Genomic DNA, 72,089 nt, shown 5'->3' on the forward strand with positions numbered 1-72,089 from the left:
CATACCGAAAGATCTTGTCTCTCGTGCAATATTTGCTTCACATTCGCGATCCCCAGCCTTCCTGGCTGTAATGAAACAAGTATCGAAAGATTTAATAACGTTATGGACAGTGCTTGCAGGAAAACCAAACTTTTTGCAACTTTTCTAGACAGATCCGGATTTTTATCGCGACCGCACACAATTCCTTCTCACACTTACTCTTCTTTGGACACCATCTTCGATCTAAAAGCTTGTAGTATCACTAAAATTAATTTTATACAATGAGTATATCTGTTCATCAATCTGTGAAATATTCCACGAGTTGAATAAGTATTTTCAGAGAAATGCGTATTTAGGGGTGTAAAGATTTTGGCGTGAATAGGGCTTAATTTTTTAACATTGTTATCACTCCTGACAAATCGGCATATTCGAAACTGGTTCACCGTAAGACCTTTCATTTGAATCGAAGTTTGAGAAAATCGGTTGAGCCATCTCTGAGTAAAATTAGTGCGTACGATTTTGGAAGTTTTGGTCACTAACTACAATACTTCCGGAGTCGGGTTGAGGGGACCGGAATAGTCGACGTCGGTGTGTATGGCCAGCAACTTACATGACCAATCCTTGGAATAGTTTTAAGAAAAAAATTTCCGTTTTATGCATCGTCGCTCTATACGACGGCTAGTAATTTCAAAAAGTTATCACACTGTTATTCTGGAACCGAAGTCAGATCCACACAAATTTCAGCAATTCCATGAAGGACCGTAGGACCATTAAGTAAAGTTTGAGTAAATCGGTTGAACCATCGCGGATAAAAGTAAGAGAGTTCCGTTTTGGAGGTTTTTAGACCACTATTTTCGGTACTTCCGGAACCAAACTCCGGAGACCGTCAAATCCTTTGTGAGTTTATATTAATTTACTATTTTTGAGAAATTAGCTCTTTTTCACACATTCTTCTAAGAAAACAAACTATTGAATTTGCAAAAAAAAATTTTTTTCACTCGCCATCCAGTTATCCCGGAACCGGAAGTCAGGTTTATATGAAATTCCAAAAATTTTCTATGGGTAAGAGTGGCTTTCATTTCAGCCTAAGTTTGTTAAAATCGGTTTAGCCATCTTGGAGAAAGGTTAGTGCATGTTTTTCGAACATTTTTTATTTTAATTGCTGAACCGGAAATCAGATCCATACGAAATTGGAAAATATTCTATGGGACCTATCATATGAGCCTAAGTTTGTGAACACCGGTTCAGCCATCTCGGAGAAAAGTGAGTGATCAATAAGGGAAATCGTTAATTCCTAAAAAAGTCTCCACCAGAGCCAAACCTCGATTTTGAAATTATACTCAAACTCGCGGAGCAGCTTTGTAAAAATATGTGCTGTGTGATCTGATCGGTAAACAAACAAAATAAACATTTTCCCTAAAGGGGTTTTGCTAAATGTTCAGAAAGGAAAATATCAAATCACGAAACAAGTCTCTATCAGAAGAAAGTGTAAGGGATTTTTACCTTTCAATATAGAAAGGCTATGCAATCCCTGTGAAACTCGACTTTTGAACCAAGGCCAGGAGCGTTGGCCTATGGATTCAATATGTCTAGATTGCAAAATATCAGTGTGTATGGATGTGTGTGAGTATGCGAGTGTGACTCTAAATTTCTTAGAGATGGCTCAGAGAATCAGAACTAATTGGCTCAAGTGGCACGTATTAAATTGAATTTTATTCCTTTCCGACTTCCGTTTCCAAGATCACAGAGGGTACGAAAATGAAAACAATGCCACTAAGATTTCTCGAGGATAACGAAATCGTTTTTCACAAATATATATTCGAAGATGCTGATCATTTCATTGAAAAGTTCTTGATTTAGCAAGCGATTTGCAGCCGCGAAAAAATCTCGTTTCGAGTGAATCTATTAAATCGACAAGGAAGAGTGTCATTCGTTGCTTTTATTTCCATCATATCGATTGTATATACGATCAAGCTATTATAATAAGTCATGCAAATTACAAAACGGTTTCAATAAAATTATTCGTCAATAACAAAATGAACTACATTTTGTTGTTAGTTAAACTTTAATAAGTAAAAACCCGAAAATTTTTGTCTAGTATTATAATATTTATTTCTCGTATTCTAATCGGTTCTGCAGTTCAAAATACTATATAGCACTACGTACTAAGAAAGTGGGAAAAATCCATCCATGAATAAACACCCTGTTGAAGCTATATAAGTCTTGGAAAATTCCCATGGCATGCTTTGATTATCTCATATCTTAAATGTTTATAAAGAAACCTCATTTATCTTATGTCGTTTTCGTTTTTAAATTGCACTACACCGGTGTGGCGAAAGCTGCACCTAAACCGTTCGTTTTTACCAATTGCACTACACCAGTGCTACACTTTTTCTGCACCGATACCACTGGTGTAGCACTCATCAAAAGTTTGGTGTAGCTCTGTGCAATGGAATCGTTAATTGTAGTCAATGGTTACCGTTTATGTTTTCGTCATTTTTGTTCGTTTATTCACTACCTGGGTGTAGCACTGCACCGGTGTAGTGCAAATTAAAAACGAAAACGCCATTAGTTTATCGTTTTTGCTGACATTTTTCGGTTGATTTTATTTATTTGAACGATGAATATTGTATCTTCTCTTTTCATCACTTATACACTCGAAACTTTCTGCGAGTTTATCGATGGTATTTATATCTGTATACATTTATTCCATACTTACACGTGAACTCATTGATAGCAGTATGCATCAAGAATAACTACCCTTTTAAAAACAAAAACCAAAACAAAAGTAGGTTCGTTTGTGTAACAAACCGTAACATACACAGACAAAAGGCAATAACAGTCAACAAATTCGCATAAGTAATGAACGCTGATTATTAAATACTCATTTGAATTGTTCCAAAATGATAATTACCTATGTTAGGTAAACAAATTTTCGCTTAAGATATTTATAAATATCTTTTGAAATCATTTTCTAACCATTTTCTTAAACTGAAATTATGCTATGACATGCACGTTTTCTACCACATGATATTAATTTCGCTATTATTATCGTCTAAGATTTAAATATACGATCTACTGAGGTAGGCTATTCTCGCTGAAACGAACGTAGTTAGCATTAAAAACCACAAATTTGAATCCCTTTCGAAAATATAGTTACATCCCACCAGTCGGGCCACCTACGCTACCTTCTAATATAGCGTTTGAAATAGCCGCCATCACTTCGGGCAAAACACATGTATAGAGAGTAAGAGTGGTCAATATAATTACACATCGACACTTCGGTTTGTTTGGTTGTTATTATCTTCATTTACCCCGTTGCTACACATGGCAAACAGTGTAGTGCTCTTGTTTACTAGCGTGGTATGTGGACTTCCATATATTGCTTCAATGCACTGGTGTGACCGAGCTTAAGTAGTTGAAACACGGATTGTGCCGCAACATTTCGCCCAAATCGTTCGAACCAATCGGTTCGGTAGCAGTCAGTGTTGTGCCTGAGAAGCCTTATTGTACGAGAGCGGTGTGCCTTGCCGTTCCTGCTGTTCGACGAGATAACGACCGCCAGCGACCGTCGATTCGAACTCGAGCCACACCATTTACCGCATCAGACCGTGGTGGGAGTGAGCATCAAGACCAGTTTTCCCGTCGCCGGAGTGTGAGAAAGTAAGAGAGAATGCTTAGTTCACTGTTGCCCATGTTCTAGTGTTTTGGTTGCGCCAAGTATTCATTTGTACTCTGCCCTTTAACTTCGTCGGACTTATTGTCGCTCTGCAACTAGAAGCCATATCAGTGTTATTTCAATCAGTCTCTGTTTAATGGCCAAGGAAGATATTTTCCTTTGAAACAGTTTTAACCTTTATTTTGCATTTGTTTTTTTTCTACTTCCCTATAACAATCGATCATCGGTGGGTTCACTAGTGTAGAAGAAGTTATTCTGTTTGACCCTCCCATCCAGCACGAGATAAAAACTTACCGTTTCTTCTTTGTTATCTCGTTTATTTTTAGGTAAATGCCAAGTTGTACGCCTGTGCCAATATACTCTGTGATATAATTTTAAAAAATTAACAAATCTACTTATCGTGAAGAAACTAAAGTTTTGTCGAGTTTGTGGTGATATTGAGTGAAACGAAACGTAACACAGAAAAAATGGCATTTAGAGTGGTCGGGTTATTGATTCGCCAGGAAGTTGCTGCACTTGGCGGCAAGACATCAACGCGCATGATCAGTAGCAGTACGGTTCGATCTGCACGAATTTTAAAAGACTCACCGAACGCATATCTCAACAAAAATCTTCTGGATCGTTATCAGAAACTGAAGTATGACCCCAAGTATGTTCAGGCCACCTACGTGTGGATTGATGGTACAGGCGAACACGTTCGCTTGAAGGACCGTGTGTTGGATTATGTCCCGAAGAAGCCAGAAGATGTCCCGAACTGGCAGTACGATGGCAGCTCAACATATCAGGCTTTGGGCAAAAATTCAGATATCAAACTTGTACCAAGAGCTCTGTACAAGGATCCTTTTAAGCCAGGCAACAACGATGTCATTGTTTTGTGTGACACATACGAGCCAGACGGCAAACCGACTGAATCAAACAAACGTGCTGCCATGCAGGATGCCTACAACAAAACTAAAACCCATGAACCGTGGTTTGGAATCGAACAGGAGTATACCTTTCTAGACATCGATGGTAGACCACTGGGATGGCCCTCGGGTGGATTCCCCGGACCACAGGGACCCTACTACTGTGCTGCTGGTGCTCAAAATGTTGTCGGTCGTGATATTGCCGAAGCTCATGCCCTCGCTTGTTTGTATGCTGGAATCGATTTTGCCGGAACAAACGCCGAAGTGATGCCTGCTCAGTGGGAATATCAAGTCGGACCGAATCTCGGTATGAAATGTGCCGATGATTTGTGGGTATCTCGATATATCCTGTGGAGAATCGCTGAAGATTACGGTGTCGTTGTAACATTCGATCCAAAACCGATGGAAGGTAACTGGAACGGTGCCGGTGGCCATTGCAACTTCTCCACAAAGGAAATGCGAGTAGACAACGGCATCGAAGCGATCAAGGCGGCCATCGAAAAGCTCTCCAAACAGCATGCCAAGCACATCAAGGCGTACGATCCTCGCGGAGGAAAGGACAACGAACGGCGTTTAGTTGGCCGACTGGAAACTTCCTCGATTGATAAATTTAGCTGGGGTGTTGCTGACCGCAGTACAAGTGTGCGTATACCACGCGGGGTTGCCGAAGCAAATAAAGGTTACCTGGAGGACCGTCGTCCTAGTTCCAATTGTGATCCCTATAGTGTTTGTCATGCTATTTTGACGACCTGTCTGGTTGACAATTGATTGTCCTAACCCGCAACAAATCTATCAATACTTACTGCAATTGTGTATTCTCGTTAAATAGTTGAACAATGTTTCTCTCAGGTGGATAGACTAGATGCGTGTAAAAGTGTTTTCACTGTGCAGAAAAATGATATCATTTTGAATCTTTGAACAATTATCACATTAATCGACGGAGATATTATACCATCAAGGAATGCAAAAGCGATTATCAGACATACAACACGCAGATGATTTCGAGCCACACGTTATTTACACACAAGCCACTTTTAATGATGCTAGCAAAGAAACGAAAATGTGTACCTTAAAGTAAAGTGCAGACAGACAAACTATAGCAAATTTAACTCATGTTGCAATTAGTGTATTTTAGATTATTTTTTGTAAATTTTTCCTAAGCATGTTACAGGAAACGGTCGAACGAGAAATACTGAACGCATGTACAAGAATTAAGGTATACTTAAAATCGCACCAACCAAGATACATACGGTTACGTTTAAGAAAAGATTTGTTTTTATTGTTTATAATGATAAAGATGAATGTACGTATTATTGACTGACAGTTTTCGTTGTCTTTTAGATAATTTTAGGAGATATTGAATGAGGAAAAGAAAAGTTCATAGCTCAACTGTATTTAGTTGAAGCACAACCTTGGGATGTCATAGAAAGTGTGTTTTTATTGTTAACTTAGCGTAGTTTCTAACCAACATTTGCGCAAATTGGAATTCAAACTGCTTCAAAGTAAAAATATCGCAAAAAGATGAATCGATATATGTTAGAGAACGGTAAATAAAGCATATTAATAAAGTGTTCAATTTAGCTATCAATTAATTTCAACTGGTGTTAACGTCTATCAAGAGAACGACAAAGAAAACGATTTCAGGCTGACGACGACTAAAAGAGTTTAAATCTCAACCTATTCTACAATCTCGTCTTCACCTATTTCGAGCAGATTTGATGATCGTCCATTTTCCACATATGATCAAACCCAATGCGTCACTTAAAAAAATAGGCCATAGCGAATGAGAAAAAAAAACATGAAAACCTAGCGCGTCTTCGTGTCACGCAACGATCATATGATGTCGGTGTTTGCTGTTTCCGTCGGTAATTTTCCTTCTTGTTTTTATTTAACCATCAACAACATCTGGTCGTGCCTAGCGCCGATTGTCGCGGTTCATTTATTAGAATTTCCGGTGTTTTCCAAAGATGCAAATTAATAGTACACGAAGGGAATGGACGAAGATCAATATTATGGTGATACCGGTACAGGACAACCGTAATGAAGATCAATTCATGTACACAAAACTGCACCGCCTCACCCATACTTCTGCGGGCCAGGAAAATGTGTCAGTGACGCTTTCCCGCTTCGCACCGACCGACTGACGCCCCCTTGCTGTTCTCTTTTTTTATACATACGCAAAAAATTGTGAACATTCAACAGCTGTGTGAATAAACCTCCTTGACTCCCACCACGTACCTACCATCAGTTCACGGTAGGTTCGTAAATAAATATCTACAACTCCAAGGTAAAGGTATGCCTTTCGGAATTTTGCATTTTTGTTGCTTCTTGTTTGGAGTGTTTATTGGCAGAACCTAGTGTTACTCACAATCCATCAACAAACGGTTAGTCCCTTGCGGTTCCTCAACAAGTCATCACAACTTTCAATCTTTAAATATAGAAATTATTTTCCTTGGTATTTTGACGAAAAATATTTTCATTCATTTCCTCCACATGAAATATACGTTTTGATGGAGTAATGACTCTTGTAGAAGCCGCCAAATGTTGGCAACTTTGTTAGGTCCAACGAGATGAAAAGGGGCATTGTCTTCCAATTCAACACTGGCACTACGGTATTAGGCACACAAACATTCACTTGGTAACAGCTTTATGTGCGAATTAGACACTTTTGCTTATCTGATACCTGAACCAGTTGTTCGCGTTTCGCTGTTCAATTCATTCAGCAGCAAAATATGCAAAGTTGACTTACCTGCAAGATACAAATTCCATCGTGCGCTATTCACAATCTCCATTTATTGTTATTTATATACACCTCACAGTCATACAGGCTGTGGCGGACAATGAATGGAAAATGGAACATTCGTTATCTGTTTTACTGTTGTGAAGTATTCCTTATATAGCAAAGTATTATTTCATTTTATGTTAGCCGATGCTTTCAGACGAATGAATTTGCATTTTTGTTCTGCTTCATGAGGTAAATCCTAAAGTAAACCGTACATTTTCTCATTAGAAAGCAACAACCTCTTAACTGAAAAGTTAGATGCAGAAATATTTAGACAATTCTTACTAGCATTCGAAAAAATCCATGTCGAATAAGTGAAAATAATCCGAGTATTCAAACCACCATAAATCAATGAACCCTTGAAGTTTCGAGGTATCATGTGATGATGTTGGTTTTCGTGTCACGTTTTATACAGTTGGTACAATGAAATACTAGTCTAAGTCTAATAGTCTAATAACATATAAAGAATAACAGGCACTGTTGCTTCGAGAAGAAAATGTACTTCAATGTAAAGAAAGTGCAAGAGAATCAGTTGAACAAATCTAACAGCGCCATAAATATGCAATATCTTGCCCTGTTCGAAGAAGAAGCAGCTAGAGCACGGTGTCATACATACTCTCGATCTATTCAAATATGACATTCGAAGAACTCAAGTTTTTTGTTGGAATTGTGTACAATTTAAATCCCTTAACCAATTACCGGTATTACTACACGGTGAAAAATCAAACGAACGTGTGCTATTTCTGAAGACGCCCAAGAGGAAAATGGATAAACTTGAGCATCACGATACCAACATTTTAATGGAGAAATAAATATTTTCAGTTCAGTGAGCACTTCACTGTAGGTGCTAAAGTGAAACTGTAAATGAAAACGGTAATAAGCGCCAGTATTTGATTTTCAATGATTCAAAGATACAGCATGCAAAATGTATCCATTTGAATATGTGATGCCTGATGACCTGCTACCAATTTTTAAAATTCTTCTTAACTAACAACTTCCACTTCCCCAAAAACAAGAAAGGCACAAAAGAAACAGAAGTAACACCGGTGAATCAATGGACGATGAGGCGATAAGTGAACTAGTTAATCCTCTACTTTCGCTGGATTGTAATGAGAGGTCAGGGTCATTTTGACGAGAGTCATTTTTAAATTAAAGATTCTGTTTAAAAATCGTACATCTGAAATATTATCTATTCCAAATAAGACTTGATTGGATTTTTCTGATCGATTCATTATCCTCAGAATGAAATTCCATGAGAAATAGTTTACTTTATTGGCTACTAAGCACGAAAACATTTGCTTTGGTGTATTTACCAGACAATTCTTTTTTGGTAAATTTCCGTTAACAAATCGAAAACGAAGACATATGGTGCCGCTCGTTTGGCGAGGCAAAGAAAACTTAGCTTTGAGTTGACCGGCAAACGAAGCAGTTACAACTTCATATTCGAGAGGCCACCGCTTTTAAAGTGTCGGACAGTCAAAACTGCCGTTCTTATTTATGAGACCGCAAGAAACGTATGCAATACTAAAGACTGTCCCAGAAAATATGGACGCAATCAAAAACCGCTGCCATTTCGCAATGGTTCAGAATCTGTCAATTTTTATGGCTGCGTCCTGTTGTTTACACTCTTCGATAACCACTTGTGCAGTTGTTCATTCGTTTTCATTAGTTTGTTTTGAAATGCGTGGACTTTCTGCAGAACAACGTCGAAATATTGTGTACAATTGGTGCACAGAACGCGGACTGTCACTGAGACAGATAGCAAATATTGAAGGAATAAATGAAAAAGCCGTGCAAAAGGCAATCAGGAAGTTCGGTGAGGATAACACCTTTGAGGATAAACCGAAAACGGGCCGAAAAACAGGTCCTGCTAACCCTCACTTGGAAAAACGTATACTGAAGGCGTTCGAGCAAAAGATGGAGGTTTCAGTTCGGGATGTGGCCAAAACAGTGGGCACTTCGAAGTCAAATGATCTTCGTGCTAAAGAACGTTTGAATCTTCGAACCTATAAGAAGCAGAAAAAACCAAAACGTAATCCGAAACAAGAAGCATCGATCAGGCCGAGAGTTCGAAAGCTGTACAATACGATTCTTGCTGGAAATTTGAACTGCATAATCATGGACGACGAAATCTACGTGAAACTCGATTACAAATCCTTGCCAGGACCACAATATTATACGGTGCGAGAATGGCAAGTGTTAAACCAGTCCGAGAAATCGATTGAAGTCGAAAAATTTGGTAAGAAAGCTATGGTCTGGCAAGCAATTTGTAACTGCGGTAAGATTTCGAAACCCTTCATCACCACTGATTCAATGAACAGCGAAATATACATCAAGGAATGATTACAAAAACGACTTCTACCCATGATTCGAAGCCACAAGGATCCTGTTGCCTTCTGGCCAGATCTTGCTTCTTGCCACTACTCGAAATCAACGGTAGAATGGTATACTAACAAAAATGTCACTTTCGTTCCAAAAGACATGAATCCACCAAATTGCCCACAACTTCGACCAATTGAGGAATTTTGGGCATTAACGAAGACACATCTTAGGAAACATGTCTCGGCAGCCGAAACCATTCAACAGCTCGAAAAAGATTGTAAAAAAGTGTCAAAACTTGTCGCCAAGAAGTCTGTACGGAATTTAACACATGGATCAATAAGTCCCGAGACTAACAATGGAAACAACATTTTTTTGCAAAATTTTTTTTATTCATCAACATAATCACCTTTTAGGGTGATACAATGGTTCCAACGTTTTTCCAATTTTTCAATACCATGTTTATAAAAAAATTTATCTTTCGCTTCAAAATAAGCTTTAGTTTCAGCGATGACCTCCTCATTTGAGCCAAATCTTTTTCCCTGGAGCATTTTTTTAAGATCAGCAAAGAGCCAGTAGTCACTGGGGGCTAAATCTGGCGAGTATGGGGGGTGGGGAAGCAGATCAAAGCCCAATTCGTTCAATTTCGCCATTGTTTTCATCGACTTGTGGCAGGGTGTTTTTGTTCCATCGAAAGCAATCGCGGCACCCACTTGGAAAAAACCTTTTTCATGCTCAATTTTTCATGAAGGATAGTAAATACACTTCCATATGATATCTGTGTCATCTCAGCAATCTCACGGAGCTTTACTTTACGATCTTTCATTATAATTTTTGTCACTTCACTCACATTTTCCGGTGTAACGGCTTCCACAGGTCTACCCGAGCGTTCCGCGTCATTTGTGTCGGTACGAACACGTTTAAACTCGGCGAACCACCGACAAATCGTTGCTTTTGATGGACAAGAGTCCGGATAACATTTTTCAATTCACTGTTTCGCTTGCACGGTGTTTTTACCCATTAAAAAACAATGCTTTATCTAAACACGAAACTTGTTTTTTTTCCATTTTTAAACAAACTACAAAACGACTTTACTCCAACCTCGATAACTCAGCTGTTTCTGGTCGGATCGACTTAAAATTTTGACTCGTTTCAAGCAAAGGTTAGTACTCTAGAAAGACGTGGTTACTGGTTCACTACGAGCGCCATCTCTGCTTTAGTCTCGGGACTTATTGATCTATGTGTTAATGAGGAACGCTCGCAAAAAGGTGCACCAGCTAGTCTACAATGGCTAAGTAGCAAATGTTGAGAATAATACTCTGTTGTTGTAGTCTAATATTATCAGTATATCAAACACTTGTGAATTATTTACAGCGAAATCAAAGTGCGTCCATACTTTCTGGGACAGTCTTTACCTTCCATTTACGGACGTTTTATCACATTCAAAAATTAACCGATATTACTGCTCCATACTTTACTCTTTCGGCAAAATCTCTTTCGGCAAAATAATCCTTTCGGCGATATGACCCATTGAGCGTAACGGCTTTGGACGAAATGCTCTTCGTCTAAACGGCTTTCGCTGTTAGTAGTTTCCACTTAACTTTCCAAACAGGTGGAAACTACTAACAGAAACTGCAGTTTCGAGCATAAAACCTTACATTAGGGACATCACATCAACCTTTCTCTTTTTACGCCAAACGATGGTGTAGATCAGGGGTTCTCAAACTATTTTGGGTCATGGACCACTTCACTGCAATTGACTTAGGCCTCAGACCCCCATCAACAAATTTCTTTGAAAATTCAATTTTTTGTTTTTTTAAAATTGATGTAAAATACTTACCAACTTCTGCGGATGGTCAAATAAACACAACTTTTTTAGCGTACATATTTCAAAAAACAACTTATTTCAAACAATAGGGGGTCGATTTCTAGATCTCATCGACCCCCACAGTCAGTTTACGTTTACGTCGACCCCCGCAAAAAAAATATCGACCCCAAGGGGTCCATATCGACCACTTTGGGAACCCCTGGTGTAGATGAAGGTAGCCAGTGTTGTTTAATTTGACAGAGATGACGTTCTTTTCCGATTTCAATTGTCAGTCACATTTTTTAAAACATGAGTGCCTTCAATCTACAAATAGCACCTTGCTTCGGAATGCCTTATCGCCGTTATGGCGTCATATGAAAGTAATTCAACCTATAATTCACTCAAAATAGGCAAATACACACCTATTTTCAGACTTGTTGCAAGTGGGTTCAAATAAATCTCATGTTGAATAGTAACAATAACATTCGTTGAAGCAAGTTTAAATGAAAAATCCGAGATCGGAACAAGTAAGCAAATATTTTTCTTTGCTAAAGTAATCCTACACAGCTTCGTGGTGACGCAGTTGTTGTATACAAACATGTCCATCACGGACCGAATCGGCTAGCGAAACTGATTGATAAGATTGATTATGTGTTGTTACGGTTGAACAGCAAAACAGTAAAAGTAATTTTGCAAGCTCTAGGAGATAATTTGCATTATTCTGCACGGTATCAGCCCAACCATAAATGGGAACCGATCAAAGCCACCAAATTGATTACATACTTCACCTGATCATGCTTACACAATTATGACGGTGTATGAAGGACACTGTGGTCAGTAATTTTTTTAGACCCGCTTATTTCAAAATCACATTAAAATGATAAAAAAAATAATAAGTGTTGTGTAATGAAAATAGTCACAGGCGATAAGACTCATTTTGTCGATACTATTCTTTACACTTTTCCTTAACTCGTGTTATAATTTAAATATTTTGTATTTGTTGTGATTCTGATGTTGATGTAATGAATGAAAACTTGTTTTAATATACCTAGTTATGTAGTAAAGCTATTACGTATACATTATAAGTCAATCATGTTTGGTCAATATTCATTGGGCTTCGGAAACCTTGAATTCGAATCATCCCTTACTGAACATATTGAAACTTATAACTCTCTCCGAAATTCAGATTTACATGAAAATGGAGCACTAATTGGAATTTCAGACTTTAACAAACCATAGTTTCAAAGAAAGTTGCAATTTAACAACCTGAGTGAATTCCTCTGTAGCATATACGTTCATGAGAACGGCATCATTAATCAACTGGACTGATGTGAATCTCAGAAGGAGGAAATCGGCTCAGGTATCTATGAGATAAACGAGTGACATTATTTTAATTTCTGTACACATGTCATTTTGTGGTTCCGGAACCATGATTCGCATCTGAAGAAAATTCAGGAACCTTGTATGGGAACATCAGACTTTTCATATGAATCTAAGTAAAATTGAGTGAAATTATTTGTCACACACACATTTGCTGATCTCGATAAACTAATTCGAATGGTATATGGGTGTAAGAGTCATGTTCTTCCAGCTTACACATTCTGCTTGCACAAATAGCACTTTAAATCAATATAAATAAGAAATTGTTTTGAAATACTGCTATTAGTCATATTGGAACGATTATGTTCCCAAAAACGAACCGTGCTTAAATTGAAACGAGGCAAAACGTCAAAAAAGCATGCAGTACACAGTCTATTTGATGCTTTGAAACAATTTCATACAATTGCCTACAAAAGCATAAAAATTCGTGTTTCACTTTGCTCACAAGCGTCGCTTTATCATGCAGCGCTTAAAACTCCTACTGCTGGAATAAGGGTCAAAGTTGTTTTCACAAAAATATCGATATCTCCGTTAGAAATGGACGAATTTTAACAATCTATGGCTTGTTGGATAACTATAACCGTGTGAAATAAAAATCTAAAAATATTAGGCAACTGTGACAGATTTTTTTTACATAAAATTTCGTATAATTCGAAAAGCAAACCATTCAATAGAACCATTTTCACTGGGTTGCCGTCCGGTATCCTGTTGACATGCCCAGCCCATCGGAGCCGTCCAATTTTAGCTGTCCATACGATAGGTTGTTCTCAAAGCAGCTGTTGCAGTTCGTGGTTCATACGCCGTCTACACGTTTCGTCTTCCATCTGCACTCCGCCATAGATGGTCCGCAACACCTTTCTTTCGAGAACACAGCCAACATAGTCCAGGTCTCGTGACCCTAGAGAACAACTGGTCTAATGGGCGTTTTGTAGATGGTTAATTTCGTACGATGGCGTACTTTACTCGATCGAAGGGTGTTTCTGAGTGCAAAGTACGCACGATTTCCAGCCAAAATACGCCTCTGAATTTCTCTGCTGGTATCATTATCGGCGGTCACCAGTAAGCCCAAATACACAAACTCATCAACAACCTCGACATCGTCACCATCTATCATTATTCGTGGTGAGAGGCGTTGTTTTTTTTCCAAGAGCTCATGTATTTTGTTCTCGACACATCTGTTCGTCCGATACGTCAAGTTTCAGCTTTAAGTACGATGTATGTTTCCATCATTTTCTCAAGGTTACGTGTCATAATATCAACGTCGTCAGCAAACCCAAAAAGCTATATGGACTTTCGGTAGATCGTACCATTCGTGTCGATCCTCGATCTTCGAGTCACACCTTCCAAAGCAAAATTGAACAAAAGATAAGAGAGTATATTACTTTGTTGTAGCCCTCTCCGAGATTCGAAGGGACTCGAGAGCGTCCCAGATACTTAGACGTAGAACATTACTCTATCCATCGTTGCTTTGACGTTAGTTTATCCGGAAAACCGTATTCGAGCATGATCTGCCATAGCTGTTCTCGATCGATTGTGTCGTATGTCGCTTTGAAGTCAATGAATAGATGCTGCGTGGGTACGTTGTATTCACGACACTTCTGGAGTACTTGTGTTATCACAAACATGTGATCCGCAGTGGTTATCGCGCCCTTACTCGCTCACACCGTCTCATTCTACTACTACCGCGGAAGGTATGGTATTTCATCCCTTCTGCGGAATTGGACCATTCTTTTCCAACAGACTTCGCCGCCGATTCTTAGCATATATAATTACTTCATTCCTGGTGCTATGATCATATTGACACTAGGAGTACTTCTAGTTCAAAACTTGAACATACGACAAGTGGCCTGTAAGATAAATAAATTGAACCGCAAACCACACTTATACCTTAAACGAATGATGGCAAATCATACATGCACAAAATTAATCTAGATACTAATTTATGGTATCATTTCTTTCCTGCTAGGTGTATTGCTACCACTGCTAACGTACTTGATAACGAGGTAAATATAAAAGCGATTTTGAACTGCCTTGTACTGGATGGATAGTACAGGACAATGTACACAAAAAAGCCAGAGTAAATAGTCGTCGAACACGAGTCAAACAGCTGATAGCAACGTTGCAAAATTTTACTTTCCGGTATTGACGTATTTTTTCTGATTAGTGGCACTTTTTGTTTATTGCTGTAGGTAGGTGAGTAATCTGTTGTTTTTGGATGCATTAAGGAACTGGCTTGTATCAAACGAACGACTGAATGTAAAAATCGGATAGACTCAACTTTGTTTTAAAAACCTGTTTAATTTTTCTACTTTGAAAAATTTGATAAAAAGATGGAGTTTGAAAACCGGACACGGACTTTGCAATGAATTGTTTATAATAATCTTTTTCGATAGAACCGGGCAGACAATCTTTAAATGCCAATATCAGATGAAAACTAAACTTTTTTATCAAGTTCTTGCGAAAACGATGTTTTTAAACGATTTTCTCGTTGCAAAATCCGTGTCCGATTTTTGCTCTCAATGTTTTACCCGATTTTTGCATTGAAAAATACTTCTCGTGTTTTCCCAACTAAGTTGCATTTCTTCGATTCAGTACATTTTTTATACGAACCGGTACTCACAATTTCCGAACGTGTCATTCGTATCCGATTTGAATAAAGGAAAAAAGATTTGTAATATCTTGTATGATAAACTGTTCAGCTTGTATGATAAACATTCAATCGTAACTATAACATACCATTTCTTTCTTCATCAACCACTTCTTTGCTCTACAGCCGATATCAATAACCTCTCCACTGCTTCATTCCGGTCATTGTTACTGGCTATTATCATTTTATTGCCTGCATAGCACACTAAATAGGTAGTGCAGTGAAGCAGTAGCAAAGAAGAAAAAATACGAGCAGAAGGAATAGATGCATGCATGATACTCACTGTTGAGTTTCCTTCCATTTTCAAACTGATACAATAAAGAGAAAAACAGCAGAGATACCATACGACAAAGTGATTGACCAACGCGGCTCTTTCAACAAGTTGAAGCCAGTGACCACATTCAAGGATTGTCCCATCTGTGATTAAAGTGTAAATATGTTGCATTGCGTTCAGAGATAAAAGTAGAATGCAGTGAAGGGGTAATTATTCTCCCAACGAACACTTAATTTCATAAACAACTCCAATCATGAGAACCGATAGCCTTTTCATTGTTCATCCTTTCAACAACCAAAGTTTCTATTTTACTGCATTAAAAAACTGATAAGATAGTGAAGATGTTTTTTTCCGATGAAAGTCATGATAAACAAATTGTTTTTATTCATCGCTGACATGCTGAAATCATCCAAAATAATTACGTGCAGTATAACACCAACGTGTAAATACTCTACCAAAATTTTCTTCAGCGATCGACCGGGTTCAGTAGCCTTGAACTTCATAACTCCCACTTCAATAAAATGCCAATCACCATTCATATACGATACAAACAAAAACATTGACGCGTCAAAACATAATTTTACAAATATTGGTATATGTTGTTCTCCCCATACTAGGTATCAATTCAACAAAGAGATACGCTGAACTTTAGGTGAAGCCCCAAAAGAAAAAAAACAGTAGGTTCAAAGGTAAACTCCATGCGGTCGCTCTTGTTTACGGAAAATACAATCAGCTAAAGGAGCTCAATAACGAACGAACAATTTTGCAGCATGCTTAGCCTTTGGTATCCATCCATGTACTGAAATGATGTACAATTGACAGGCACACCAATTTCAAATAAAACAAGGGTATACTACACTGATAAAAATATTTTGTGGATTTACATCAATTTTCATGCACATATTTGAAACAGCGAATCGAATGGAAAGTTACTTTACAGTTCTTCATTTTCCAATATACTTTGAAAGCAAAACTAGGCGATTTTAGAAACAGACAGTCCTGTTCATTGGAAAATCAATTTATTCCAGTTTAATTTTATATCAATTATGGTTTTAAATCAGATTTTCAGATTCAACTGAAGTCTATTTCGTAGTACTATTGACAAACTTGTCGTGTGAATTTCATTATTTTTTCTGTGTAAGTTCATTGGTTTGCCTTACGTTCGCCATGACATGCAGTTAAACTTCAGGCCAGGTTTTTTCAAGTCAGTGGTCTACGATAAGATGGTAAACTGAAGATCAATCGAATACAATACATCACATCGAAGTAGGCGAAATTGTTAACTTTGTGTGTGTGTGTGTTTTTAATTCGTTCGGTTTTCTAAATGTACACGGAGAACCCTTCGATCATAAAATTGCGATATCGCAGTTTTTGATTTTTGCGATAGTTGATTTAACTAATTGCTTTTTGATTCAACCAATATGGTTTTTGATTTGATTATATTCAAGTAGTTGCAAAATATGTTGTTTTGAATGCTGTCAAATGCCGGAGACAGTTGAAAGCAAAACAATAATCGCAATGCAAAATCAACAACTTTTTTAGTTGAAATCTGTTCGCGTCGCTTCAAAATGTCAATGAAAACAACATTGATGGTTAAAGCGTTTGATGAAATTATGTTCATTCGATTTGAGAAATTTATGATAACAAGTGTTTATCTAACAGCGGTGTTGTGATAAAGTTAACCTTGTTTAAGATGAAAATGATTTGGTAACAAATTAGAAAATGTTAATGATCATCATCAAAAGGTATGCGCAAAAATTTCATGCTTCTAATTCGATCATTGATTTACTTCCAGCAGACTGTTTTACTTCCAGCTGTTTGATACCGATGATGATGTTCATGCATTAGCAATAAAACGCTTTTTGACATGAATTTAATTTATAAAAGTAACAGGAGCGAAGGGTTTCAAACACACAGAACGCGCTGCGATTGAATGTCGCGTTTGAATTGCCTTCGCAAAATTCCAATTCCCAGCAGTTGATGCACCCAAGCTCATATAAATTGACTAAAATTATCAGTGCATAACTTTAGTTCAACCGTTTGAAGGCATCATCTTTCAATACTCATTTTAGGTAAATTTAATAATTTCGCTAATTTACTCGCTCCTCCGGACACTTTTACTGATTAAAAACGTTTTTCTACATCAATCATTTCCGATCGAATCAGAAGTATTTTTTTAGAATTTAAATCTTTACTGATCTCGACTTGACATGATCATGATCATACAAAAATCAAATTCACTTAGAGATCAGATCAGTTCTGATTTCGTAATGATAATTTATTCCTTGGTTAAGATCACTTGAAATCAGCAGTGATCGGTAGTTTTTCCAGCCCTAATGATATTACATGTCAATATACACCAAAACCTCCATTTACGTAACTTATATATGTATATATGTATTAATATACGTACGCATGTGTGCAAATATTTGTATTTCCTAATACATATAAATATTGGTGAAGTAAAAGCGATCATTTACATGTATAAATATATACACATATACGCAAACGAGTGAGTGTGTAAGCATACATACATACATATATAAGGTTCGTAAATGGAGGTTTGGGTGTAAAATACTGTTTATATTTTAACAACGATATTTATTTTTCACGAATCTCAACATACCGAACTTATTTAAAATAGATCATGACGTGTATCAGTAAGTATATTTTGATTATTTTCGCAAATCAATAACACTCTTCGAGTTGATTCAACCTTTTGCAATGTCTAAAACAAATAAAACCGATTTATTTTTTAACAAACAGAATTTTGTTTCAATAACAACACCAGTTATTTCAACTAAAATATTTGATGAAATTAAAAGATATGTGTCCTCACTAATTGACAGCATTTTTATTCAAACAGTTAAATAAGTTGTTTCAGCCATCGTTTCTGCTAATTGAAAAACCAAAATGACAGTTTAGTTAAAACAACAATCGATTAGTTGTACCAAATTTTAACCAATCGAATTCAGAAAATAAACTAACATTCTGGTTGAAATGGGATCGGGGGTGGTTCCTTGTAAATTTGCATAACTCGTTCATGCTGGGTACATTTGCATTGGCATCCTACATAGGAGAAAAAATTTTCATTTTTTTCTGAAACCGAGACCCAAATGGCAGAGTATCATATACCATACGACTCAGTTCGTCTCAACAAGAAACACATTGAAAATGATGGACAAAAGTAGACACAGTACAAGACTCGAATATGAACAAGGCACATACGAGGTACCGAAGATGCTTACTGATAGAAAACTCGTTTTCACTTATAAGCTCAAAACAAAATTTCTTATTTGGAAAACGATTTGAAGCTGCGGAAGAAATCTCTAGTTTTAGTTACAAATGCGTATTTGAAGTTAAAGCTCTACAAAGAAGAGTACTCGAAAATTCATTCTTCCAAAGTACTCACCAAAGTACTCACGGGATCATCGAAAAACACACAAATTGTAAAGTTTCGAAGATATTTGGTTAGTTTCTACTACAGTTAAGAAACACTTAAGGCGGTGGTGGGAGGCGGTTAGGGTCTAAATGATGAAAAAAAAAACATTTTTTTTTGCGAATTTTTTTCAGAACTATCGTTCAACAAAATAAATTAAAATATTTTGTATAATAAAAAGCATCATTCGAACAACATTTTGTATTTTTTTCGTGGAAAAATATTGAGAAATAAGTCGGTTAAGAGGCATTTTTGAGGACGCTTCTTAAAAATCATGATTTGCGGTGTCTACTGTATCTCAGCGCAGACTAATCAGAAGTGAACAAATCAAAGCAGCATAGTTAGAGCATAAGTTTTTCTAGACTTCAACGTTTCTGTTTGATTTTTTTTTTTAATTTTTTGAATATTTGGTGGTTGTTTAAATTCAAAAGTACGATTTTTCACCAAAAAATCGGCCATTTTGTAGCTGTAAAACCTCCCCAAAGTAACAAATAACAAAAAGGAAAACGTTGGGGTCTGGTTTTTTATATGTAGAAAGTGTGTGCAAAATTTGAAAAAAACTGGTGCAGTAGTTTTTGAATGACGATGGACACGGACTTTCAAAACCTGCTTTCGAGAAAAACGCGTTTAAAGTTAATTGTGTATAAAATCGAAGGGAACAATTTATTACTCAAGGGAGCACGAAGGCTCTAACATTCTCAAAAAGCCATATTTTTTCTTTTGTATTTTGTTATAATGAAACATTTCGAAAATGTTTTGTCAAGTGATTTAACCAATAAAAGCAGAAATCTTGGGCCTGTGTGCGCAGCTCTTATTTCTTCGTAGTATGAGATCGGCAACGATAAAGACCCATAACTTGCTGAGTTTTATTCCGATAGGCTTCAAATTTTCACAGAATATTCTTGAAACGTTTTACTATCAGCAAATAGAAAGAAAATAACAAATGATTTTTTAAAATTGTTAGACCCTATCCGCCGCTTAAGGACTAAAAGCAGTCGGTCAAATTGTGAATTGATCTCGTGACTTGTTCGATTTCTCTCAATACTTCCAGTTGAAATTTTTCGCAAGTTTTTATTTTTCAAGAAAATTGATTTGAAACGTGGAAATAGTATTCTAAAACATACAGTCCTCAACCTTTAAGGGTACCATGAGAATAGAGTTGATTTCATCGAAATATACCTCGGCCAGATCGAGCGTAATTGGGCAATTGTTAAGTGGAAATCGAAGTAGACTGGAAAAGTGACTCTGTGAGTGAGTTTTAAGTAAGAGAAAATTGTGAGATATAATAACCGTTAAAACTGACGAAAAGTCTCCAAAAGAAAAATTCGTTATTTCATCAAAACCGAAAGGAAATATGACTGAAAGGGCCACAAATAAAGATTTTTCTTTGACTGCTCAACTGTTTTATTCCATCAAAATAATTATAAGAATGAGTTGATTTTATACGTCCAGAAATTAAGCGAAACAATCTTTAGCATAACCATCAGACTACCGACATTACGAGCTGAATAACTCTACTTCATGATAGAAAATTTCTTAAAATGAATTGAAATTTAAAGTAAAAAGTATTATAATTCATCCAAGCGATTTAAATAGCAATAACTAATTAAACATAAATAGCGAAATAGCAAGTTTTTTTAGTACACATTTTCATAGCATTCATTGCATGATTTGATGTAAGAAATTTATTTTAAAAGTATTAGACTGAGGAATTGAGTAATTTCAATATTGAAATCTATTTTCATTTACTTAATCATTCAGTCACAAGAGTGTGTTAGATTTGTTTTTCCAATCCATGTAGATTTCCAGGCTGAATCATTTAACTGTTTTTACTAACCTTATAGAATTTGTTTACTTATACTTCCTCTATTTTGGATCACCTGGTCGCAAGATCTACCAGCGAAGTACGAAACAAGACACAGATGAGAAGTAATTCTCCTTGAGAGGCTCGTCGTGTTTTTTTTCTTGCTGAAAACAAAAAAAAACAATACAAACCAGTCCTAACCATGCGGTGGTGGGAGTTATGCAACGCTATTATTTTTAACAATATTCAGTGATGATCGATATCTGAATGAGAGTTTACGTGTTTGGGTCTTGTTCGTCATGAAGCTTGCCTTGCGGGCATTGACGTTGGAGAAGGTCAACCGTGTCAACCAACACAACGGCTTTCGCTATAAATGTATTATTATAGCAATCCTGCACTCATTGACTCTGATAATATTTTAAGAAAGAAACCACGCTATGTGTTTCGAACATATTAATTGTTTCATCTGACAGCAGCTAACAACTTCATGCATCATTTTTATATTTAAAACGGTAAGGATTTTACGCAAGATGATCATGTGGATCGTTGGAGGAAAATGATGAACTTTTAATAACGTGGCTATTATTGGTATTGCGTGTATTTGATAAAAAAATTATATATCCTACAGGTAATTACTACAAATGAGTTTCAGGTAAAAATATTCAAGATGCATAGAGTTCACATTTGTTTTTTAAGACACAATTCCGGTTCACAGATTATGATTTAATATTTTTACTATCGGTTTATGGTTTCGATTTTCTGTTTTCAAGTCATTGTTTTTAGTGTCATCTAAGTGAAAAAATCTAGATTTCACAAACGATTTATTCACAATTTTCCAATCTCAATTATTTTAATTTCGTAAAATTTACCTAACTTTTCTTGCTAAATTATTCAACAACTGTAAACAAGAGAAAATTGTCTTCATTTAAAACAACATGAAACCAGTTCGGAATTACAATTCGTATGATTGTCAATTTCTATGAAGTTTGCAATATGCTGAAACTTATTTGAAAATATTTTTGGCATTAACACCGAAAGTAGATGATGGCTGCAAAATTGGTATTTTATTTTTCTTCATTTACCAATGAGCGCCTTTTAGAGATGTTCCATAAAATAGGCCTAAACCCGCAATCCTTCATGCTAGATGAACTTTTTATTCGTTTTTCCTGTTCTTCTTTCCGTCACATGGCTAGAAAATACTGCTGGGTTACGTGTAAAAAAATTGGCACGATTGTTACTTGTCAATGAAGTAATTAATAATCGATAACAAATTGATAAATAATGGCTGATTTTAATAACTCCGTCAAATCAAAATGGATCAAAGATAGATAATGGAATTACCAAACTATTAGAACACTTTCTTATCACCACGGATGAAATCCCGTTGGGATTAGCACTAGATGAACGTTTTAACTTGGCACATGCTGAGTTCACAGTAGTAGTCGAGATAATAGGATGGCATCCAATTGGAGAATGTGAAGGGACATTATCGGCTGCCAAGGATATTTGTTGATTAGTTAGATTTTCTTAGGAAAAAACATTAATAAAATGTTTCCGGAACAAATCGCAAATATCGAGCGTGGTGGATGCTTCAACGTCATCTAGTGACATAAGAGACGGTAGTCCTGATTCCTTTCTCTGTTCGTTGACAAAGTTCTAGGAGTGTTTGGGGTTGGATAAAATATTAATTTTGATGCGACGTTGAAATGAGCAATAAAGTGCTCTATTCAGGCGTTTGTAGTGATTTTTTGTAATAACGTGATCTGATTAGTAGTGAAGGTCGTTTGGTGATTTTTTTAGCGTTTTAGAGAGGAATTTAATCAATGGTTTACAAAAGGTATTTTTGGGTATGAATTTTGATACAATGTTACAGGTACAAATTTCAACCCGATTTTAAAACTGTCGAACGAAATTCAATTTTAATTAATTGTTTTTTATGCGCCTTCAATTAAAGTCTGTTTATAAAGAGCTTGAGCTTGAGCTTGAGGAGAAGGATATTTGTTAGTAAAAATTTCAGTATTGGTATTATTCGCGCGTGACTCAGTTTGTTCCGGTTTCAAGATGCTCGGATGCACCACTAAACTCACTGACTTCCCGAGTGAACGTTTCAACAATATCCTATATTGAAGTCCCGGGAAATCTTGATTCCCAGCTCTTAGGAAACTGAAGAAAAACTTGCAATACTATCACGTAAAGAATAAAAACTTCCCTATTCTTATAAATGAAAATACGTGATACAAAACAAACGAGTGAACACGATTTAGACAAAATGGGGTAACGGCTCCCTAATTCATCTGAGCTCCTATTTCCATCTCATCCCTTCACCTCATTACTTTCAACATGAATAATATTTTACAACCTACCTGAACCAAACTGTGAAATGTTTTGAAATGATTATAAATGCTATTGTCACACTTTCCCATTGAAAGAAATGGGTTTAAGTTTATCGGTTATCGTTTTTGTCATTTAAAATGAACTCACTTTTCAATTTACGACACATTTTCGTCTCAAGGTTTACAGTTCGTCATGTTTCTGAAAATCTACTAATCGATTCGTCTCAAAACATGATCACTATTTCGCACAATTACACTACCATTGAATGCTGGATGGCTTCATAATTAATAATGTTCACTTACCACTTGTTTAATTAACGATTTAAAACTTAAAAAATTACCCGACAAACAATAAAAGTCGTCAAAAATATGAGATGAAAACTTTTCACTTAGTTCACTTGATTGCGCTTTGTTTTCATCTCATTTGGTTTCGCAAAGTTGCCAAGTTATCTCATCTTGTTACAAAAAATAAATTGTTTTTCTTCTTCAAATTATTATCAAAAAGTATGTTTTTGGTATCCGTGTCATTAGGTTAATTAGATTATTGATATTAATATTTCAATAAAACTGTTTTGGCTTCGAATATTACCAGAAAGAGCGTGTTAAATACTAATGAAATAACCATTGTGGGAAATCTAGTAGCACTGGTTTCATTCCGCTATACGTCAACATAGGGCCGTGAAGTGTGTGTGTTTCATCGGCTGTGCACAGAGATGCCAGATATTTTCATAGAAAATATGTATTCCGTTGCATAGAAAGTCGATATCTGCTATCTGTTTTCACTAATGAAATGATGTTAACAGATAGTTCTTTATATCTCCGTAAGTCATTGCCTCGCTCACGAGAATATTCAATTTAGGAAATCTGTATGAAATCTGCACTTTGATTTTAATCAGTATGCGAACGCAAAAATCTATACAAAACAAATAAATCTGTATAAATGGCATCTCTGGCTCTACACTTTGTTTTAAGAAGGGCTAATGAATGAATAGTAACAATTACATTTTGGTTGTTGTTTAAAGTTCACCAAATGAACTTTACAGTAAAGTTTTAAATTCAAAGCGAAAGGTAACGGAAACGACCGAAAAATTTTTAAACGTTGAAATGATTTCAAACTGGTTCTAAAAATATCGTGTGCTGTCTCATAACATAGTTAGCATTAGGCCGTTTTTAAGAAGAATTCTGACATTTTGAACCTGAGAGTGTAATAGTGGAATATTTTGTTTTGATTGCTGTCGCCATTGCTAATTTATAGGATGAATAAAGGATCAACGATAGGATGGATAAAAATCCATTGAGATGGAATTAGGAGCAGAGTAGTGAACATTTCATAAGTGTTTTTTGCTGTTTTATGGATATTAGTTAAATTTTCAAGAAATGTGAATCAATTCTCAACGTGGAGCAAGGCGAATGAAGCAGTAATATGAAATAGTTATTGTGATTTTAGTGGCTAAATCGGGGTTTTGAGGCGACGTCCTTACAAATGAGATGAAATAGGGAGCCCTTACCCTAGTTGATTCATTGCATTGACGTATTCTAAACAGTTGTTATTAAATCTTTTTAAATCACCAAATAAAGGTCAACAGATTTCACGCGCGTCTTGATTCTTTATTATTTCCGGTTTTTTTATTATTTTAATTATTTATTAAAATTATTAATTGGTTATATTGGTTGATCTGGGCAGCCGGCCACCGAGAAAAATATTAATTTATTGTTTGAAATATTAATATCAAGAAATTTTTTTTACTATCTATTCAATATACCGATATATGTTATCTCTGTTATTAACTTTGTAATATCAACAGATTTGCGCAATAGTTGATTTTCATCATTCAATTTATAATCCTGAAAGACAATCAATAACATGGAAGAAGAAAACATTCCAAATACAACTTTTCTCCGCTAGACAGGAATTGATAAGTTGAATGAAGAGATAATTTAGTAAAATAGAGTAATCAGAAGTGAAACATTGAAATTATCTGATAACTGAAAGGAAAAAGCAACTCCTGCAATGGTCGCCTTTTACGACATGGAAGCAGGAACCCAGTGGATCGATTCTTGGTTCATTTTTTTCCGCTGGATTCCACACGGCATTTAGGCTGGTACTGTCCGGAGAGAGCTAATAGCTATTATCAATCTTCTAGTGGACCCCAGCTCCTTCAATCAAAGTCTGTTTATAAAGATATGAAAAATAGATAACAAAAAACCCTATTTTCAGTTGAGTTTTTTCTCATTATTTTAAATTCATATATCATGAGAATTATAATATCACAATCGATGTTCAATCCCTATATTATTTTCTTCGTGTTTATGATAGTGCATAGAACAAAAATGATTATTCTGCCATTCACTATTTTCGCCAAAAGAAAGTTTCGCCAAAAAAAGTAGTTTTGAAAAAAGTAATATACAGGTTTATTTATACACATAAAGTAATTTTGGATTTTACAGATGACATAATTCTACAAACGATACAATTCATAATCACAGAACTTGTCAAATGACGTAATATTCCATTCGTACAGAATTTTACAGTTCCGAGTATAATTTGCTCTCGGCTACCAAGTGCCGCTGTTTGGATTTATATGCATCAATTATTCATCAAGCAGATATGTGCTTTTGTGCCTCAGTCGATTAACTGCAGTGCTTGCTTTGTAATCTTATGTTTCTCGGTTCAAGTCACGCTGTTGCTATCCATCTTTTGGTTTTTATTTCCTTCGATTTCAAGCCATGTAATTTTCAAATCACACAATGTTTTTGAATACAAATTTGTGTGAAATATGACGCTCCATTTATGTGCATCTTATAAGATGTAAAATCACAAGAATTTTTCGAACTATATACAAATGATAGTTAGTTCAATGTTTATGTTATAAACAAACACTGCTGTCACCTTGTTTTAACCAGTATAACATAAAAAAACATGTCCGTGCTCTTGTTGCAACATAGTTTGGACTTAGTCGTATCAGAACTAGTTGCGGATTGCTACTTGGGCGAGCCCCCACCACGAAATTTGGCGATTGATTTTAGGTTTTCACTTTCGAAATTTACACTTCTCTAAGTGTTTACTTCTATTATTTTTCTACTCAATCTTGATCTTAATTTTGATCGACTTGTTCTACGACATTCTAGCGACTGCCCCAGTTCATTCGCTTTTTTCATTGTCCAGGACTTATGACCGTTGTGTTCCAATCCCATTTAATTTTAAAATTACATTATCAACATAAAATGTATATAAATTGACATTCGTTTGGCATGATATCCAGGTTTCCCATTGCTAAAGTAAACAAAATCATGGAACTCCTTAATTAGACCGTTAGTTATAAGTATTTATCCGACTTCGTTCCATATTTATCACACAAGCCTGTGTACACGAGTTAATGAAATGAAGTGAATAACAAAATAGTGTTGCATTGTCGAACACGTTGACCAAAGTTTTCGATACACATTTAGATGCAGGCACTTACTTTGCAGGCTTCTGTTCTACGGAACTGGGTGTTATGTTCCGTGTGGAGTAAGGATAGTGATGCAATAAAAATAATTTTATTACGAGAACGCATCGTTGGTAACTGTAGGAACTGTAATCAAACAGTAGCCTTATACAATATCATTCAAAAATAAGACTTATGCAGCTATAACTTGGCTCTTCTATTCGTCATAAAAAAAGTTCGTTGCTTTGTGTTTCGGTTCAGTAGAAATCCTGAAGCCATAAAGAGTTATTTACAAATATTGTAATACCAAATTTCCCACACTTACTACTCTTACCATACTAAAGAAGTTATTCATTCATATTTCAGTTATGCCAATATTTGGTAATAGCTTTGAAGCAATAAAAAAATACTCTTTTCAAATAGATTCAAATTGATTTAATGTCAGTTTCATTAAAAAATCTATTAAATTGACAACAAATAAATAACATAATTGTATCTGAAAGCAACTGAAAATATTTCTCAAAGAAATCCAGAAGACATGCAACTGGTGGTTTCGCGAACAGTTATTAAATAGCACCTCACCGAATGAACATAATAAACCAGACAACCGACACGCTCGTATCATAAATATTTCCCCCAATAAAACTAACCTTCCTCAAAGCATTTAAAAACATATGGACGTGACGAAACGAAAGCTACAGCCGCGTGCTTTTGCATCACATGAAGACATTTAACCGCATTGTTATCGCGCAACATAAATTTGTATCGTACGACCCTTCCGAGCTTTGTTGCACATCAACGTTAGATATGCTTTTTTAACGATGACCATGAGCTTTTCAGGCGCGCCTTTCGTTATTCTTGTAGATGTAGCTCTGGTCGAGGGATAAAGTCGATGTTCATATCTAGAGATAAAAAAATGTTATTCTGGCTGCATTACGTTGTATTTCTCGCATGTTTTTCAATGAAATAATAATATTGTTTCATTGAAAAACATGCAATAATATCAATTAAAAAAAATTAACTATAAATTCCATTATTACGAGCTAGTTTACTTCCTTCGCCCTGATGTTTTTCGATTCGACTATCAGTGCACAATCATTTGCCATTGAGATGAAACCAGTCAGTACCACCTGGAAAGAGATTCAAATATCGAACCACTCGAATATCGGCTCTCCATGTACGAAGCTATCATTGTCTAACACTCTTTGTCTTCTCAGCAGGAAGTATTACCCATCCATCTTAATAGATTTCGTGACTAAATAAATAAAAAAACGAAAAGATGTGTGCTCACAGTTCTGTTATCTGAATGAATTCAGTAGAAAATAAAGCAAATATTACCGACAAAAACATTTACGTCACGCGATGTCCGGATGGTGTGTCGAGGTAAAAAATTTCAAATAATAACTGATGTCCCTTTCTCAAGAGAAAAATAGTTTACAAAAAAAACTTAGCTATTATCATACAACCATCATTTTAGTTAGTGCAATGCATTTTCAGAATCAAAAACAATCTGGGCAACCGTTTTTCAAGCCTAAATAATTAACAACTCTGGTAGCTGGTAGCCTGTGTTTGAAAGTATTTTGATGCGAATTTCCACTTCTTTCAAACACTGACATGCTTCACAGCAATAATATTTGTGAAGTCAAAATCAGATATGAAACTGTTAAAATAAACATATTGAACACAGTCAGACAGTATTCAATAATCATGTTGTAACAATTATGAAACATGCTAATTTTAACAAGTATGACTAATTTAAAAAATTGCTACTTAGGGTATATGTAACACTTTTAGACTTGCTTAGCTCTTGGATTATTTTGGGATCGTGATGCATATCATTGGACGTAAAAAAATTAGCATTAATCGCAGAAGCATGCGTGCATGGCTGCCACATTTAAATCTATATTTTTCAGATGAAAGTTTATGCAATCACTTGAAAAATTGACTGAAAATAGGTCCGGCTGGTTAAGTGTTCTATACCATTCGACACAGTTCATCGAACTGAGCAATGCCTGTGTATGTATGTATGTGTGTGAGTATGTGTCAAATAATGTCACTCATAAAATAAAAAATCTCATAGTCCCATAGGTTGCTATTGAATTCCATCATGCTTTCATAGGGTAAAGTGTGTTTAAAATAGCACACCGTCGTTTAGAGCGACGATGCAAAAGAGGGTAAAATTCTTCTAGAATTGGCTCAAAACTGATTAAATTTGTAGGCTATATTCGTTACTTACTAAACGAACCGACTTCGGCTATACCGGTTCCATAAGTACCGGAAATAGGAATAAAACTCTAAAACGAGACTCACTCAATTTTATCAGAGATGTTTTGATCGATTTCCACAAACTTAGGCTCAAATGAAAGTTCCTATCTCAGGTTGCTGTTTAATTTCATCCGGGTCCGACTTCCGGTTGAAGAACTATAGGGTAAAGTGTGTTTAATCAATTAGTGCGACAATGCAAGATAAAGGAAATTTCTTACTAACTTGACATAACTGTTTACAAATTGAAAAGGTTATGTTTGTTTATACCCAAAGAAAGCTACTTATGTTATTCAAGATCGAAAATTTCGTGACAGAATCTTCTAGTGATACTTTTGAAAATATAAGTAGCATGAGATTGATGGATTAAAAAAGTTTTTTTTTTATTTGACAATGTATTTAATAAGGTACACTCTCAATTAATACTCAAAGCCATATGTAATAATTCAAGTTTGATTTTGTGAGGTTTTGAAGTGTGGCGTTATAACAGTCTTTCCATATTTGTTCTATTATCTGATTCAACATATTAACACACTAATCTAACAATATACTCGTTTACCAGTAACCCATTTTATTAGAAAATAAAACTAACTGTACATTGATAATTTCGCTAGAAAAACAGTTTATAACACAACTCACTAGACCCATTTTTTTTGGTCGAATATTTTCACCACCAGAAAAAGTTGATTGTAATAATCTTCCTCTACGAGATTGTCACTGCTAAAAAGCTCCACATCCTGTTCACTCTGCTCAGGTATTGATTCCTTTTTGGCTAATACAACTCTCAGCATCATTAGTATGTGGAATATCTCCCGCGGTGCGATGCGATTAACTTCAGCCTGGAAACTGCGAACAAAATGAAAGACAATCAGTAAATGATATAATTATGTTTCGGAAACGGTGCGTAGGCTACCTTTGATAAGTATACTGACTCAAATTAGGAATTTTTAGCTTTGCCAAATTGGACTGCAGATGCTTGAAATAAAACTCCAAATAATCGTCCATACTATTTTTCAAATCAGGATCGTTGGTACTTGTGAGCAGGAAAAACAAAACGTCTCTTACTAAAGAATTTCTTTGAGTTAATTGAAAATCTACAAATTTTAGTCCTACTGGTCTTTTGCTATCGTCTGAAATAGAATATAATAATTAGTCCCCAGCTCTGTAAAGAATACTTTAGTTTTAATATGTCAGTATTACCATACTTTATCATCATATTGTTGACCCACAAATCATTATGCAGTATCGAAAAATATTCCGTCAATTCATCCGGTGTCAACTTCGCTTGACGATGACGGCAAACGTTTACTAAAGCTGTAACCCGTTCCACCAGTTGCACTTCTACTCCAGCTTTGACTAAATCTGTTCGCGTTACGTTCACCATCCTTTCGACGGTCTGAGCTCCCAAACCAGCAGCACTATTGAATTTGATCAGGAACTTTTTCAGATTTGACTCATAAATATCCGGTTTCTGATATCGTAATGCTATTGGAATGGCATGAAATAAAGAAAGTTTCTAAAATAAAACATCAGTTAGAGCTTTTCCAGGTACAATTCTAAATCAAAACAAATCAACCAACCATTAAGATGAACTCAGCCTGTTCACGGGTAAAGCCTTTCCGCCGATTTTCGGTGATATAACCAGCAAACTTCAAATTTTCTAGCAAAATCACCCCATCCGCATCGACTTTCTTGCAGTTTGGATCCAGCGAAACTCGTGTGTTGTAACAGCGACAGAAGACGTCAACTATTTCCGCTTCCGGAAACCCCACTTCTCGCTGCAGATCAACCATCGTGGGAACAATATGCGAGTAAACGGCCGCCTCTTTTACGAACGTTGTATCAATCTGGAATACCTCCCAAAACTCCTCACTGGCTGGTATCATTTTAGCCACCAACGGTAGTTTCTTCGTCTACTTCCGGAAGATGGAGAGGAATGGCACGTTGCAATTGAAGAGACAAGATGAAAAGAGGCTAATCAAAGAGTTATATACCTTCCAGCGGCAACTGTTCTTGCTGGCGAATGTTCCACAAAGTACAATAATTGAATTAAAATTACCGCAAATCGGTAATTACACGTTTTATTGGTCAGAACTCTGACATTTTTAATTTTATTACTTACCGTTCTAGTCTATTCCTTGCAGACCCTTTTAATAAACATCTGTTCAAAATTTCATAGCGTTTGCTCAATATTACGCGTTATAGAACTTCCATTACCAAGACCAGCAATTGCTGTCGAGATGACTTCCCTCCCCTGTTTTTCGTATTCGAATCTCAAGAAAATTATATAAACAAATAAAACTTATCTAATGGCTGTGCGAAATGCAAACTGCGTACCTTTCATATAACCGCCAAAAAAATCTGCGACAAATTATATGATTTTATTACGATTACGACCCACAAGGAAGAAGCCCCCCTGAATCTAGGAGATTTGTCTGTGAAAAAATATTCATCGTAATAGCGCAAAAATGACTATTTGATTGTGGTGACTACGATTTCATAGTTAGTATGTGAACGAAGAATTTCGCAGTTTTTGTACGTTTATTTATTTTAGCCGAAAAATCAGTACGCAAAAATCCATTTTTTCGAGGAAAACATTACCAATCACACCACATTGAAAAAATATTCATCCAACAATGCAAACCCGTTCTCGAGGAAAAATTAGGTCACCTTAAAATTTCAAACCCGATGTTTCCAAGAGGTTTCCCAAACGAAATGAGAAAAATTATTTTTGCTGAAGGACAGAGATGTCCACCTTTTCTGCGTGACGAAGAGCAAGTATAATTTCTCCCCTCGCACTGACAACATCAACGAGAGCTCTTCTCTTTCACACATATACACCACTGTTATATAAAGTGTGCACGCATCACGAGAGCAAGTGTTTATTCTCTTTCAACTCTGCCACTGGATCACATAAAATGTGCTAGAGCAGAGCTCTTAAATTCTCTAGGGTGGATGAAGATATTTTCTCCGAAGTGTGCACACCGGGCTCTGGTGTACGCTTCGCATAAGAGAAGCGTTGGGCACGCATATTCAGCAAAGGCGCAATTTATCGTTAGAATTTAGTTTTTTCTTGCTGCGAAGAAGATTGTCATAGCAAGGCCATCGTTACCTTCTATAAATTTAAAAATTAAATCACAGAAGTGTTCGCTCACTAGCCCGCACCAGTGGTCACTTAGGTGTATTGAGGCGAGAGCGCGTGAGAGCGATTCATGCGAAGAAAATGTGTTTCACTCGCGCCAGCTGCTTTAACCACAAGCACACACTAAAATTCTGTCCATTCGACACTGAGAAGAAGTGCGATTTCCTTTTTGTGAGATGTACGCTTCTTGCATCCCCTGTGTAGACAAGAATCTTCCACCAGCGTGTATCACTCTAGTGAAATGCCATCACTGCTGAAGGAGCTCCTACCCGGAAAATTTCAAAATTGCAAATGACAGAATTTCAAGCCTTACCTAAATAATTCTCTAGCAACACGGTTAGTAGCATACAAGAATTAGCCATTATCGTTAGAACACAGGTGATATCGCGGAAGATGAGATCGTGGCCTCGTTTAATGTGACCGCTTTTTTAGTAGCGTACCAGTCAAAGAAGCCATCATTCTATTAGAAGATTTGTTATTCTAAAAAAAAGCAATAGTTCTTTGAAAAGCAAAAATCTGACTATCTAAAACTAATTCGACTTTGCATGGAAGAAATTTATTTTACTTTTCAATGGAATATTAGCAGATACATGATGATATTTTAGTATATTCCCGAATCATTTGTCCAACCATCAATGTCATCCACAAAATTAGACGTAGCTTCTTTTAAATCAATGAAAAAACTCATCATCTCTACTAAACTCAATGAAATGCAATGGCTATTAAAAAAAAAACTACTTCAACTGAAACGACGCGACGATTTTCTCGAGACCAGCACAAAACAATACTAGGTACATGAATCTACTTGTCATGGAGAAGACGGTAGCATTTTGATGAGCACCTTAACAGCGATGTAGCGGAAAACGAAAGTTATGGCGCGGTAACGAACTTGGGAACACTCTCAAATTCTATGCCATCAACTTTCACCGATTGCAAACAAATTCGTGGGACAATATCCGGCAGGATTCATTGGCGAATGTGCTACCACAGACCAACACATCACTTATTCATCGATTTCAAATCAGCCTACGACACAATCGATCGAGATCAGCTATGTAAAATTATGCATGACTACAGATTCCCGCACAACCTTTGGAGTGTGTAATAAGAAGAGCCAGGCGGATCGAGCTTGGCATCAATGTGTTAAAGACAATGTACATTAGGGTGGGACAAAATATTGATTTCAGCTCCACTAAACTTTTCGTGTTCCTTTTGGGTCCCATAAGCACCATGCAAAGTTTTAGCTCGATAGGAGGAACTATATTTTCGCGCCCGTGGTTCAAAGTATGTATGGGATTTAGTATGGGAAAACTAACTTTTAACAAAAAAAATCATCTGGGGGTCACCCTATATACTCAAAAAATCAGCGGGCATGTAATTTTTGTAGGAAATTTAATGAGGAAGAAAACCTTCGAAGACTGTAACATAATCCGACATCTGTAAAAAATGTTATTAAAGAAAAACCGACACAAGGTCCGAACGATGGCTCATTCCTTAATGTATCTAGCACCACTGCTGTTAATGGTGGTAATATAATTTTACTTTCTTTTATTATGCTACAACGATTGATCTGAGTTGTTTGATGTCTTCACAATAGTTGCTCGGTGTAGTTTGAAGATTTTTTTAAACTTAAAAACCATGTTCCAAAACTCACTGTAAAGATACACAAAAAACTAACTTTTTTATTTGAAGAAATACAACTTTGAAATCTTCCACAATATTGTTGATAAACTCAAATACAATAACTTTGTCGAAGACATAAACTATCTGCCTCATATGGTTTAGAAGATATGGACGATAGAAAAATAAGAAAAAGAAAAACTTGGAATCAATGTTTTTTTCATAGTATTAAATGAAATCATCCATATCTTCTAAACCATATGAGGCAGATAGTTTATGTCTTCGACAAAGTTATTGTATTTGAGTTTATCAACAATATTGTGGAAGGTTTCAAAGTTGTATTTCTTCAAATAAAAAAGTTAGTTTTTTGTGTATCTTTACAGTGAGTTTTGGAACATGGTTTTTAAGTTTAAAAAAATCTTCAAACTACACCGAGCAACTATTGTGAAGACATCAAACAACTCAGATCAATCGTTGTAGCATAATAAAAGAAAGTAAAATTATATTACCACCATTAACAGCAGTGGTGCTAGATACATTAAGGAATGAGCCATCGTTCGGACCTTGTGTCGGGTTTTCTTTAATAACATTTTTTACAGATGTCGGATTATGTTACAGTCTTCGAAGGTTTTCTTCCTCATTAAATTTCCTACAAAAATTACATGCCCGCTGATTTTTTGAGTATATAGGGTGACCCCCAGATGATTTTTTTGTTAAAAGTTAGTTTTCCCATACTAAATCCCATACATACTTTGAACCGCGGGCGCGAAAATATAGTTCCTCCTATCGAGCTAAAACTTTGCATGGTGCTTATGGGACCCAAAAGGAACACGAAAAGTTTAGTGGAGCTGAAATCAATATTTTGTCCCACCCTAATGTACATGCAAGGCAGAGATGATAATTTCAACCACCCATTACGAGTTCTGATTGGCGGTGATGAACTAGAAATGGTCGACCAGTTCGTTCGCTTGAGTTTACTAGTGATTGGCGATAATGATACCAGCAGAGAACTTCGGCGATAATGATACCAGCAGAGACTTCGCAGAACGCTTCAATCGAACAAAGCTCACCGTCTTACGAACCATCTAATAAATTCTAATTAGACTTGTTACACTATACGGACATGAGTCCTGAACAATACTTGTGGAGGATCACCGTGCACTGGGTATTTTCAAACGACGAAGTGCGGATGGAAGACGGTACATGGAGAAGGTGAATGAACCATGAGCTGTATCAGTTGCTGAGAGGACCAACCCTCATCCAAACGGTCAAGATCGGGCAGTTACGGTGGGCCAAGCATGTTTATAGAATATCGAAGAACAAGCCGGTCAAAATGGTACATGACAATGATCATATCAGTATAAGAAAAAGATGCGCGAAGACACGAAGATGGATCGATCGAGTTGAGGACGATCTGCGGACCTTACGCAACTACCGAAGCTGGCAGTGAACAGAAATAAATCGAATTGAATGGAGACACTTCCTATATACAACAGAGACCCGCGTGACCTACGACTAAAAGAGTAAGAGTACACTAATTCCAATTCCAAAAACCGTAGATTTGATTATTTGTTTTTTTTTTGTTTAAATAAAACTGTTACTTCATAAAAAACTGAAATCTAAAAACCAGCTCAAAGTTACGAAAAGGGTCTAGTCATCCTTGATAAAACACATTGGATGACAAGTTGAAATTAGAACACTTAGAGCAAATTCAGCAGCTACCCACATTATCAGATCCGAATGGATTCCGAATCAATTCCGAATCGGCGAAAAAATTTTCATTTGGATTTCCATGTGAAAATCTTGTGGAATTCCGAATCAATTCCAACTCCAGTGCAACAATCGATTTCGAATGATGTTCGCCTACAACCGGTTGATTCGGAAATCATTCGGAATTTAGTGAGAAGATGCGGACTGAATTGTCAATTCGTCTTCTTCTTCTTCTTCTTATTTCCCGATTTTGCACGTTTTCGTGCTGATTTTCAGTTTATTTTTAAACCAAAACATTATATAACTGAATATACAAATTTAAATCTTCATGTTTTTCGGATATACAAAACTAGTAAATAGCCAGTTCTTCTTAGATTCCCAACATAAACTGTTGAAATTCGCTGGAAATTAACAAAACGGCCTACCTTAGTCAGCATCATCCATTCCTCTAGCTGGAGTGTAGTGAAATGGCTTAAGGCGCCTAAATTTTACACTAACACATTCATAAAATGAGCGAATATTCAATGACATTTATAATGTCAATCAGGTTGATCGAGCAGCCAACTAAGGCGATAATTCTAGCACTGGACCGATCGACCACTAAAAAATCATGCAGTCGAGTAAGAATTCATAGCTCATTCCGTCATTTCGATAATGTGGGTAGAAGCTCTATATGGAAGATCTATAATAGAGCAGAAACTGGAACAAACGTTTCCGCAGCAAGCCGTTCTAGTTTTATTTATTCCACCAGTTCTTCTGTCAAATTTAAAACTGGTCTACGATGCCGTTCTATTTTTTGTATATTTCTAAGGTGTATTTGAAACACGAGTAAAACACTGCTGGGGCTGCCAGTTTTTCTTGTTATAAAATCCATATTTAAATTTTGTAGCTGACATAAATTATGCATCTAGAACTATAACACTCCTGAACTTGCCCTTTGGAGACGCATTGTCTGGTAGGCAAATTAATCTAAGTTTAAAAAAAACAATAATAAATTAAATTTATCTATTTTTAAAACAACGATAATACTAAAGAAGTGCTGGTAACACCACTCATAAACACTTTCACTACAAATAAAGCTTAAGAAAAAGTGTATTTGAAACACGAGTAAAACACTGCTGGGGCTGCCAGTTTTTCTTGTTATAAAATCCATATTTAAATTTTGTAGCTGACATAAATTATGCATCTAGAACTATAACACTCCTGAACTTGCCCTTTGGAGACGCATTGTCTGGTAGGCAAATTAATCTAAGTTTAAAAAAAACAATAATAAATTAAATTTATCTATTTTTAAAACAACGATAATACTAAAGAAGTGCTGGTAACACCACTCATAAACACTTTCACTACAAATAAAGCTTAAGAAAAAGTTCTTTTAAATTCCGAAAATGTGATTTGTAGTAAACACTTAAGATCGTTAGAAGACATTTTTAACTAAACTGAGTTGGAAAACATGAGCATTGGATGAAATCTATGCACGCAGCGACTGATTTGAAGGGGAAGAATCCATAGAGATGAATACGGATCAAATTAGAAAAGGTATTACTGATATATGCTGAAGTAACTCATTTTATCGACGTAGATCATAATAGTGCTAGAGCTATATAATTCAAAGTGGTATAAAATACTGTACTGCTCGATATGATGACGAGTTGAAGAGATTAGTAAATCCGACTAGTTTTTCAACTCTACGGAATTTTCGATGGTATCAATGACGATGCTAACAATTTATCATACACCACAACTGAGCGAAGGAGACGTTATCGTGTAGTTTACGACAGGGATTGAAGATCTGAAGACTGGTTAATTATTTTATGGAACGACAGTCAATACTCCCGTGAATTGTTCAATGAATGATTTTTGTTAACTTTCAAACTTTAAATTTGCTCACAAAATAGTTTTTTTACTGACAACCTGTTCCATTTTTTTTAAATTTTTCTAAAATAAATGATTTTTCAACTCTCATCGGAAACCGTGTTAAATGCGAAAACCGGGTAAATAAAAAACGTGTTAATTTCGGAATCCATGTAAAAAAGACGTGTATAAAAAACCATGCGAAAAAAGACCGTGTAAAAAGAGACCTTAGTGTAATCTAGTACGCGCACACATCCCAAAATAAGTGAAGACTCTAGGTGTTCGGAGTAACTGAATTATTGCTCAATTTAATCTAATCTACGACTCCGTTCAGCTAATATAGCAACATAACATCGTGATAAACCAAGCCGCTAGCAGATAAGAGACCGCTGCGTGACACACGCACATATTCTCCCATACAGTTAGACATGCATATGTATACCTAGCTCTTAAATGCATTGATTATGTTCTTGCTATTTATTTTCATAGACAGTGGTGTCCGGAGATCATAAATAAGATAAATAAGGTTTGCCGCCCCCATCGTTGGTTTGGTGAGCAAAAAAAAAGTCCGTCCTCCTACAAACGTTGCGCCCGGGGCGAGTTCCCCCTTCGAAACCAGCTCCTGAATCCATAATTAAAAATCAGCTTCCGAGTCAGAGTTTTGATTTTTGAATCTGTAATCTAGAACTGAATTAATTCAGAAACTAAGTTCTAAAACCTGAAATTAAGTTCAGAATTTAGGTGGATCAGAACCCAGGTTCTGAATTCAGTTCCGAAATTCAGTTTTAGGATTTTGTTCGAGAATTCAAACTCAGTTCCCGAGTCCAGATCCAGTATTCAAAAGCTGAATGCGATTACTGATAATCTGTTGTTGCTGCTTCTGGTTAATAAGGCAACTGTTCGACACGACGTCTGAAAAGCGAATGACAGCGCGACTTGAGTGTTTGAGGTTTTATACTACACACAGAAAAAATAATGAAATCTACACAACATGTAATTCCATGATACTTTGAAAGAGACATTAATTGAATCAAAATTTTGATTGAAAACCATCATCGATGTAAAAGTAAATTAAAATGCCTTGATTTTTCAATGAATTCTACAACATATTTTAATTTACGCTTAGTTTTGCTTTAAAAATATATTGAAAAATAAAGAGCTGAGGAGTAACATTATAGTCAATTTCCTGCCTCAAATATGTGCATTTAAACAGATGTAAAAATTTTTATCTGTGCACAGATAAAAATATTTTGTGAATTTTAATCTATTTTCATGCGCATATTTGGAACACGCAATTGAACGGAAAGTTACTCTATAGTTATTCATTTTTTAATATGCTTTGAAACCAAAACTAAGCGTAAATTGAAATATGTTGTATAATTCATTGGCATTCTAATTTACTTTTTTTTTATTTAGTTTTCAATCAAACTTTTGATTCAATTGAAGTCTATTTCAAAGTATCGTTGAATTACATGTCGTGTACGTTTCATTATTTTTCTCTGTGTAATACGAAGGAGCTAAATTCTAAAGGTGAATCTGATTTGAGGAATTACAAAATGGATGTAAAGGTTAAGTATATGTTTGTGACAAATCCAAAAAACTTTTCATTCTGTGGTTTGAAAAATCAAATTGGTGTCAAAAAATCGCTCATACATCGAAGCGTAGACAGGGTTCGAAAATGTACAGGACAATAACTGTTCCTTATCGCAACGACAAGCAAATGATAACGGGTGAACAAATAAATGACAGTTGTTTCGGTAGGCAGTAGACAACAAATGCCATATACATTCTCTTGTATCAGCTCAAACTAGAAAAAAATACTTTCTGCTAATCTTGTCTTAGATTTCTTCTTATTTCATTAACAATTATTTACAGACTCAATCAAAATCGGACGATTTTTTCCGAATACAAGAAGGCCTCATTTCGTGATTTCACAAAAAACCCTCTTAGAAAAAAAAACGTTCAACGGTGGTCCTTCGTTGGTCCAATACGTTGGATCTATGGTCCAATGAACGTCCAATCAATCGTTCATCGGGATGCCAACACGGGACCTTCGTTTTCCGATTTTGGAACAGACCGTTGAACCGAATGCTATTTTTTGAGTCATTTTTAATATGAGGAGTTGGACTAGTTTTACTGGAGAATTTCCACTTATTGTTTTTAAACTAACACTACATACCTGTACAATTATTCTACTTCACGTAGAATAACAACAAATTTTCTATTTTTACAAGAGGAAAACAACAAACCGACCTAGCAAACTGAACGAATATTTCGTGTAGTATGTCGTTCAACAAGCGCTCAAGGACCAACAAAATAGAACTGCTTGCTGAGAGGGAAGTTAAACACTTTGAAGTACAACGTTCATTTAACGAAATGAATATATAAGTTTTAGACATTCAAGAATCAGAAGCAGCCAGTGGCAAAAACACAAGTGTCTTGGCTCGCAATTTGTTATTTCGTTATTTATACATATATCTACTGGAATATTGGTTATTTATTGCCGATCACTAAGATTCTCTTCGGATTAAACATTGTTCGACAGTCGATAATCAACCGACACTATACCGAATGCCTTATTTTATTCCCTGTTCTAATACGCAATTGCATAAACCGCACTATGTATTCAGCATCGACTACGAATCCTACCTCATTAGCAGCATTACTAATATCCACCATCACTGCTAACATAGTACTTCCATAGTTATCACCAGGAGCAGTCAAAAAAGATGCCTGATAACCCAGCACATTAGTTCCCGGTTCCAGTACTGGCTCCAAAAGTTCTTTTAAATTTCGAATTAATGGTGGTTGAATCATGTTGGCAAAAAATTTCGTCCACTTGTTGAATACGAGTACGACACTTAAGCACCTTTTTGCTTTCAAGAAACTAAATCGGGAATAATTCACGTTCGTTCGTTCGTTCGTTCTCTTCAGTCTAGAGGAGTTTCTCATAAAAATGCATCCGAACCGATCGAGATCAAGACAGTGACTGACAATAAAGATATGACGCTGCCTCCACTTCTACTGGACTGCCCTTGCCTTTATCACTCAAGTGTGCTTTTTGATACAAACGAACAAGATTGACGCTTCAAATCTGCTTTTCTGATTCCTTCGCGTTTCATCAACTTAGATTTGGTGATAAAAACTTATGTAACACACCTGATGGTGTATCAAAATACCTGATTCATAAAAACTCTACCGAAATAATATTATAACATTTTCCTGAACAAACATCATATTCATCTAGCACAGGGGTTCCCAAAACATTTTGGGTCATGGACCCCTTCACTAAAATTAATCTCAGACCCCCATCAACAAATTCCTTTGAAATTCAATTTCTTGCTTTTTAAATATTGTTGTAAAATACTTACCAATTTCTGCGGATTGTCAAATAAACACAACTTTTTAAGCATAAATATTTCAAATAACAACTTATATCAAACAATAGGGAGTCTGTTTCTAGACCTCGACGACCCCCATAGTCAGTTTTCATTTAAGTCGACCCCCGCAAAAAGGATATCGACCCCAAGGGGTCTGAATCGTCCACTTTGGGAACCCCTGATCTAGCAGTAGGGTAATAATTTTTAGCAAACATCACCGTATGATCTACCATTTCATACATCTTCCGAATAAAAGTAAAACTTGTGATACTAATTACTTAAAGCATAAGGCCTGTTCTAAGCTTTGACTTCTTGTTTTGAAACACAATAACGTACAAAATGCGCATATATGCCAGATGGGTTCCATTTCACTGAAAACCAATTGCATGGGACGAAAATAATGTGCTCGTTTACGTACTCCTCAATTTATGAATAAAATTTATGTATTTGAAAACGCAAATGTACTCGACACAAGCAGGATCGAAACCACACAGTTATTGGGTCACGATAGTGTATAATCAATAAATCACTAGGCTACGACGCAGTATCAAAAGTCTATTGAATTATCTAGTCTTGTTTTTATGTGGAACACATCTATGTTTTCTATATAGGGGTGTAAATTAGAAATTCAAAGGTAAATAAACGTAGAAATGTGGTTAGGTTTTATACACTTTCTGCTCAGTCAATTTTGTATCAATTATTAAAATTAAAATTAAAATTAAAATTCACCTTTTGATTGGAATTTTCTAAGTTTCGATTTGAATGTATCAAGCTTCGTATTTTTAATTATATATGATTGAAATTTTCAATAATAACGAGCAGTTTCATATTTTGTCTGCTAAAAATCTAAGACAATATGCTGGCTTACTGGATTTCCCTAACGGAGACGATGGGTTCGAAGGAGTGATTGATTTATCAGCTGGGAAGCATCACTGTGATTGATCAGTAAAAGCAGAACCGAAACTGTGGAGGCGCGCGAATCTATAAATATAAGCAAACTATTTGTTCTATTACTGAAGTATCCGTTTTCAAGGTCGATTGTGAGCTTGCCCGGAAAGTCAACAAGAGTTTAGAGACTGCGTATTGTGATATAACAGAAACGGTTTTGTTGGATAGTGCTTTTTCCTGAAGGAGGTTTTTTGCACTCTATCAGAACGAATATCCATCGATTGACCAGGCCTTGGCGGCCGTTCACCGCTCGAGAGCTCGTTGTTTGCGTATTGCCTTAGGTTGTATGCAGTCAACTCATACGATGAGTCTCGAAGTGCTAGCGGGCGTCTTACCGTTGAAAAATTGATTCTGGGACCTCTCATATCGACTGCTTATCCGATGCGATATCTTGAATCCGATGGTGATTGAAAACTTCTAAAAGCTTGTCGAGCACAATTCTCAGACTCGATTTATGTCCTTGTATTTTGATTACATGGCTCAGAATATATACTTCTTCGTTTGTTCCCAACCGTATATATACTTCTTGAATACTTCTAATTCGACTGTTTTTCGACACATCCATGAGAGAAGAGATTCGTGGAATTACGGATCACTTACATAGTGATCCGGCTTCAGATTACGTTGCAGAATTAGCTGCTATTCAGTATAGCCTTGAAATCATTGAAACCCTACCCAAAGACCATTACTTCGTTGTCACGGACAGTCTAAGTTCAATAGAGGCCCTCCGGGCGATGAAGCCAGAAAAGCATCCCGCATATTCCCTGGGGAAAATACGTAACAGTTGAACGCTTTATCTGGACGGTCTAATTTAATATCGTTAGCCTGGGTCCCTTCGCATTGTTCCATTCGGGGTAATGAAAAGGCAAACTAATTGGCTAAGTTTTTTTTTTATAAGGTTTATTGGTTAACCATTTCAAAACCGAGTTACAATAAAATACATAAATTAGTATCTGATATATAATGAGAGTGGGATTTTAAAATTTTTGTGAAACCTCCGATGTGTGTTCCTATCTGGGCTTCAATGCCGTGATGTTACAGTTGTATTTTAGCATTCCTCAGAAAATTTTGTATCTCTATCATTGCCGGAATGTTCATAGTACCAAGTATATCTCGAACTGGGAGATCTGTTACATGACGGATGTTGTTGAGTTCGTCTTTGAAACTTTTCCTTGCATCATCCAATCGTCTGCACCTCCAAACTAGATGATCTATATCAGCAAAACCATTTTCGCAATCGCAAAGGTTAGTATTTGTTATATTAATTCTGAAAAGATGGGCATTTTGAGTATAGTGGTTGGCTATCAAACGCGACATATTTTTGATGAAATATCTATCAACAATTTTTCCTGAAAACCATGGAGTTCTATTCACGGTAGGCAAAATGGTAGAGCAATATCTTCCTAGATCGCTGTCTGACCAGCTACGTTGCCAATTTTCTATAGCGATATCAATCATCGGATAGAAATCTTGGGGTTCTATAACTCTCGGGAACACGCTACCTTCTCTAGCTCCACGTTTTGCAAGCAAGTCTGCACGCTCATTGCCATGCACACCTGAATGAGGTACCCATAGTAGAGATATTATTGATTTTTTTTCTGATAAAGAGTGGGCCGTTTTTCGGATATTAATCAACGTTTGGCAGGATTTATTATTCGTTTTCCTTGACAGTAGAGCTTTAATCGCACTGTAACTGTCGGAACATATTAAAAACTTTGCTGGAGGAAGTGATTTTATGTATTCACAGGTATAAAGAATGGCAGTGAATTCGGCTATGTACACTGAACATGGACTTTCTAAATTGGATAAGTTGGACGCATTAGAAGGTGATATTTATGAAAGACCAATCTGCTTCAATGAATTTTTCAGCATCTCTCGCCAGGAAACTCTAGAAAGTTTTCAAACTTCATGGATCAATGGCGAACTGGAACGATGGCTACATTCCACTATCCTTAGGGTGTCGACGAAACCTTGGTTCAGTGAGATGAGCGTGAGTCGCGATTTCATTCGTGTTATGTCACGGCTCATGTCAAATCACTACTCTTTTAACGTACATCTCCGGCGTTTCGGGCTCACGGAGAGCGGTCTCCGCACCTGTGAAGACGGTTATCAGGACATCGAACATGTTGTGTGGTTGTACGTAGAGTATCGCGACGCCAGGTCGGAGCTCCTGGAATCTCTCAGGGCCCGAGTGAGATCGCTTGAGGTTCCGGTTCGAGATGTATTGGCGAGTTCATATATGCTTCTCATATACCAGTACCTTAAACGCATTAATATACAAGTGTAATATGTTATACCTTTCCCAAAAAGTTCCTTCTATTCCTCGACGATGCTTCAACTGTGGCTAGGAATAATGCAGTGTGTCTAATTAAATACAGTGGCACTCTTGCTGCTATACAGTAAATTAATGGGTGGCGATGGTTTACTATTCTCACCCTCGTCCATCGTTTCTTTTGTTGTTAGAAACATCGTTTTGAGGTTTTCCTGTATTGTTGCGGTCTTAGTTTGTATTTACATTGAATGGGTGTGTAATCTTGCACTTTTCCTTTTCAATTAAAAGAATTGGGCGAGGTATGGAAGAAAGATGAAGTTTAATCTTATGACGCATGAATAAGGCTATTGTACCAATAGTCATCTCATTAGCAAAGTTGTCATGTTATTTTACGGATTGCTCGACTTTCAATCAACGAATTGTGATAAAATCTGATACGATCTCTTTTCTTCGGCTGTAAGAAGCAGTACCGCAGAAAAATAGTTTGGAAATCGTTCAATACTGCTGTGATAGCACCTATTTTCATCTCACCATTAAGGTCAATCTTTCGAACAGAGACAGCAGATCTCACTCTAACTAATAGTTTTGCCTTTCTCATATAGAAAGGTTATGCAATCACTGTGAAAACCGACTTTTGAACCGAGGCCCGGAGGTCCGAGTGTCATTTACCATTCGACTCAGTTCGTCGAGTACGCAAAATGTCTGTGTGTGTGTGTGTGTGTGTGTGTATGTAACGTTTTTTGCACTAACTTTTCTCGGAGATGGCTGAACCGATTTTCACAAACTTAGATTCAAATGAAAGGTCTTGTGGTCCCATACAAAATTCCTGAATATTATTTGGATCCGACTTCCAGTTCCGGAATTATGGGGTAAAATGTGCAAAAAATTGTGAAAATAAGTGCACTAACTTTTCTCAGAGATGGCTGAACCGATTTTCACAAACTTAGATTCAAACGAAAGGCCTTGAGGTCCCATACAAAATTCCTGAATATTATTTGGATCCGACTTCCGGTTCGGGAGTTATGGGGTAAAATGTGCACAAAAAAAGAAAATATGTGTTCTAACTTTTCTCATAGATGGCGCGACCGATTTTCATAAACTTAGATTCAAATGAAAGGTCCTGTTGTCTCGTAATTCCTGAATTTCATGCGGATCCGACTTCCGGATCCGGAAATTTAGGGTAAAGTGTATTAAAATTGTATACCATCACTGAAAATGGGGAAAAATCTTAAAAAAATTCTAAATCGACCTCAAATCTTTTCCAATTGATAGTTTTTATCAGTAGACGGTCAAACAAACCGATTTCGGTTATTCTTTCAAGATTCGCAAAGAATTATTTTGAAGAATACCACAGTATTATATATGATAGTATGATTGATATGAGAAAGGCATCATTACACCACTTGGTGGATTAAATCAGGTTTTTGTATATAAGACGACTATTAGAGCAGAGATAAATAGGGGTAGGGGTATTTCTGTAAATTTGACAGCTATGTATACTTAAAGACTTTAATGATTAAAATAGGAAATCTAAGTTCAATTTGGTGACATTTTGTAGATTGATGTTATAACAGTCTTTCCATATTTATTTTATTATCTGGTTCTACATAATTACACACGAATCTTCTCTTACTTTATTCAACAAATCGTGTATTTACGTGTTACTTTCCGTACCACATAATCTACTAATCTACTCGTTTGCCAATTAGCTACTATATTCAAGAATATCTAACAAATTATTTGTACGTTCACAATTTCGCTATAAAAAACTAATAACACAAACCGTTGTAGTCGTTTTACTAGACCCACTGTTTTTGATCGAATATCTGCACCACCATACGAAGTTTATCGTAATAATCTTCCTCGACAAGATTGTCACTGCAAAAAAGTTCCGCATCCAGCTCACTCTGCTCAGGTATTGATTCTTTCCTGGCTAATACAACTCTAAGCATCGCCAATATGTGATACATCTCTCGCGGTGCGATACGATTTACTTCAGCCAGGAAACTGCGAACAAAATGAAAGACAATCAATAGATAATATAATTACGTTAGGAAATGATGTTTATGCTACCTTTCATAAGTATATCGACTCAAAATAGGTATTTTTAGCTTTGCCAAATTGGACTGCAGATGCTTGAAATAAAATTCCAAATAACTGTCTATGTGATTTCCCAATTCTAGATCGCTGGTACTCGTGAGTAGAAAAAACAAAACGTCTCTAACTAAAGAATCTCTTTGAATTAGCTGAAAATCAACAAATTTTAGTCCTACTGGTTTTTTACTATCATCTGAAATAGAAAATTGAAATAAGTCCTCATACCAAAGGATGAGTGCTTTATTTTTAATATGTCAGTATTACCATACTTTATCATCATATTGTTGACCCACAAATCATTATGCAGCATCGAACAATATTCCGTCAATTCATCCGATGTCAACATCGCTTGACGATGACGGCAATCGTTCACCAACGCCATGACTCGTTCCGCCAGTTGCTCTCCCACTCCCGCCTTGATTAAATCAGTGCGCATTACGTTTACCATCCGTTTGACTGTCTGAGCTCCCAAGCCAGCATCAATATCGAATTTGATCAGGAACTTTTCGAGATTTGACTGAAAAATATCCGGTTTCTGATATCGTAATGCTATTGGAATGGCGTGGAACAAAGAAAGTTTCTAAAGACGAAACAGCAGTATCCGTTAGTGCTTTTCTAGGTACAACTCTAAATCAAAACAAATCAACCAACCATTAGGATAAACTCAGCCTGCTCACGGGTAAAGCCTTTCCGCCGATTTTCGGTGATGTAACCAGCAAGTTTCAAATTCTCTAGCAGCATCACCCCATCCGCGTCGACTTTCTTGCAGTTTGGATCCAGCGACACCCGTGTGTTGTAACAGCGACAGAAAACGTCAATTATTTCCGCTTCCGGAAAGCCCACCTCTCGCTGCAGATCCACCATTATGGGAACAATCTGCGAGTAAACGGCCGCCTCTTTTACGAACGTTACATCAATCTGGAATATCTCCAAAAACTCCTCACTTGCTGGCCGCATTTTAGCCACCAACGGTAACTGCTTCGTCTGCTCCCGGGTGGTGGAGATGAACGGTAGGATGCAATTGAAGAAACAAATTGAATTGAGACTAATTATTCCAGTGCAGTTTGACAGCTTTCGTGGTTTGCATATTAGAAACGTGAAGCAATTTTTCTATTATATTAGCATCATTTTTGATATTTATCGAAATAGTTGATAATATAAAAGAAAAATCGCTTCGCGTTTCTAATATTAGAATGCTTCATAGTGCTAAAATCCAAAAAAATCTTCTTTAACTATCAGAATTAAAATCTTTCATTAGTAAAAAATGGAAGAATTTTACGAATTGTCGTTTTTCTTTCTAAGAAAAAACAACCGATGAATAGGCATTCCATCGCAATACATTTTATGGAAACGCCACGTCTTCTGTTAAGATTTGCTAGTAGAGCGCAAAGTATTGATGCATGATTATTTAGGGGTTTTGGTACCGCGTGGGTATCGGTTTTGTGCTAAGTACGAACGTTTGCAAGTGTAAATACAATTAGATATTGAAGTTGTCCGTTTTGCTACATTGTGTCTACAGACTACTTCGGTGAATTATATTGCATAGAAATAAGCTGAATCAGACATATCATGTCAAGAAGTCCGATTGTTTCGATGAAATCTGTTAACAAAATGGAATTATCACAATTAATAAAATCGCGGGCAATATGAATATGGTTCAAGTTTATGACAATTTGTATAAAAATAGTGATTACCGAATATTGTTCAAAGCATATGTGAAACGTTCTCCATCTTTTTTTTTTTTCATAAATACGTTTATTTCATAGGCAATATACATAAGTTTTTCTTCGCCGTGGCATCTACAATACATAGTACTTTAAACCTAATACATTTCGAATATCCTATTAGTATGTTGGTATTCATTAGTTAATCTAAACACTGTTTTTATCAAGCGAGTTGCTATTATAAATTACATTAAATGAAATACATTTATTTTGAACATGATCTTATAACTATTTCAAGTTTGTTTGTATCAGTTCATCACTTTTATTTAATATAAGATAGCTGGCTATTGGTTGAACTCATGGAAGAGAAAACAATCTAACATAAAATAAAATTTAAATTGGAACTCCAATGGACTTAATGAAATAATAAAGAAGTTTCATGTAAGGAACGTCACGACAAGCAAGAATGTCGCGAACTGGGACATTGGATAGTCTCCCTTGGGTACGCAAGGAATTTATTAGTTGAGATCTGACATCACGATACTCCACGCATGTCCAAACAACATGGTCAATATCGCGGTAACCTTCGCCACAAGCACAATGATTAGTCTCGGAAAGTCCAATTCGAAGGAGATGTGCATCTAACGTGTAGTGATTGGACATGAGTCTGGACATCACACGAATGAAATCTCTACTCACATCCAATCCCCTGAACCATGCCTTTGTCGATATTTTAGGAATAATTGAGTGCATCCACCGACCCAGATCATCTTTATCCCAAGAAGCTTGCCAGCTGGCAAGTGTTCTTTGGCGAGACGCGCTATAGAATTCATTTTTTTTTTTTTTTTATTCAAGAATATAATGTTTAAGGCACACTGCTTAAGCTCTAAGATGCCAAGGGCTTTTACTAATTTAAAATTTACGACTAACTTAAAACTAGGGTTGTATCATTAAGTAATGTCATATTTGGGTCGCAGTGGTTGACTTTGGCAGATCCAGCCTTCATGTGGTGATCGGCCGGTGATCTGAATATTTCATGAGAGTCTTCCATATGGCGTTGGTGAATATTCATGTTGGCCGCATTCTTCGGTCCGTGTGGGTCCGCGTATAGAATTCATTGAAAGCAATTGGTCTCTCATAAATTTCACCCTCAATAGCACCACGTTTGGCTAAAATATTAACGTTCTCCATCTGCATGCGAATACTGGTTTAGATAGTTTCAAAGTAGCAATTCTTGACAGAGGATGAAGAGTGTGTAGGCAAACCAGAATAATTACAAGAATTAAAACGTACAAACTATGGGAGAGATATGCTAAGCAGGGCTTGTATTGTGAATCCTCAAACGAACGAAGCAACAAAAAAACATCTGCTGGGAACACTTTGCTTGACATAGCTGAATGAGAGACCTATATTAGAGAGAAACTGAATGCGTGAGAGTATAGGCTACTGAGCAGATCAATTCCCTTGCCTATAGTAAATTGCCTGTGCTCTCAGTCTCAGTAAACACATGAACTAAGCAATAACAGATAACAGATCATTTTATTCGAAAGACTGAAAAATGACAACCATTCGTGGATTGACTCGAAACCACAAACTTTTTTGAATAGGGATCAAGACATTTCTCGAAAGGTGAGATTAGTTGTAGCAAATACAAAATTTGTCGGAGTATTGAGTATTCTAATGTGTATTTGGTTGTAGATCCACTATATAAAGAGGAAACTCTTTTCGACACCACAGAGATTCCCAATACAATAATAATCCTTTATATTTTTATCTATCCGAATATATATATATATATATATATATATATATATATATATATATATATATATATATATATATATATATATATATATATATATATATATATATATATATATATATATATATATATATATATATATTAACGACAGAATTAATTATATTCTTCTGTAAAAGCAAACCAAACAGAACTTTGAGAACTTTGAATTAACCGATGCTACACGTGTGGCACCTGTAGTCAGATTTACAACAAATGCTTTCGAGAAGTGCTCCTATAGAAGCCCACTTTTTTTACTTTTCATCGAAATATTGATGTTCCAGGGAAGGCTCAATTGAACTGAAACGTTATTTTATTCAGTCCAAATTACATTCAATCAAATGGCTGCCTGAAAATATGTGTTTCTAAGAAAATCAATACTGACGCACTTCTATTATGTATAACTTTTTTTTTGCTTCCGGCCCCTAAATAAAATCTGATATATTTATAGGCTTTGTTCGGATACGGTTTCAGTCAGTCAAGCTGTTTTTGAAAAAAGCTAATACATATTTAACTGATCCTCAATGACCATTAATGTCATAAACATGACCTACCAACTGGAAATATAATGGTGACGAAGAAATACAAATTCTGTGATGAGTTTTGTGTTTGTATTTGACTGGCACTCTTTATTTTTATTTTCATCGTTTTTACTGAAGATCAGTTTCAGCTCTCGAAATCATTAGAAATGTTGCGTAAAAGACAAAAAACAAGGACTGCGAATCAATCAAATGCTGTTGCGAGAAGAAAAGTAATTGAAGTAAACTGTAATTATGTGTGAAAGTGAAGTAAATTTGAACGAAATTAAAGTTCGCTCATCAATCGCGACTTCGATTTTTTTTGTCGTTTTAGCTATTTTAAACATTGCTAGTTGTTAGTGTCTCTGCAGCCAAAGCACCTGGTAGTACATTAGTTGCAGTTAATGGTTTAGTCGTATTTTACACAAATTTATATTCAAGAACATGTAAAATTGTGTGTTTAGAAAAATGCATGTCTTGAATTCGAATGAAATAAAAAACAAAAGATCGATGCAGCAGCGTGACTTGAACCGAGAAACATTAGATCACAAGCACATCGATTACTCGACTGAACCGCAGAGCTCATATCTGTTCATTGAATAATTGATAAACATAAATTCATACAGCGGCTCTTGGAAGCCGAGTGCAAATTACGCTCGGAGCATGTAAAATTCTGTGCGAGTGGAATATTGCGTCATTTGAAAAATTAAGTAGTTGTGAATTGCATCGTTTGTAGAATTCTGTCACCTGTAAAATTCATATTTTTTTTCTGTGTATGTTATTGTTATATTGTCGGTTATTTCAGTCTCCGAAGCACTGGAATTGTTTGAAATCGATATAGCAAAATTTTTTCCTTCCTAAAATGCAAAGTCTTTTCTTCCGTTTTCTCGCAGAGCTTTCTGTAGTGAATGGCTTATTAAAAGTGTTGACTTTCGTAGACAACTTGTGATTTCAATGCACAGAAAGAAAAGATGAAACTTACACGACATGTAAACCGATAGTACTATGAAATAGTCATCAGTTGAAACGAAAATCTTATTTAAAACCATGATTGATGTAAAATTACATTAAAAATCATTTGGTTTTTCATTGAACAAGACTGTATATTTACAAACCGCTTCGTTTTGTAATGTAAATTTCAATTTAATTGCCTGCTCCAAATATGTGCATGTAAATAAATGTAAAATCACAAAATATTTTTATCTGTGTGCATAATTTGTGTTCCAACCGGATATCACACAAGTAGGAACTGTCTTGTTTAAGCGCATACGTAACACACGATCTCGAACGAATCCCTCCGTGTTGCGACTTGTTCCTTCGAAAACGTTTACACAAACTTATATAGTTCAAGCTTTATCTTGATCGAGGTGCTCAATAATGTAGCTACATTAAGTTTGAAAATAACCCTTGTCTTGTACACTCGCAAATCTCCTTTTTAAATGTTTTGAATTGTTTTTTTTTTTCTCTGGACAAATAGGAATCCTCATTAGGCAGAAAATTTTCTAGCCTAGCAGACGCAGAATACTTGTTACGTCAACGCTGAAAAAGACCAACAACTGTCTCTGACCTTATCCCCCATAGAAAACACTAGCAAAATTACTCCAATAGACGAAATCATACGTTTCGAGTTTCTTTGATCTGTCAGTAGCCGCCAAACGTGTCAACGTTGTCGCGTATCGTGTTCGAATGACCCTAAGTTTTCCTATTCTATGTTTCAATTTGAAGGGTCTCTTGTCGCCAAATTTTGCGGGATAGATAACAGTTAATCACGAGAGATTTTGTTATTGGAATATTCTATTAGAATTAACATAAGATGGGTAGTTGAAAATACCATATAGTATTTGATTAAATAGGTGTACACATATTTTATGGGTTCATCCATATGCAAAAAATGACATGAAAATTTATATCGTTTTAGTTCGTTTAGTAACAGAGTATAAATTGCCTGTTGACAAAGATTATATCTCAATCTATTACATTCCGGGTTTTGAAGATGCTATCTATGCTGTGCGCCCTGCAATAACTTGCAGTATAGCAATTACTAAATTGAATAATGGGAAAACCACGATCTTCATAACCTGCGGGTTGGTTTTATTGCATATACATTGCTTGGGACATTGTGACGGAAATAAATCCGACAATGTGGTGTATATTTCATTTCACATCACATCTAAAAAAATCTGCGAAATTGCGGTACAACAGTCCGTCGGTTGCGTACTGCAATAGTCTATTAACTCCTAGTTTTTTCAATACATGACTCATTTCAAGAGACACATCCATCACTAGTTTGAAAGTTGAATCTTCATCTTCATTTTCCAGCTCTCGTAGTTTCTCTTGGACCTCCAGAGCAAGATATGGTTTGGGCACTTGTGGCAACCATGTTGAACCAGCGATAAGCTATTATTTTCACTGGAGTATATGTAGGATAACAGTTCTGCAATTAGTGTTTATCATATTTTTGTTTCCACTATTTTTCGAAGTCGGAAGTATCATCACTCTTACGTCTGTAGCTTGTAATTGAATGAGCAAAAAGCACATTGTTCATGTTTAATTTCCAGTGCAGCTTCATGAAAATTCTTGAAACAGTCGATACAGTATATGTATCTAATAGAACTCTTATTTAATCCACCTAGTGGTGTAATGATGCCTTTCTCTAAACTAAATGATGTAATGTAATTTTAAACACACTTTACACTATAATTCCGGAACCGCAACCTATGAGACTTTCCATTTGAGCCCAAGTTTGTTAAAATGAGTGAAGTTATTTGACACATACTCACACACATGCATACATCCATACATACATACATACATACATACATACATACATACATAAATACATACATACATACATACATACATACATACATACATACAAACTTACACACAAAGACAAGACTAGTCGAGTAGCCACCACAACACCGACTTGTGTCGTCGGGGCGCCAGCCAACCAGAAGCTATGCTCCAACTGGAATCGCCGGACCGACCTCGGCACTCTCTCGTGTGTCCCGAGTGGTGCAACAGGGGACTCGGTGTCGGGAGAGCCTCTTTCGCCGGGGAACTCTCCGTCGGTGTAGTCTAGATCTTTCATCGGGGATTAGACGAGTAGATCGTGGCGTAGCACCGTTAAGATAGTCGGGGCACCAGTGAACCGGAAGCCATCCTCCAACCGGCATCATTGGATCGACCCAGGCATCCTTACGGTCGGGCCGTGGACGGGTATCGAAAACGTCGGTTTCGGGAGAACTTCCATCGTCGGTGAACTCTCTGTCTGTGTAGGCTAGATCCATCACCGGGGACTAGTTGAGCAGACGCCACAACACCGATTCGAGTCGTCGGGGCATCAGCGAACCGGACGCCATGCTCCAACCGGAATCGCAGAGCAGACCTCGGCACTCCTTCGGGTGTCCCGCGTGGCGTAAAAGGGGAAACTCTCAGTCGGTGTAGGCTAGATCCATCGTCGGGGATCAGTTGAGTAGTGCGGTGCGACGTAGCGGCATTGGGTTGTCGAGGCGCCAAAGGTGGATCGAGAGGGATAAAGATAGAAACTCAGGAGCTCATTTTCTTCCAAACGAAGAAGTGCATGAGCACAGCCGAGATGTATATAGAGAGCAGGAGCTCATTTTCTCCCAAACGAAGAAGTGCATGAGCACAGCCTCCCCCGAAGTATTGAACTTAGCTTAGTTCCGGGGGGATCAAGGCAAGATGTCCAAGGTGTTTTAGTGGGTAAGGTTCAGGCAGTCCCACTCGCTGGTTCACAATAGCGGTAGCTTGACAACTACTGAGCGCGTGAACTGGGAAAGTACATAAGTAGGTATTTCACCTTGTAAAAAAAAAAAAAAAAAAAAAAAAAAAAAAAAAAACAAAGACATTTCTCAGCTCGATGAACTATGTCGAATGGTATAGGACACTAGTCAAGTTTTCAAGTGATTGCATAACCTTTCTATATAATTCAAAAAATTAACTTTTATAGAACAGAATCGTTATCATGATATTTTGATAATACTAACAATTGGATACAAATAAAAGAGAATACCAACGATGGTATACACTACAAATGGTTCCATCTACTAATTCATTCATTCATTTCATATTTAAATTCTTATCATTTTTAATTCTTATCAGAGTTTCAATACACAATTTTTATATTCCGATGCAGATTTACAGATTTTCCACCCGAAAAGTATAGATTTAAATGTGGCAACCCTGCACGCTATACGAAATTGATCAAAGCAAGCTGCGAGCGAAGCAAAGGCGATGGTTTGTTTGATTAATGTATTATATATTGCAATATGAGTTAAATTTAAATTAAGATTTAAATTGGGTTTTCGGTGACAAGTGGTGATTTTTCAGCCCTTTTATATACATGATTTAGTTATTACCATTAAGACATTATTTACTTCTGCAATTCTGTGATTTTTTGTAGCGAAAATTGTTAACCTACTTATATTGTGTAATGGGGGAGAAAAGGAATTTTTATACTAACTTACTAACTAATACAGAGAGCGAATCGATTCTATTGAAGATTGCATCGACTTCGTCGGAATTTGAAGGTTGTCTAACTCATTTGTACAAAACCAGGAAGGACGCTTCAAAATTATTTGCAAAATTTTATTCTGAATCCTTTGAAACATTTTCTCCCATCACCAGGGTCTGGTCGGATAATTTATTTATATATTAATAATTTGTTCTTTAGACAGAGCTTCGAATTTCTATTATAAGAGGATATAAACATTTAATATATTTATTATACTTTGCCTGGATTCCTTCAATGTGAGTCCTTCAAATTGATTTTTTTGTCATACGTTAAACCTAAGTATTTTGCTTGACCAGACCATGTCAATTCCAAGCCATTCAATTTGATAATGTGATTATAGTTTGGTTTAAGAAGCTCTTGGCTTATTAGGAAAGACAATCAAATGTGTTTTTGCTGCATTTTGTGCAATTTTCCATTTTGACAGATTACCACTGAAAATATTTAAACTTCTTTGTGGGCGACTGCAGATTTCCACCGGATAAATTTAGAAGATCAGAAGTGAAAACATTATACAAGACTGTTGCTACGCTCGAACTTTGAGGAACACCTGTTCGTACGGGTAGCATATCAGATTACGATCAGTTAAATAATATTGAATCATTTTGATCAAATGAATAGGACACTTGAAGTGGGACATTTTTGCTAATAAGCCTTCGTGTCAAACACTGTCGAATGCTTTTTCTATGCCTAGAAGAGTAACTCCAGTGGGTTATCCACAGATTTATTTGCTTTTATCATGTTCATTACTCTAACAAGTTGATGAGGAGTTGAGTGTTCATGACGAAACCCAAACTGCTCTGGTAAAAAAATAGAATGAGACATCTATCCCAACAAGATAATGTTTTTTTTTTCAAAAAGTTTACTGATAGAAGAAAGTAAACTAATTGGTCGATAGCAAAGGCGATGGTGTTTTCTTCTTTCGTAACAGCTCGTAGAGGTTTTGCATCGTCATTTTGTTTGACGGTTTGAAAGTTGAAATATTTCATTTATCGCGCTGTAATACCGGAACCGGAAGTCGAATCTGGATTAACTTTCCGAGGACTTTTTCAAGACCTTTTATTTGCATCTTTCTTTGTGAAAATCGGTTACAAAATTTCCGAGAAAACTGAGTGAACTTTTTTCATAGATTTGCACATATTATCTTGTAATTCCAAAACCGAAAGTCGGATCGAGATAAAATTCAATAACAGCCTATGGGATCATAAGACCTTTCGTTTGAATCTAATGGCGTTTTCGTTTTTAATTTGCACTACACCGGTGCAGTGCTACACTGAGGCATGAATAAACGAACAAAAATGACGAAAACATAAACAGTAACCAATGACTACAATAAACGATTCCATTGCACAGAGCTACACCAAACTTTTGATGAGTGCTACACCAGTAGTATCGGTGCAGAAAAAGTGTAGCACTGGTGTAGTGCAATTGGTAAAAACGAACGGTTTCAGTGCAGCTTTCGCTACACCAGTGTAGTGCAATTTAAAAACGAAAACGACATAAGTTTGTGAAAATCGATTTAGCCGTCCCCGAGAAAATTTAGTGACATTATTTGTCACATACACACAGATATACACACACAGAAATTTCATGATCTCGACAAACTGAATCGAATGGTATATGACACTCGGTACTCCAGGCCTCCATTCAAAAGTCGATTTTCACAGTGATTGCATATCTTTAAATATGAGAAAGACAAAACACTTTTTTCACTTAAGTTTCTGCTCTATAGCAGGCGACATTATTGTCAGACACATGAGCCTGGTTTGTTAATTGAACAGCCATAAACATAAGTTGGGTAACGGGAAAATTTTCGCATTCTAGACATGTGTACAAAGTTTTGATATGATTGAGTAAAACTTACGAAAGCTCTACACTGCGATTAAAGAACGCACCACCAATCCAGGTAAAACTTTCTTGATACTTTTCTTTTGTTTCATTTTCCTCATTACTAATTGAGCCTTCTGACAGCTCATTTACCACCACAAAAGGAAAACTACCTCAAGGAGATTGGGTGATTTTCATCACGAAATACCTCATCCAGTTTTACCTGAACAAAATTGTTTTTTGGCCGTAATATATTCTACACTTTTCTTTTGTTGTTTTTTTGTTGTTGTACTCTTCAATATAAACAGCATCCAAGTAGTATGAAATCCCATCCTTAATAATAGGAAGATCGTTCAAGTAACAACAATTTGGTCCTTAGATCTAGATGCAGCCGGTAATTACCCAAAATTAACCTTAGTTTTTAGACTTCTTCAACATTGCTGTTGCTTTTGACATTTCAAATGAAAGCTTCGAATTTGAATCAAGCCCATGGATAATGCTCGAAAAAAAAATTTGTGTCGAAGCGATATTTTGAAATTTTATTTATCATTTCCTTTTTGATCATTATTTATTTGGATAATTTCCCCCCTACAGAAGTATTGTGAAAAGGACGCTTCTGATTCCAGCACGAGAAATGAATTACTTATCAGCTCCCCAATCGCAATCATTTTTGACGAGCTCCTCGTCAAACACGTCACGTTGCTTGAGCTGAGCATGTATTTTTCAGCTACGCTACGTGAACAACAAACATCCGTACACTGTCAGCGATTGGATAAATTTTAGAATCATACTTCATTGAACGCGGCTGCTGATAATATCATCAGTAAAAACGTGGAGCGAAGTGATCCCATACAGTTAGCATCACTGTAGGGTGGTATTTAACTGAAAGGCTGATATCATATTCCAAATTTTGCACCAGATAAGCAATTAAAAGTTGTAGTTGTAGATTGTAGTTGTACACGATTGTGTATGAAAAGACAAACAAATCTTTAACATTCCAAAATCTCATTAAATATTATTCTTCAAACAGACGATCATCTTTTTATTCGATACCCTAATTTGCTTATCTCAGCTTAGTATTCAAGTCTAAAATAATCATGTTTATCAATCACAATTTCTTTCCGGACAATTTCGCAGCATTTTTAATCATTTTCTAACATTCATGCCATCCGAGGTGGGAGCACCGACTAACTAAGGTGATGCAATTTTTGTCGGCGGTGCTGAAAGTTTCTTTAATAAATAAAATTGAGTTTCATGTTGGTTGTGTTAAAAGCACCAGCTCAAGGAACTGTTAGAAGCCTGATTTATTTAGTTCTTAACGGTGTAAAACCGTCATGGATGGAGTTTTTATGTGCATCAGAAGTCCAGAAAATGGTAGATGAACAAAATAGCGAAAGTGGAATCTAGCGAAGAATTCACTCAAAATACAGAATTAGAACTCACAATCTTCCTCAAACCGTATTCAAGTAGAAAACGAGATACTTATATATATATGTACCGTGATTGTACCGCTCATTTATGTTAAATTCCGATAAAAAGAACGACCATGTCCACTGGTTGGTATCTGAAAACGTGTCTATTAATTTAACAAACACTCATTTCTGCCTCGATTGTGCGTATCATGGTTGCTAAAGCTGAACCATATTTTCAGACTGGCTGTTGTTATAGTTATATCGACGACTTATATCGTATTACAAAAACAAACGGCTGAATACATTTGTTGGTGAATTGAAGAATAGGAATCAAAATTGAATTACTTTAAACAATTTCGAGATGTTTTAGAAAAAGGTGGACTCAACTGATAAAGCGTTCGACAGGTTTCGGCTATTCACCTAGTAGATAATCGATGAAATGTTTTAGCATTATTTCATTTACGTATAAATTGTCACCTTACCGCAGTGTGATTGATTAATATTTCATCACCATTTTTTTTGTTTCGATTATAGAGGTTTTAACCTTAAGGTCATTCGCCTCTTCGGGCCAGAAAAACTGTCTGACCCTATGTGCGGGGTTGGGAATCGAACCCAGGTGGGCTGCTTGAAAGGCATCGACTTACCAATTACGCTACACCCGTCCCCATTCATCACCATTGAATTCTACTAATTTATGGCATTAAGTAAACAAAGATCATACTAGCTTTCAAAGATGATAAAATATTATTCTACTAAATGCTCAAGTGACAAATTAGTAACTGAAATGCTACCAAATTTTATAGCAGAATAACTGGGCGAACGGTGTTTTCTCCTTCGTAGCTTACAGTCCTAGAGCTTTTCTTTAACATTATTTTCCGATAATGCGTCGCCTTAAGGATGTTAATAAAATGCCATCATTGTTAATAATGGTCTTCCAAATGGGTCCGATTTATCCCATGTGCCTTGGCCACACGAAAAACAAATGATTTTTTTGATATTTGCATTGTTTTTTTCGTACTGTCAAAATAGAAACGATTGATTTGGTTGGAGAGTTTTGCCAAGTATGAAAACGAGTACTTAAAGTAGATTTTTTTTGTTTCGATTATAGAGGTTTTAACCTTAAGCTCATTCACCTCTTCGGTACTTCCGGAACTGAGAACTGGTGGTAAAAAAAAGTAAAAAGTCAATTTTCCCATACTAAATCCCATAAAAACTTTAAACCTCGGGAGCGAAAATATATTTTTACCGAGCGAGCTAAAATTTTGAATAGTTGCTATGGGGCCCAAAAGGAACGCGAAAAGTTTGGTGGAGCGAGAAAATAAACCTTTTTATTTTTTCCCTCTATATCCTTGTTCCACCCTAATACACATATACTTATATGCACACTCCCACAACTACTCAAAAATTATTAACAAACCAAAAGACTTTCTAATGTCGTTTTCGCTTGATGCCAAACCTAACCCAGTTTTCACCCTAACTACTGTCAAACCATTTATTTGAAGCTAGTTTCGAACCTAGTTTTAACGTTGTTGAACTAAAAATCGAGTCAGTTTCGAACCTGGTTTTTATATCAGGTTTGCTAAAACCCCCGTTGCTAATTGCGAAATCAATAATGTTTCGTGAAAAGTGTTTGCTTGATTGAGCTACCCTGGTTCAGTTTCAGTTGTCTCAAGCGAAAACGACATAAACAATACGTATTCTAATGTCGTTTTCGCTTGAGAAAACTGAAACTGACACAGAGTAGTTTGATCAAACAAACACTGTTCACGAAACTGTGTTGATTTCGCACTTAGCAACGGGGGTTTGAGCAAACCTGATATAAAAACCAGGTTCGAAACTGACACGATTTTCAGTTCAACAACGTTGAAACTAGTTTCAAAACTGGCTGCAAACAAACGGTTTGACAGCAATTAAAGTGGAAACTGGGTCAGGTTTGGCATCAAGCGAAAACGACATAAATTTCCATCGATTCATAACCAAATCTTGAAACATGATTAATTCAAATTTTCCTCCGATAGAATATTTTCAAATTAAAAACTATTTTGAAAATTTTATTTGTTTTGGAAATTTGAAATTTTATATTTCATTTGCCGGAAGATATGAGTGTAAACAAAAATACTGTCAGATGATTGGTTTGAACACTTGTTTTGAGTTATGTACAGTGAACTGACACTCAGTGATAAACCTATGTAGGAACATTATTCTTTATTACTTCCAATCATTTTGTTTTCTTCGTTTCTATGTTCTTCTAAGGACGGGTCTACGAAATTAACAAATAGGCGCTGCAAATCCCATGTATCGACTTTCGTTTCTTTCATAATTCGTTCAAAAACTTTTATAATCTTGGATTTGGAATCGGCTTCAAACATTGTTTTCTGGCATTTATTCGTCAAACCCGCTACGGAAATATTCTTATTGTAAGATATTTCAAATAATATCGATAAACCTGAAGTTGCATATTCTAACGGCTTAAAACATCGCTTTTCAGTGTCTACTCGCTGATTCAGCTCCAAATACATCCATAACATTATGTTTAATAATATTAGTCCACAACACGAATAAATGTTCATTTATCGGCAACTTTATTCTTGCATCATGGATGAACTTTAATATACAATCAATTATTTCATGCCTTTCCCAACTAACGGACAGATTTCCTCTTTTTTACCTTCAGACCTTGAAACTAAAATTGTCGAACTATTGAAGAAAATTATGAAAATTAAATGACTAAAGTTTCAATCCGCGTGGTTTCGATGAGATAAATCATTACTTCAATGTCTTGTGTTCATCCACCGGACAGGCGAATGACATTCTCAATATTACATGTAAGGTATGTAATAATCAAGGTCACATCGTATGACCTGTTTACCTGAAACATACAAGAAAATCTTGCTCATCACGGATCGAGATTAGTGCAGAAATGTTTTAACTAATTTCATCAGGGAACACTGCCCATACTTGCATATCAGTTCCATATGAAAAATCGGCATGTCGAGAAAAAGACGATTAAAATTTTATTTTCAATTTTTTTTATTTATTGTGCTACCTAATGCTAAATCATGGTATTATTACATGAAATATCGGTAATACACCTTTGCTATTCCTATATTGCAACAAATGAAATTATTGAAATTTGCACTGAATGGGACTGATATGCGGGTACTTTGCAAATGGGACAGACATGAGTTGATATTTTTTTCACATTTTACAGAATAAACCCTCAACTTTTATTGAAATTTCTGAGAGTATATTGAGGATGAATTGCATTCCTCAAGCTAACTCAATATTGGCGAAAATCGATATGGGACTGATATGCGAGTATGGGCAGAACAGTTCTCTTATATTTATGGTTTTATTTTATACGTTGTATGTGGCATTGTACACAATAGAGCAGTGTCATATGGATCGACCCGAAACCAAATGAGTCAGGATCATTCCATCGAATGCCGTTTTATCGAGAAAAAAAAGTAAAGGATATCAAAACCATTTCGTGTACCCTAAGTCAAATTTTTATCAGAGACATAGTTTCAAGATAAGTTAATAATATTATATCATATTAGTACTAGTATTTTGTTCCATTTCAATTATGAAGAATTGTAAATCTTTATGTTCGGAATTGCAATTCGAACTCAGATAGTTTGGATAGAAGTAGTTTTTTTCTCTATTGTTTTTCAAATCTACAAGGGGTTACTGTCCTAGAACTGCCATTTGATTATCACATTTTTTTTAGAAAACAAATGAAACTCACATATGACTTGTATGATTACATGATCTATTAGCATGTAGAAATCAATGTGATGTTTGTTTAGATATCAAATTAAGCTAACATAGATATAAAATTAATGAAACGATACATTTTTACATGTTTCGTTTTGAGAATTTAAGTAAACTGCGGCGCTTCATTTATGTGCACCTCCCGAGATGCAAATTTACAGGATCTTTCGTACTATGTACGGAGTCTGAACGGAACGGAACTAACGAAGATCATTAAAGGAAAAGCTTGAGAAATAAATTATAAATGAAAAAGCCATCAAAAATCTTTCATGAACTACTGATAATCAAAGTTGGGAAACCATACATAAGAATAACAGTTGATATACGGTAAATAAAAATACATATGTGTTTTTCACAGTCGGTGTTGAACAGTCGTTCGCACCGCACGCGTATAGCTCTTGGCTCCTGGAATTTTTTTTTCTGGCTACCTAGAGTTTCATTGATTCAAGGCTTCAGTCTTTTTCAAGGCTACCTGAATCACTAACTAAGTGACTAAGTGATACAAAGAGTGATATTAGAGTGACTAAGTGATACAAAGAGTGATATTAGAGTGACTAAGAAATTAATCAGCCTTTTTTAAGGCTAGCTAGGAGTCTAATCGAAGACTAATTTAGCCTAGTTAATTTAATTTAAAATTTCATTAATTTCAAAAATGCCTGCGTCCAACCGGAAAGGCAACAAGCCTAAGGCTAAAAATAATTCAATACGGAATAAATCACAATCCGTTATTCAACATTTTTCTAATAACATTCACGATCTTATAGAATCTGAATGTAAAAATAAAAGACAACGGACGGATTTCCCTACCGTTGATCCTATGCCGTCTAACAATATTTACGAGATTCTTCCTGAATCCGATTGTAGCGACATAGAAGAAAATTCTTCAAAAATTCCCAAAATGGACGCTTGTCGTTCTGGGAAGAAACATCAATCTATGCCACCAGTGACGGTGATGATTTCCGACTTCAAAGCATTCCGTACTGAGCTTTCTACTTTTCTCCCGGAAGTAAAAGTCTCATTTCAAATCGGACGAAGAGGAGAATGTCGAGTCTTGGTGGATGGATTGGAAGATTACGAACGTCTTATTCGATATTTGTCCGAAAAACTTCATAAATTTTATTCATATGATATAAAATCAGACAGACCCTTCAAGGCTGTCTTGAAAGGATTATCAAATGATCAAAGTATTGATGAAATTAAAAATGAACTAAAAGAATTGCTTGGTTTTGCCCCTTCCCAAGTAATACTTATGAAAAAAAGAGCGAATGGTACTTCTAAACCACGCTCTGGAATTTCCCATGAACTTTACCTAATACACTTCAATCGAAGTGATGTAAACAATTTGAAAACTTTAGAAAAAGTACGTTTCATTTCCCACATTAAAATTCTTTGGGAACATTATAAACGGCATAATCGTATTGCAAACTTAACGCAATGTCGTCGTTGCCAAGGCTTCGGTCATGGAACCAAAAATTGTCATATGGATATACGGTGTTTGAATTGTGGTAAATCGCATTCGAAAGACGCTTGTCCAATGAATGAAACCACTGATAAATTTTCATGTTCAAATTGCAATGGAAATCATAAATCCAATTATTTGAAATGTCCTGTCAGGGAAAAAATTTTAAACGCTCGTTCGCTTAGACAACAAGTCAAATCAACGACCTTAAATTTACAGAACATACCTGAAAATTCTTCTAAGGCACCTGCCAATTCGTCTTCTAACGAAAACAATTTATTGACAGGTAGATCGACCTCGTCATCATCTTCTTCTAATTTCACTTATGCTGGTATATTAGGTAGAAATCTATCTCCTATTTCTTCTAATGTAAATAATCAAAACACAGGACCGCCTTGCAGTTCTTCTTCTAACGAAAACAATTTATTAATAGGTAGACCGGCCAAATCATCTTCTTCTAATGGCAGTCTACCTACAAATATTCCTTCAATGCCATTCGCTTCTTTAAATGAAGTCGATTTAGGCGATATAACTGAAAATAAAATGATCTACCTACAAGATCAACTTTTTCAAATGATCATCCAAATGAATTCGACTTCATCACTTTTTGAAGCATTTCAAATCGGATGGAAATTTGCAAATAATATTATAATGAATTTAAAATTTAACAGTGATGTTAAATAATTATTTGAATATTTTAAATTGGAATGCTCGATCTTTGAAATCGAGTGAAGATGAATTTTATAATTTTCTCAAAGTTCACAAAATTCATATTGCCATTGTGACAGAAACTTTTCTTAAACCAAATGTAAAATTGAAAAGTAATCCACATTATGTGGTTCATCGATTTGACAGGTTTACTGGAATTGGTGGTGGAGTTGCCATTTTTGTCCAACGGCAAATTAAACATCGAATTTTACCTTCTTTCAATACTAAAGTTATTGAAAGCTTGGGAATCGAAGTTGAAACCATTCATGGAATTTATTTCATCGCTGGAGCATATTTGCCATTCCAATGCACCGGCGAACAATTAAATTTCTTTAAAGGCGATTTGCAAAAACTTACAAGATATCGATCGAAATTTTTCGTAATAGGGGACTTAAATGCTAAGCATGTCCAGTGGAATTGTAGGCAAAATAACAGTAATGGTAAAATACTTCATAATCAACTCTCAGCTGGTTACTTTACAGTTCTTCATCCCAGTAATCCTACTTGTTTCTCTTCCGTGAAAAACCCGTCTACAATTGATCTGGTTCTAACAGATCAAAGTCACATTTGTAGTGAACCGATTACTCATGCTGATTTTGACTCAGATCATCTTCCTGTAACATTCAGACTTTCCAACGAAGCTATAATTAATCCAATTAGTTCTATTTTCAACTATCATAGAGCAAATTGGTTGGATTACAGATCTCACATTGAAAATCATGTGGATCATGAAACGATTTTAGAAAATTCTGCGGATATCGACACAGCAATTGATAATTTGAATCATTATATTATCGAAGCTAGAAATCTTTCAGTTCCCAAAGCTCAAACTAAATTAAATTCTCCTATCATCGATGACAATCTTCAACTGCTCATTCGGTTGAAGAATGTTCGTCGACGACAATATCAACGTTCTCGTGATCCTGCTATGAAAAACATAGTTAAGGATTTACAAAAAGAAATTAAACATAGATTTACTCTTTTGCGAAATGAAAATTTCGCTAAAGAAGTTGAACAAATTAAACCATATTCTAAACCTTTCTGGAAACTTTCTAAGGTTCTTAAGAAACCTCAGAAACCTATTCCTGCTCTCAAGGAAGGAAATCAAATACTTCTTACAAATGGCGAAAAAGCTCAAAAACTTGCTCAGCAGTTCGAGAGTGTCCACAATTTTAATTTGAACGTTGTGAGTCCTATTGAAAATGAAGTCTCACTGAAATATGATCATATTTCAACTCAAGTGTTATCACACGATGACATTATTGAGACGAATTTTGATGAAATTAAATCAATTATTAGAAAACTTAAAAACATGAAGGCTCCTGGTAATGATGGAATTTTTAATATTCTTATTAAAAATCTTCCCGATGTTGCCTTGAGACTCCTGGTTAAAATTTTCAACAAGTGTTTTTCATTAGCTTACTTCCCAAAAAGATGGAAAAACGCTAAAGTAATTCCTATCCTAAAACCTGATAAAAACCCAGCAGAAACATCAAGTTATCGCCCAATTAGCTTACTTTCTTCTATCAGTAAACTTTTTGAAAAAATTATCTTGTTAAGAATGATGACTCATATAAATGAGAATTCAATTTTTTTACCAGAGCAGTTTGGATTTCGTCATGAACATTCAACTACTCATCAACTTGTCAGAGTAACGAACATGATAAAAGCAAATAAATCTTCTGGGTTATCCACTGGAGTTGCTCTTCTAGACATAGAAAAAGCATTCGACAGTGTTTGGCACAAAGGTTTAATAGCAAAAATGTCTGATTTCCAGTTTCCTATTTATTTGATCAAAATGATTCAAAATTATTTAACTGATCGTACTCTTCAGGTTAGCTATCAGAATTGTAAATCTGAATTGCTACCCGTACGAGCCGGTGTTCCGCAGGGTTCGAGTGTAGCTCCAATCTTGTATAATATTTTCACTTCTGATCTTCCAAATCTACCCGTTGGTTGTCAGAAATCGCTATTCTGTGACGACACAAGTCTGTTAGCCACAGGTAGAAATCTAAGAGTGATCTGCAGTCGCCTACAAAGAAGTTTAAATATTTTCAGTGATTATCTGTCAAAATGGAAAATTAAACCAAATGCAGCAAAAACGCAATTAATTATCTTTCCTCACAAGCCAAGAGCTTCTTTTCTTAAACCAAACAATAATCACATTCTCAAATTGAATGGCTTGGAATTGACATGGTCTGATCAAGCTAAATACTTAGGTTTAACGTATGACAAAAAACTCACTTTCAAGGATCACATTGAAGGAATCCAGGCAAAGTGTAATAAATATATTAAATGTTTATATCCTCTTATAAACAGAAATTCTAAGCTCTGTCTAAAAAACAAATTGTTAATTTATAAACAAATTTTCAGACCAGCCATGCTTTATGCGGTACCAATTTGGTCAAGCTGTTGTTCCACCAGGAAGAAAACGCTTCAAAGGATTCAGAATAAAATTCTGAAAATGATTCTGAAGCGTCCTCCCTGGTTTAGTACAAATGAGTTACACAGACTCACAAATATAGAACCATTAGATGTAATGTCACATAATATTATAAGCAAATTCCGACAAAAATCGATGCAATCTTCAATTGAATCGATTCGCTCTCTGTATTAGTTAGTAAGTTAGTATATAAGTTCCTTTTCCCCATTACACAATACAAGTAGGTTTAGAATTTTCCCTACACAAAAATCTCAGAATTGCGGAAGCAAATGATGTCTTCATGGTAATAACCAAATCATATATATATTTAACAGGGCTGAAAAGTCACCACTTGTGGCTGAACACCCAATTTAAATCTTAATAATTTAATTTTAACTCATATTCCAATAAATAGTTATTAAAAAAAAAAAAAAAAAAAAAAAAAAAAAAAAAAAAAAAAAAAAAAAAAAAAAAAAAACATATGTGTTTTTAATGAACTAAAGGTGTTCTCTTACTTTCTGGAACAGTCTTTAGGTTAAATTTTTTTGTTAAAGAATAACGATTTAAAAAAATGTGACCATAAGTTAGCAATACTTTCGTTCTTCAAATTCAAATTGATTCAAGATTTTCGTTAAAGGAATATTGTACCAATAGTCATCTCATTAGTAAAGTCGCCATATTATTTTGCTTTCAATCAAAGAATTGTGATGAAATCGTATACAATATCTTTGCTTCGACTCTAAGCCGCACTGAAAATAGTTCGAAAATCGTTTAATACTGCTGTTAAAGCGACGCGAAAAGTCAAAGCGTCAAAGTACATATTTTCATCGCACCCTTGAGGTTAACCTATCAAACAGAGACAGCAGATCTCGCTACAACTAATGATCTTTGTGTAAAAGATGACAACAGGAGGTGAAATGACTACTGGAGTCGTTACCGTATAATGAAATACAAAGTCGAAGCACGACGATGAAAAACTAATGTACCTAATACTAATCAACCCAAAGAGTAAACAGATTGTAGAAGTCTGTTGAAAATTCGCGAAAAAAAGCTATAGAAACAGGATTCACACTAGCAGTGGTTTCCAATCCCGGAAAATCTTTTTGCCAATCAAACTACTCGGAATGTAGTACGCAGCCCCCCCCTTCCCCTGTGACTATGACCTATGACTATCCGGATGTAGGTTTGTTTACTATTTTTGATTAAATTGATAACATATGAATAATTTTTGTAAGTGAATTCCTAAGCATATTGCCCCACACCATTCGAGCCATTTTGTCCCCATAAACGTGATACGATATGTTTGACGATTTTTCTATTGAATTGCAAATACTCCATCTGTATTAGAACAAATATGGCCACCATCAAAGTACCCACGTCATCCAGACAATCTCCATATAAGATGCTGAACTACAAACTAGAGGCTGGATCCCTCAGATTTGCGGTGATCATTATACAACAATGTGAACCAAATATAACAATGATATAATTCTAGAAATTATTCTAGTTTTAGGTATTGTTAAGAAACGCCCTCGGTATCTTAAAGTTGAAGCAGTGTGCCTTAATGAGTGCATTGATAAATTTTAAAAATCTGAACTAGAACTGAGTTCAGAAATACGAAGGATATGCACTGGATACATAGTTAAAATCGTTTTCATAATCTATATCTTGTCATAATGGACTGTCAGTTTCAATGAAACTTCTGCCTAAAAATTTGGTAATTTCTGAGAAAAGCATGGAATGCGTTTTGCACCGAGGTACGTTTTACCCCATCTTATCCAGCATGGGGCATTAAAAGAAGCTTTATTAGACAAATGTCAAAGAACCAAAACATATTTTACTGTTCAACTTATTTGAAACACATCAATTTTTCAAAATCACTGCTCTTATTTTTATACAAACACCAATAGAATGACCACTTATTTCCGAGCACTAAGATTCTCATCGTATTTATCATTGTGTGACAGTCGATATTTATCAGACACTATATCGAATGCCTTCGGGTTTGTTTACTTTATTTCCTGTATAAATACACAATTGCATAAACCGTCACTATGTGGTCAGCTTCGCTACAGCTAGCAACGAATCCTACCTCATTGGCAGCATTACTAATATCCACCGTCACTGCTAACATAGTACTTCCATAGTTATCACCAGGTGCGGTCAAAAAAGATGCCTGATAACCCAACACTTTGGTTCCCGGTTCCAGGACAGGCTCCAAAAGTTCCTTTAAATTTCGAATTAAAGGTGGTTGAGCCATGTTGGCAAATATTTCGTGCACTTGTTGAACACGAATAGATACGACACCCAAGCAACTAGTAGCTTTTCAGGAAACCGAAACGGAAATATTTCGCGGGTACGTTTGTTTTTCCTCTGCAGTCTAGAGGACTTTCTCGTGAAAATGCACCCGGACCGACCGAGAGGAAAACAGCGACTGACAACGAAGATATGACTTTCCCACTAGCCGCAGTCGCCACTTCTGGTGGTGTGCCCTTGCCTTTATCACACAAGTCGGGGGTGTGCTTTTTGATACATAACGAACAAGATTGGCGAAAATATATAGGGCAAATAGGGCTAGCGGCTGGCTGATTCACGACTAACTTGTTGCTTCTATTTGTGGGGAAAGGAAAAAAAACGTTTCAGGGGCAGATTCGAAAAAAATAATAGTAAATTGTCATTGTCCAAAATTCATTAATTTACAATAGAATGCATTATAATTAGTATCCGTTCCAATAACGATAGCCTGTATATAATACGAAACTAAAAGAACTAAGAAATTTTGAAATTTTCAGAAGATTCATTATTAACTTGAATTCTACAGGCACAATATTGAACATTCCAACGGTTCGAAATATGAAGATCTTTTTCATTCATTCTAATAACAAACAATTATATTTTAAAAATATATATTTTCAACAATTGCTTATCTTTGAAACAATTCAAAGAGAAATAATAAAACTAAAAAGCTTGCTGGTAGCTAGAAATATCTAAAACAGATTCCAGCCCTATAAACTCAAATAAAGTGCAGACGCGGAACATACGTAACCACGATATTCTCTTACCGACGTATACTTGCACCACAAACTAATGTTAGGATGTTCGCCAGTGACCGTGATGTGAAATTTCATTTTAGAACCGTCACATTATTCCAGTCATTTAACACCCTGCCTTGTGTTGGATCTAGGGTGCCGATACCCTCTTTCATCTTAGCTCCAGGGGCGAGTTAGAGTGAGATCTGTTGTCTCTGCTCGATTCATTGACTCTAATAGGGATGAGATGAAAATAGGTGCATTCGATTCGACTTTTTCACGTGGCAATAACAGCAGTATTTCACAATTGTCTATTTTTCCTGCAGAATTGCTTCTTAGAATCGAAACCGATTTTATCACAATTCGTTGATTTAAAGTCGAGTAATCCGCCAAATAACATGGCGACTCTACTAATGAGATGACTATCGGTACAAAAACCCTATATAGATTGGAGTTGTGTGCGAAGCGGTAGTTCCTATATCAAACCGTATGATATGGTTTCTCGTCATGTCTCCTAAAGTAATAAACTATAAATCTTGGAATCTGTTTTCGGCTTTCCTTTCACCTTCACAGGTTGAATTCGGTAATAGGCACTCAGAGCAACACAGCTGATGAATGTTGTTTCAAGATACCTGATCCTTGTTTATTGGATGGTGTAAAGATCTTAAAGACATAGGTGAAACTCTTGAAGAAAATTTAACCAAATAGACTGAGTATCCATAAAACCATTACCGAGAGAATATTATTACCCTCTGACATTATGAATCATAAACTGCATTGCAATTCCATAACACAATAAAGTGCATCCTAAACACACATCGGTTTCATCCAGCAGAAGGGTAAGTATCACACAGCAGAATCAAATACACACGGTTGTAGGGTTACGATAAATAAATCACAAGGTTACAACGCATTATCAAAAGCCTGTTGAATTATGTAGTTTATAACATTGGTAATGATAGTAACGTTCACTACTTGGAAAACTATAGACACTATATCTTATAATCAAAAAAGAACCGGAATTTTCATTTTTAAATTCCCGCGCTTGTCCAATCGGTAAACTTTTATTCTCTCAACGTTGGCAACACTTTTATACACATTCTGTCAAATTTTGACGCATATCGTACGATTAGTTTTTGTTTGGCGTCTATACAAAGAAGTTGAAAAATTTTCGTGTGGCGATTTTTATAATGGATGAAAATTTAGAACAACGTGCGTGCATCAAATTTTGTGTTGCAAATGGATTTAAGTGTTCCGAAAAGTTGAAAATGTTAGAAAAGGCCTTTGGTGAATCGTGTCTAGGAAAACACAGGCATACGAGTGGTATTAACGCTTCAAAGGTGGTCGTACAAGCTGGATCGTGATGTCATCTGCATACAATTGGCTTGAAGCCGAATTTTTCGGTTATTTTGGTTCTAGTTCGCTGTCAAATGCTGTGTTTAAGCAGTGTTCACATCTTTCTTCATGCGGTTGCACCAACATAAGGAAATGATTTCGATGGGATATAATCAAACTATAACAAACCCCTTTTTTTCTTATTCAAAAAGAGGTCAAATTACTTGTTTTGCAGAGAATAATAGGCAAGAGTTATATTTATATTGGGTTTGAAGAAATTATGTTTTGACACCAGTGTGGTTTGATTGTATGGTATGAACGTAGCTTAACATATTGTTGACAACAACGCCACCAAAACAAAATGCGTCGGTTTCAGGAACCAGCTTCCATAGCAGGGAGGTGGATGAGATCCCTAGCCGCCCAACAATATCTGTTACTGAAGAAAACATTGAATCGGCGAAGCAAATCGTGTTGCAAAATCGTTCTGTACCGATTAGAGAGATTGCTGTGTTGTTGGGCATCTCTTATGGATCAGCCAAACACATTTTAACTGATGTTTTGGGTTTTAAACGCGTCGCTTCTCGGCTGGTGCCAAAAAAGCTTACACCACGATAATGCGCCGGCTCACACAGCGTTGGTTGTGTCGCAGTTTTTGGCCAAAAACTCAACCAATATCATCAACCAAGCACCGTACTCTCCAGATATGGCCCCGTGTGATCTTTTCCTCTTCCCCAGACTCAAATTGCCATTGCGGGGAACGCGTTTCGAGACCATAGAGACCATAAAAGAGAATTCGCTGCGTGAATTAAAGGCCATACCTTCGGTGGCCTATAAAACTTGTATGGAAAATTGGATCAAGCGTTGGCATGCATGTATTGCCGCAGGAGGAGAGTACTTTGAAGGTGATAATAAAGAAATTTATTAAAAATTGAAATTTTGCGTTTTTAATAAAATTCCGGTTCATTTTTGATCATAAGGTAGATACTTCCAATATCAAGAATACAATAACAGGGGGGAAAGGGAGTAAAATGCTAAACAAATATTGCAATATCTTAACAAACGAGCTAGTTTTGTTGAACAATAAGTTCAATCAACATTGCTTCACGTAATGTATTTGTGAAGTAAAATCTAACTATGATACTATGAGATTTTTTCAATTTCAAATTTTCAAATTTTAAATTAAATTAAATTTTATTATTAAATTAAATTTTATTATTACTTTGAGATGATTATGTGTGTTTTAATTAATTGTGAAAAAACTATTTGTTTTAGGATCGATTTCAAAAGAGCATCGTCGGCAGTTATGCGAACATTACTTCTAGACCAATACTTTTTTTCAATTGCTTGGGAAGGACTTGCTAAGGTTATTGATATTCGTGATATTGACATCACATTGATGATTATCTAACAAATGTTAACCGAGAAGGAACTAATCGGTTAAACACATTCCCGAGGGTTTGCTATTTCACACTAGAAAAAGTAGTACTAATCCCTTTCAAATCCAATTTCTTACTCTCCGAGTCAATTGTTATCTATTAATTTTATAAA

General features: G+C 35.9%; 3 protein-coding genes across 4 annotated transcripts; 1 reads left to right on the forward strand and 2 right to left on the reverse strand.

The window, feature by feature from the left end:
• The first annotated feature begins 3,393 nt into the window (after positions 1-3,393).
• Positions 3,394-6,155, forward strand: LOC131430683 (glutamine synthetase 1, mitochondrial-like). 2 transcript variants are annotated; one of them, XM_058595834.1, is made up of 2 exons: positions 3,394-3,642; positions 3,985-6,155. In XM_058595834.1, exon 2 carries the CDS (start codon positions 4,126-4,128, stop codon positions 5,329-5,331), a length of 1,206 nt encoding a protein of 401 aa, XP_058451817.1. In that variant the 5' UTR covers positions 3,394-3,642; positions 3,985-4,125; the 3' UTR covers positions 5,332-6,155. The 2 variants fall into 2 exon arrangements, with proteins under 2 accessions (XP_058451817.1, XP_058451818.1); XM_058595835.1 differs by lacking the exon at positions 3,394-3,642 and adding an exon at positions 3,695-3,884.
• Positions 6,156-29,396: 23,241 nt separating this feature from the next.
• Positions 29,397-40,368, reverse strand: LOC131430686 (uncharacterized). Its single transcript, XM_058595840.1, has 5 exons — positions 40,014-40,368; positions 30,619-30,951; positions 30,239-30,554; positions 29,952-30,168; positions 29,397-29,884 (listed from the first exon to the last, which is right to left on the reverse strand). The coding sequence occupies exons 1-5, from the start codon at positions 40,314-40,316 to the stop codon at positions 29,677-29,679; spliced, it is 1,377 nt and encodes a 458-aa protein (XP_058451823.1). The 5' UTR covers positions 40,317-40,368; the 3' UTR covers positions 29,397-29,676.
• Positions 40,369-45,523: 5,155 nt separating this feature from the next.
• On the reverse strand, positions 45,524-68,644 carry LOC131430687 (uncharacterized). Its single transcript, XM_058595841.1, has 5 exons — positions 68,270-68,644; positions 46,713-47,045; positions 46,326-46,641; positions 46,038-46,254; positions 45,524-45,971 (listed from the first exon to the last, which is right to left on the reverse strand). Exons 1-5 carry the CDS (start codon positions 68,435-68,437, stop codon positions 45,764-45,766), a joined length of 1,242 nt encoding a protein of 413 aa, XP_058451824.1. The 5' UTR covers positions 68,438-68,644; the 3' UTR covers positions 45,524-45,763.
• Between the last annotated feature and the right edge of the window lie 3,445 nt (positions 68,645-72,089).

Source organism: Malaya genurostris, chromosome 2, assembly GCF_030247185.1.
Source record: "Malaya genurostris strain Urasoe2022 chromosome 2, Malgen_1.1, whole genome shotgun sequence".
NCBI classification, from domain to species: Eukaryota; Metazoa; Arthropoda; class Insecta; order Diptera; family Culicidae; genus Malaya; species Malaya genurostris.

What these genes read in the sequence shown, in the direction of transcription:
- LOC131430686 (XM_058595840.1), bottom strand. Translation starts at nt 40,316, where the DNA reads ATGAGAAACTCCTCTAGACTGAAGAGAACGAACGAACGAACGAACGTG. An exon ending in TTAGTAATGCTGCTAATGAG is followed by an intron (nt 30,952 to 40,013) that starts GTAGGATTCGTA and finishes TTCCGGAAGTAG; the next exon opens with ACGAAGAAACTACCGTTGGT. An exon ending in CAATATGATGATAAAGTATG is followed by an intron (nt 30,169 to 30,238) that starts GTAATACTGACA and finishes ATTCTATTTCAG; the next exon opens with ACGATAGCAAAAGACCAGTA.
- LOC131430683 (XM_058595834.1), top strand. Translation starts at nt 4,126, where the DNA reads ATGGCATTTAGAGTGGTCGGGTTATTGATTCGCCAGGAAGTTGCTGCA.
- LOC131430687 (XM_058595841.1), bottom strand. Translation starts at nt 68,437, where the DNA reads ATGGCTCAACCACCTTTAATTCGAAATTTAAAGGAACTTTTGGAGCCT. An exon ending in TTAGTAATGCTGCCAATGAG is followed by an intron (nt 47,046 to 68,269) that starts GTAGGATTCGTT and finishes ACCCGGGAGCAG; the next exon opens with ACGAAGCAGTTACCGTTGGT. An exon ending in AGGCTGAGTTTATCCTAATG is followed by an intron (nt 46,642 to 46,712) that starts GTTGGTTGATTT and finishes TTTCGTCTTTAG; the next exon opens with AAACTTTCTTTGTTCCACGC.